Source organism: Engraulis encrasicolus, chromosome 7 (genome assembly GCF_034702125.1).
Source record: "Engraulis encrasicolus isolate BLACKSEA-1 chromosome 7, IST_EnEncr_1.0, whole genome shotgun sequence".
Taxonomy (NCBI): Eukaryota; Metazoa; Chordata; class Actinopteri; order Clupeiformes; family Engraulidae; genus Engraulis; species Engraulis encrasicolus.
The window spans coordinates 45,336,671-45,396,670 of record NC_085863.1 but is presented as its reverse complement, the minus strand read 5'-3'; the positions used below and the strand labels follow the sequence as shown (position 1 = coordinate 45,396,670).

The 60,000-nt window shown below is 43.4% G+C and overlaps 1 protein-coding gene and 2 long non-coding RNA genes across 3 annotated transcripts; all 3 read right to left on the bottom strand.

Annotated features, from left to right (window-relative positions):
• Positions 1–37,243: 37,243 nt before the first annotated feature.
• On the bottom strand, positions 37,244–39,361 carry LOC134452234 (ADP-ribosylation factor-like protein 6-interacting protein 4). Its single transcript, XM_063202594.1, has 5 exons — positions 39,316–39,361; positions 38,788–38,866; positions 38,574–38,683; positions 38,234–38,338; positions 37,244–37,640 (listed from the first exon to the last, which is right to left on the bottom strand). Exons 3-5 carry the CDS (start codon positions 38,575–38,577, stop codon positions 37,324–37,326), a joined length of 426 nt encoding a protein of 141 aa, XP_063058664.1. The 5' UTR covers positions 38,578–38,683; positions 38,788–38,866; positions 39,316–39,361; the 3' UTR covers positions 37,244–37,323.
• A 2,749-nt stretch (positions 39,362–42,110) lies between these two features.
• LOC134452233 (uncharacterized) lies at positions 42,111–45,367 on the bottom strand. Its single transcript, XR_010035406.1, has 4 exons — positions 45,158–45,367; positions 44,528–44,626; positions 43,133–43,213; positions 42,111–42,931 (listed from the first exon to the last, which is right to left on the bottom strand). It is a non-coding gene; the product is annotated as an uncharacterized LOC134452233 (long non-coding RNA).
• A 2,564-nt stretch (positions 45,368–47,931) lies between these two features.
• On the bottom strand, positions 47,932–49,186 carry LOC134452232 (uncharacterized). Its single transcript, XR_010035405.1, has 3 exons — positions 48,942–49,186; positions 48,137–48,235; positions 47,932–47,987 (listed from the first exon to the last, which is right to left on the bottom strand). It is a non-coding gene; the product is annotated as an uncharacterized LOC134452232 (long non-coding RNA).
• Between the last annotated feature and the right edge of the window lie 10,814 nt (positions 49,187–60,000).

The following is a 60,000-nucleotide window of genomic DNA, read 5'->3' as shown; positions in this document are numbered from 1 at the left end:
GACCAAAATACAATCCCCTGTTGCTATCTAGCTAGAAGGCATTGTAGCTAACTTGCCCAAAATACACCATGAGATGATCTGTGTGACAACCTTTCATTTTGGATAATGTGATCAGCCTACACAACATCAGGATGTTGCTTACAAAATATCATCTAACAGGAGAATGCACGGGACTAGTGGTGATGTGTCCCAACTGAGGTAACTTGGGTATAAAGTTTGCTACGCTAGCTAGCTAGCTAGCACGAAATCGCTAACAACTTACAACTAAGCCTAAATAAAGGAGCCTTGGTAAGTCAACTATTTTTTACTCAATCCACAGTTATTTTTATGGATCTGTATAGTATGATCAGCTTACTGTATCATCAAAAAAGACAGGGGGGTTGCAGATTCTTGGAACAGAGTAGCCTTTGTGTCTGGTCAGATGCATTCAGCTCACATTAGAAAGCATTGCACTTAGCCTCAGACCAGCTAGCATTCACCACTCCAATCGGCTTGTGAAATGTTGGATGTGTGATCAGTACTTTATCAAAAGAAAATTCATTGAACAATATATGACAAGATCACTATAGCAGAACCATGATGACAGTAATCATCAATCTGCAAATTGTCCGCTCTGCCAAAGAAGCTGCAGTAAGCTACGCTAAGCGGTGCTGCCTGCCTACCTGCCTCCCTCCCCACAAGACACAACACGGTACTATTTCTGGAGGAAATAAACCAGCTGTGATTCGTTCTCCAACGAGGGGAGAGAGAGAGGGAGAGGGAGAGGTAGGGAGTTACCGGAGTTAGGGGCAACTGCTGTCATGATCCATGCTGCGCGCCAGCAACTAAACCAAAACACCCTTGTTTTCGAGTCCCCCCGTTATATTTCAGTATATTAGGTTGAAAAGGTCATACAAATGATCTTTTTGTTCAGGCTACAGATGACAGAAGACTGTGTAATAGCAGCTGATAGGTTTGGAGTTGTTAGGACGATGCCATTACGGGCAAAAACGTTTGCAGTTATAGTTCTACTTCAAATGGCGTTTTCTCAGCTTTTTGGCTAGAAAGCAGCATTTTGGCGAATTCCACTTAATTTCAACAGATGATTATGAAAGAACGGAAAGGGGTAGAGAGACACCGTTTTTTTCTGATGACAGATGAGCGTCTAATCTGTGTTTTGATAGGTATGGTGTTGACATAGACACAGAACTCAATTTTCTGTGAGCCTCCAAAAAACACCCAAAATGCTGAAAAATCGCTGGCACTCCGAGGTACTCTTTTATGAAAATGGCTGGCAGCCAATGAGTTAAAGGGGTATGCCACTATTTTGGGGCTTAATACAGTTAAAATCGTTGGCTGGGGTTTATAAAGGTGGTAATGTGTCTTATTTTTCATGTTAAGCGTTGTCTTGCTTTAAGACAAGTTAAAACAGGGAATATGTCGCTAAGCTAGTGAAAGTCAATGTATCCGTGTAGCATTGTAGCATGCTACACGGATACATTGACTTTCACTAGCTTAGCGACATATTCCCTCTTTTAACCTGTCTTAAAGCAAGACAACGGCTTACATGAAAAATAAGACACTTTACCACCTTTATAAACCCCAGCCAACGATTTTAACTGTATTAAGCCCCAAAATAGTGGCATACCCCTTTAAGCAGCCATTGATCCATTGGGATCCTCTTCCATCCCAATGTTGCATTTGGGCCTGGGGTTTCTCCTCTTGATCTGTGTGGGTCTAATGGCGGTGCTGTGGGCCTTTCTTTTGTTAAATGTGGTGGATCGATGGTGCAGCTGAAAGGTCTTTCTTGTTTGGCTGTGCCTGCGGATGGTGCATGGTTCATACAGGATCAAGGATTGTGGAGACCCCACAGCCATTCTTCTTTTCCTGTATAGATGGCAGGGTTATAGATGTTTTCAGACTTCTCGTTATGCTTTCAGGGTGTAAAGAATGTTAAATCATCCAGACCATTCTTATATTCAATGTGCTGTTTGGGGTACATTGTTCAAACTGTAGGCCTGTTTAATATTGTGTAGGGCTAAGGATCTTTGAGACCTTTTCTGTGGTCTGTTCTTGTGCCGAACTATCTTCATGCTGTAAAGAATGTCAAAACATCTAGACCCATGTTACTTTTGGATGTGTTGGGTGGGATCAAAATAAGATAGTGGATAGTTGAAACGTAAGGGTCTCTCCATCTACTCTGCAATATACATGTGCGTGGTGCTAATGGTTGTAAAGATTTGTATGGGCCTTGCACCACCGTCAGAGGGACCAACTCAAGCTGATTAGGAAGACAAACAGGCAGTCAAGTGCCTGCAGGCGGTGTGTGAGTGCGTGTGTGAGTGTGTGTGTGTGTGTGTGTGTGTGTGTGTGTGTGTGTGTGTGTGTGTGTGTGTGTGTGTGTGTGTGTGTGTGTGTGTGTGTGTGTGTGTGTGTGTGTGTGTGTGTGTGTGTGTGTGTGTGTGTTTAGGGGCATATGCCTTGAGATGTCTACTTCACCCTGACATCTCGTGACCTTTGATCCTGGCAGATGAAAACATCAAACCTCTAATGGCTCGGGTAAATAAAACCAGGCAGCCTGTAAATAAGATACACACGCACACGCACACGCACACACACACACGCACCCACAGGCACACACACACACACACACACACACACACACCCACAGGCACACACACACACACACACACACACACACACCGGGACTAAACTGAGAGGGGCAGGACGGATCATGAATTCTTCACCAGTAATACACACGTCAGGCAGCAACCAAGTAAGCAACAACATGTACATACACACTGGTAGGCAGCAAACGCACTAATAACAATGACACATGACCCACATGACCCGACCAACACAAACAGACCCCCCCCCCCCAACACACACACACACACATACATACATCCACCACTGAAATCCTTTGGATACCTCTCCAACACACACACACACACATACACACAGTATATAACCCTTAGTAGGTTGCTGCAAGGTAATTTATTGCAAGCAAGAGAAACTGCTATGAGCTATAGTACTGGTAGTAGTCCATTACTTTTGTTCCCAGTGTGTCAAAGGGGCCTCTTTCGTAATCGCGGCTCGCTCCAGTGGGGGTGAGGGGTATAACCCCCCGCAAATACACGCACACACACACACACACACACACACACATACGCACGCACGCACACACACACACACACACACACACACACACACACACACACACACACACACACACACACACACACACACAGATGCACACACACACGGAGAACACTAACAGTCATGCGTCATTCTAATAAGAAACATATTATTTACTGGCAAATGCCTCACTCTCCTCTCTGTCCCGGTATTAAACACACACACACACACACAACAAACAAACAAATGCATACGCACACACATGCTCATGCACACAGCCACACATTTGCACATAATATTTATGTTGACAAACAACATGCATTACAGAAATACATAAAAAAGCCTATACGCACACACACACACACAAGCACACACACACACACTCACACATCCCACAAACTCTACTGGCTTAATTCCTTTCAGGCATTGTCGTAGGACTTGTACGAATCTTTTTGAAGTATTTCATAGACCACAAGGGAGATAATAAGTTGGTATGGGAAAGCGAGTGCGGTGTGATAACGTGATTAAAGACAATTGCTGTGTGTGTGTGTGTGTGTGTGTGTGTGTGTGTGTGTGTGTGTGTGTGTGTGTATGTGTGTGCTTGTGTGTGTGCCTGGACATGTGCATTTGCTTGACAGAGAGGCAGAGAGAAAAAAACGGAGAGGACAGAACGTTTGTGTGTGTGTGTGTGTCTGTGTCTGTGTCTATGCATGTGCAAGAAAGCATGCAAGTGCAATTGTGCTTGCGTGCATTTGTATGTAAGTGTGTGTGGTCCCTCTGGATATACTCATGATGACCAAATAAAACGTGCTGCGCTGTTGGCCAGATCTGTCTCCGCTGTGGTCTGTGGTCTGTATCACGTAGGGAGAGGATCAAACCTCAATCAGTTTTGTGTGCGCCTCATGACAGCGACTTTTGTAGGTCACCTCTCTAGGTGTTCATTACAACATTTGTGTTGGCTCTCACTGGAATATATTTTAGCTATTAGTTTTATTAGCTTGAACTAGTATTTAGAGCCAGCATCAGTTTCAAGTATTTGCATTGACTTCAAATTAAACTGATTTCTGCAACTATTTTACCTCATCAGGGACTAATTTGTCTCCATTCATTGATAAAACTCGCTACTGCTAATGGGTAAACCGTGTACACACTTTTAAGCCCAGGCAATATGGAGAATGGAAAGGGTAAGTAAATGTAATTGTAAATGTAAATGTGGTTTTCTGAACACAGTTTACAAACAAGGAAGGTTCCTAAGGTAAAACACAAATTCGGTTAAAGGCGTACTTGGAAACATCCATTTATGTAGCCTACCTAGGCTACTACTCTTCCTTAGCTTGGCTATTCCTTTCTTTCCACTAATTTCTTGTAATACTGTCAGATATCTGTGACAGCTATAGAAGGTTTTAAAAGCTGCATCTTTAACACAGCTTACTGGGTCAACATCAGAACAAGGGGGTCTTTTTTCTCAGACCCCACTGAGCTTTTTTTACCCCTCACAAACTATGAATCAAGCGAAAGGGAGTTTTTCCTCACCCCTGATGCCACCAGGGGCCGCACCTGAGCGCCCAATCTCTGTGTGACTATCTATGACTTATGATAGGCCCAGCCACTATGGACCTTACACATCTAAGAATCCTGGTCCTAACCTACGTTGACCTTATGACTCTACATTCTCTGTCTATCTCTTCTTCCTCTGCCTTCCTGCTTTTTCTGCCTCTCCTCTATACCTCTCCTTTTAAATCTATCTCTAACAATGTTTTTTTCCCATTTGTTAAGCACTTTGAGTTACATGCCTTGTATGACAAAGTGCTATACAAATACAATTATTATTATTATTATTATCATTCCACAGTTTTTTTTTTATCTCATAGTTTTGCGCAAACGCACTGCTGCAATATTCACCGTTTCAGTCATGTCTGTTTCCTCATGCTTCAAACTGCCCTCCTCATTTCCATGTGATTCATGGCACACCAAAAAAGCCGCAACTCAAAGGCCTGATTCAACACCAGTTCAAAAGAGTTCAAATGCATGGACCTCCGGAGTGGGTGGGCGGTCGGGCGGCCGGTTGGTTGGTCGGGTGGATGGCTCGGAGTTGTGGAATCTCATTTAGATGTTGATCTACGTGCAGGGCTTTGAGGTGATAGGATCACACGAGGCGCTGACCCGTGTTCTGATGTGGCGCATGTGAGTTTTGAGCGGTGTTAGCGTTGAGGTGGAGAAGACGTATGCGGGGGTTAATTAGCATGACCTCCCACAGCAGGCTGTCAATTAGCATCGCAGCGCACACGCACTGCATACCCATATGCTGTGCTACATAAACACACACACACACACATACACACACACAAGCACACACACCGAATATACACACCCACACACATTTATATGCACACACCACAGCATATTTCATGACTTAATCAGAAAGTTGCTGCTCGTCAAACCTCCTTCATCACAAACTCACGTTCCTAGTGTAGGATTTTATTCTGGACAAGAGGCAGCAGTGACTCAGAAATGGACTTCATACAGTGTCCGTCCCCTACGTACTGCTGTGCAAGTACGTATGCTTCAGCATGGCCTCATCATGCTTCCAACAGTTGTCAATCAAACAAATAAGCAGACCTGTCATCAAGGGAAGAATGCGTCATAGGCTTGTAAACTGACCAAGAGAGAGAGAGAGAGAGAGAGAGAGAGAGAGAGAAGAAGAAGGAGGAGGAGAAGAAGAAGAAGAGAGGGGGCAGCCATGTAGGATCCAATCAACTTCGTTTGGAGCATTAGCATTTAAAATTGGAAACAGAAGAGTTAAACCGAAAGGCACAGAGACTTTAATGCCAAATAGGCCCTCCCTGTGTTGCTGCTGCTGCTAGCATTGCTGTGAAGTCGGTTGAAACATGAGCATTACTACTGATTGCTTGCTTTTAGTCAGGCTGGTGGCACATTTAATTCTTAATTAGTCCGGGCCTTGTAGAGGTAATTACAAAGCAATAATGACTTTTGCTTGTTGTCCTCCCTCCTGTTTTTTCACGGGTGAGAATTTCTCTTGTGTTTCTACCTACGCTCCTATGTCTTTGTCACAGTTGTCCAGTATTAATACATACTGTAAACACAATGACTTGCAAAGCTGAAAGTAGGTTTTTTTTTTAGTCCACAGGGTCACTATTATCAACTGCTCTGGTGATACATCGCTCAATGTTTGTGTTCAATATGTGTTCAACTCCTGATCATTAGTAGTAGTACAATAAATACTGAAAAATAAATAATGCATTGCTGTGAGCCATCCACTAGCTATCCAGATGATATATCAAACTTCCAGCAAGCCTACTTACATAATGCAAGGCTGTTCACAGATATTGCTGATCTCATTTGCCCTCTACAAACTAAATAAATCTGTAAACGGAAAAAATAAATAAAGATTACAAGGATCCACTTAGATGTTCTGAAGCACAGCAGTGAGTGTGTGTGAGATGGAAGGTCTCTGATTTTCAAGTGAGCACACTGCAAAGTTACCAATGTGTGATATCTTTTAATGTTGTGATATATATAAAATTTTAACAGCCTTTGGCTTTGTCCTTTCTGGTGCTTCACAAAGCTGACTGAGACGATCTATTCCTCCAGGAGCAAAGCCTAGGTTTATCAAACATGAATGAGGACAGAGCCCTTACATATGCACTGCAGCGTGCTGCAATGTACTGACAAGGGTAGGTGGTGTATGGAGCTATTCGTGTGCAGGGGCTAGTGCTAGTGTTAGTTCTCCCTGCACACGATCGAAGTGGAGAATAATATATGCGGTAAAAATGATTATGCACTGGGTGTCAATGCAGAATGACCATCATGCCTTCGAAAATGTAAAAATCCATGCCATGGATTATTTTCTTATTTCATTATTTTGAGTTATTTATTTATTTGTTTGTTGATTTGTGTGTTGCTTGCACAAATCTATAGTGTAATAATTTTCAAGCTTCTCTGCACAGGATCGTATTGTGAGTAGATGATTTGTGGGGTTGGTGTGTGTTTGTGTGTGTGCGTGTGTTTGTTTATGCATTTGTGTGTGTGTGTGTGTGTGTGTGTGTGTGTGTGAGAGAGAGAGTGTGTCAGCACTGTTTATATTTCCATTTCTGCAACACAGCAAACCTGCCATGCTCTCTGAGGCCCATAGGTAGCCTGTCAGAGTTGCATAATCTTTACCTCTGCAGCCTACTGCACTGTGGGTGCATGCAGGGCTGCTAACAGCTTTTGCCAGACCCCGAAACAATTCACCTGAAAGGGCCCCCATTGAGTACATGCAATGTAAAGCAAAACCCAATCTTCGGCCTTCCATCTCCTTGCGCCCAGGACGACTGACCCCTTTGTCCACCCCTGTCGGCTTCCTTGGGCGCATGATACATAAAGCAAAATGGAGATCGTTCTAGAATGCCCCTGTGTTCTGGAATGCCCCTGTGTAGGGCCCCGGTGGCTGGCCGAGTCAATTTACAGCTGCTGATGTCAGAGGTGTGTGGTAGTAATGAATGTAAATCACAATGCTTATTAGCTAAGTAAGGCTCATGGGGCCAATAGGCTTCATGTGTAAAATCTCATTTGAGAGCCACAGAAGTGCAACCAATTCATGAATTATAATATAATATAATATAATATAATATAATATAATATAATATAAAATAATATAATATAATGTACAACAGTAAAAAAAAACTTTCCTTAATCTTTATGTGAAGAGTTCAGATGCAAAACCCCCTAACTCCATTTCTGAAGACCTGCACTTCTATATTTTTAGAGAATCCCATTGTTGGTTTGGTTTACATTCATGCACTTGATAATACATATAAATAGTTATATTACATAAATAAAATAAAAAAACGTGCAATTTTGATAGCTTTGTATTAAATAAAAATTAATTAAGATTATTTTCTGAAAAGGCACTTAGGGGGTTTTGCATCTGAACTCTTCATGTGTCGTGACAAATTCATGGCAAGCAGTCACATGTCACCTGTCATCCTTTTGTACCTTTAAAAAAGTGCTAGCTGATATACATAGCCTGTACTGTATATTATGAAGACTACAATATATATAGGAGCAAATTAATGACAGTAAGTGCTAACGGTAACCCTTTGTTTTAGGGATACATCTATTAGCACTAATACATACAATGTTCCTGTACAGTATAAGTAACTTGTAAGGCATGTACAAAGCAAAATCAAACATTTGTTAGGCATGTATTCGCAAATGTCTTGTTCATGCCCAATAAGGGATTTATTACCAATTTAACCTTAGTAAGGACCTAGTAGGCCTTAGCATTTGCTTAGTACATGCCTTACAAGTTACTTATGCAGGCATTAACATTGTATGTATTAGTGCTAATAGATGTATCCCTAAAATAAAGTGTTACCGTGCTAACTATTGTTTAAAAATAGCATAGTGTGACACTCAAACAACTCGGGCACAATGCACATATTGCACAATATGCCAATGATTATGTCTCGGAGCCTATCCAAAGGAAAAACAACAGGCTACACACCCAGCAACAAGGCTCACTGTTTCAATACACAGCAAACACTGATCCAAAGTGTACACAGCGGTTATGGGCTTAGACACACCACAATAAACAAACCACAGGGAAACTAAATAATATCACTTGTATTATTTAATTATGCATGAATGTGGCAGTGTAGTGTAGATTCTGTGCTTGTGTGTGTGTAGGGAAGCAGACAGGAGGACACAAAGGGGTCAGTTGTCCCAGGCCAAGGGAGAGAGGGGGGCCAGATCTGGGTCCTCATTACATTATATGTATTGGGTGGAGGGGCTTTTTTAGATGACTTTGCCCTGGGCTGACCAAAGCTGTCAATGGCCCTGTGTGTGTGTGTGTGTTTTGTGTGTGTGTGTGTATCTCTAAGTTGAGAGTATACAGTGAGGAGAATAAGTATTTGATCCCTTGCTGATTTTGTTGGTTTGCCCACTAATAAAGACATGATCAGTCTTTAATATTAATGATAATATGTATTCTAATATGGAGAGACAGAATATCAAAAAGAAAATCCAGTAATTAACTCTAAAGAATATATAATAATTGATTCATATTTAATTGAGGGAAATAAGTATTTGATCCCCTGCCAACCATTAAGAGTTCTGATCCCGCAGATCAAATGGCACTTCCAATCAACTTGTTATCTGAATTGAACACACCTGTTAATAGTAACCTGCACAAAAGACACATTGAATCTGCAGAATCAGTCCATAGAATCAGTCAATCAATCAAACTAAACTCGCCAACATGTGACAGACCAAAAACTTTTTTAAAAGCTGTCAAAGGATGTCAGGGACAAGATTTTAGAACTCAACAAGGCTGAAATGGGCTCCTGGATATTAAAGAGCAAACTGTTGGTGCATTTCTTCCCAATTTTAGGACATACAAAAGGATAATCAATCATCAATCTTAGGGCTGTCTCTGGTTCCATACAAGATTTGACCTTGTGGGAATTTAATAACCAGAAAAAAGGAGATAAAGCACCTTAAAACTGTATGGGAGGAGCTAGGAAATGATCTCAAGGCAGCTGGGACCTCAATCACTAAGAAAACTATTGGAAACACTTGATACCACAGCGGATTAAAATCCCACAGTGCATGTATGGTACCCCGGCTTCAGAAGGAACCTGTTCAGGCTCACCTGAGGTTTGCCAATGAACGTCAAACTGGATTAGGATATGATTGGGGGGTGCTGGAATCAGATGACACCAACATCAAACTGTTTGGCATTAACACAACTCGATGTGTTTGGAGGAAGAGAAATGCTGCCTATGATCCCAAGAACAACACCTTCTCCAACATCATAAATGAAAGTGGTAACATTATGTTTTGAGGTTGTTTGTCTGGCCAAGACACAGAACAACTTCACATCGTCAAGAAATGGATGGAGGGAGACATGTAAACATTCAATGCTGCATGCCAACCTCTTTCCCACCACCACTAGACTGAAGGTGGGTCATGGATTGGCCTCCCAAAATGATAATAATCCATAACATACAGCCCAAGCAACGAAGGAGTAGCTCAAGCAGAAGCACATTAAGGTCATGAAGTGGCCTAGACAGTTTCCAAACATTAACCCTATAATAATCCTGTAAAGGGAACAGAAGCTCCCATTTGGCAAGCTACAGTCATACAACTTAAGTGATTTAGAGATGATCTGCAAAGAAAAGTGGACAAAAGTCCTTTCTAATATATCCACAAACATTGTCATTAACTGAAAGAAACATCTGACCTCTGTATGAGAAAACAAGGGCTTTGCCACCAAGTATTTTATCTTCTTTGACTAGAGGGGTCAAATACTTATTTTCCTCAATGGAATACAAATCAATTAAAATATATTCTTCAACGTTATTTTCTGGATTTTCTTTTTTATATTCTGTCTCTCTATATTAGAATACATTTTATCATTAATATTATAGAATGATCATGTCTTTATTAGTGGGCAAACCAACAAAATCAGCAAGGGATCAAATACTTATTCTCCTCACTGTATATCGGAAGTACTATATCTCTGAGGAAGATGTTGCAGAAGGCAAATCAATATGAAATAACATGAAAAATGTAATAAGTGGCAGACACATAAACAAGTTAATATAATTTGTCATAGTAGCAAAAGCAAAATTGGCTGAAGCAAGGCATTCCATAAAGGCATGCATGCACATACACACGTACGCATGCATCCACGCACGCACGCACACACAGATGAAAGCACACTTTTGACTCTTTCAAGTGTCTTGTAGTGCCTTGCAGTGTTGATGTCAGGGGCAAACATACCTACCGAGTGATACCTTATGTCTCAATTCATGCGGATTGCAGAAAAACATGCAACTTACCGGTTACATGCAAACACATGGACTAGAGTGTGGCTCGGGCCGTTTTTTTCTGTCCGAGCCCGGCCCTCAGCCGACAGAAAAGTGTTCGAATCCGACTCGAGCCCGAGACTAATTAAAATGTTTGTGTCCGAGCCCGTCCGAAGCCCGAGACCAATGTCATAACAACAGAACCATGTGCGCAAGCGAGGTTTTCTATGTGGACTCCATATTTAATATAGCACGTGATAAATAGCCAGGAATAGGCAGATACGTTAGGATGAGGCACTTTGCAGTAGGCTAATTTAGTTACACACACATAGTAAGTATAAACACACACACGTGACGGCGCACCTTATGTTTCTTTCGGTTAACCAGAGATGTTGGGTGCAGTGATCGAATGCATGGGAGGGGCGTGAGAGGATAAGAAAGGCGAAAACTAACTAATTAGTTTCGGATGCAGTCAGCGCAGCTACCGTAGCATTTGTTACGTTACTGTTGGTGCAAATAAATCCCTGCGAACCGCGTGAAGCTGCCGCCTTATCGTTAAGAAGGATAGGCTATTAGTTAACCCCGAAAAACAGTAGCCTGTTCGGCCCTCCAAGAGAATTTCCCCTGATCTCCATGCGGTCAATATAATATCAGGAAAGGTTGCACGTGCATAGTTACAACTGTAGCCTACAGTAAAAGTGACAATAATTAAGAACCTACGTGAAGGACATGTCACAGCGGACAAAATAGTAACAGGAAACCTCTCCGCCCCTACCTTACTCCACGTAGCGTGTGCGCCTTCTTAGTTATCCATATTATGCTCCTTGCTAGCCCATGCTGAGACTGTGATCCTGCACGTAATGCAGTGACAAACTTCGTCATTTTATGTTCAACCTTCAAGCCTCGAAGGCATACTAAAACATAGCCTACACTACAACAAAAGACCACGCGTTCACTGACAACTGTTGATTTGGCGCTTATTAAGAAAGCAAGTTGACACAGCATCCCTGCTCGGCTGACTCGGAGTAAGCGTCCAAATGTTGCCATTGGTAAATGGCGCGTGCATACAGCCAATAATAATCTCTTGAGTAGCCTACCAACATTTTCATTTAGCCTTTGCATATTTAATTACTTATTTTTAAATCACAAAACTGCCTTTGCATGAACTGAAACGTTTCCTCTGGTTGCTTTTAATTTTCACAATGTCTGTTTGCTTCCAGCCCGAGTCCGACCCGAGTCCGACAGATATTCTATTTTTTTTTGTCTGAGTCCGGCCCGGCCCGTCGGGTTCCGACCAGGCCCATCGGACTTCGGTCGGGTTGCCATACTCTAACATGGACACACACACACACACACTCAAACACCTCACATTCATGGACAGCATCAGATAATAATATCTGTGTGTGTGTGTGTGTGTGAAGGAGAAAAGAACGTATCAACTAAACAAGAGAGAGAGAGAGACCGTATAGAGCAGGGGTACTCAATTAAAAGTCCCCGAGGGTCCAAATTCCTCCCAATAAAGGGCAAAACCCCTCACCCACCCCGTAACAAAACTTAACAAAAAATGACAAGGCATTTGTAAGCACAAAACATACACACTCACACCCACAGCAGATATTTAGTTTCCAGTGACAAGATGGGAGAAAAGTTCTCTCATACAAGGGCCTGCATTTTCCTGGCGCACTGTGGGGTGAGGTGCCTGCCTTGCTCTCATTGCCACCCTTCAGTACATGACAATAACATCATCTGTTAGCCTATATTTGCAGACTGCATTCATAAAGATTTATTTATTAGTGAGAAAACCAATAAGCCTGAAGATAACACTTTTCAAACAAATGTTACTTATTATGACTTTGTTTATGCAGCTCTCACATGCATAGGCCCAATGAGAATAAGATGCAATAATATGGACCCAGCAAAGAGGAGGGCACCTCATGTTTTGTCAACAAGAAAATTGCACATTTGATGCAATGTTGATTAAATTTAACAGCCAATAATAAATCATCAAGTTGCTCATAACTTTGTTTGTAGTCTTAAGAGGGGCTTAGCATTCCAAACAAACTATTTGGGGACAGTTTTAAAGTGTGAAAAGTTTATCAAGCTTTTTTAAGTACCACTAGTTATAGTCTAGTCGTGATCTCCATAGGCCCAATAGTGTAACCCAGAAATGTTGAGTACCCTAAAGTTTTATTGCAGAAATATCATCTATGGGCCTAATGGATAGAATTTAGCTTGGTTGCCCAAAGTTGCACTTTGAGCAATTTGCATAATTAGCATACATATATTGTTAAGGTAAGACTACTACAGGTGAATAGGCTAAAAAATTAAAATAATAGGTATCACCATGAAACTTTCTCAGTTGATTACTGATGATGAGAGAAGAAAAAAATGTATTGGATGTTTTTTGTATTTTGATGTTTAGATATGCAAATGAGGGCATACATTATCAATTATGCGCTAATTTGCATACGCACCAAATCACTTTCATAAGGTGAACTCTGGCTCAAAATAACTTTTATGTGGGTAAAATATGTATATTTGAGTGTTGAGATGGTGAAAACCTTCTGAGGCAGTGGTTCTCAAAGTGGGGCCTGGGACCCCTGGGGGGCTGCCAGGGGCCCCACGGCAGGCTGGCAGGAAAAATATGGCAAAATAAGATGAATAGCCTAATAAATTGAATAACTAAAGTAAGCCAAAATAAACCAAAAATAAGCTGAACTATCCTAGTGGAATAATTCTCTTCCTTACAATGTTTATGTACTATTCTGTCTGTAGTACTTGAATGGGTTTAGGAATGCACCAATTTCATTGAGTTGTGAAACCTGGTGCACAGAAAAAATATTGTGGCACGGGTGCCGCACGGCCCATGTTAGGGGAGCCTTGGCTGGAATCTGGCAGTTTATGGGGGGCCTTGGCTGGAATCTAGCGGTATATGGGGAGCCTTGTCATGGTAAAGTTTGGGAACCCCTTCTATGAGGAACCTGGTCAAGAGGGAGTTTTGACCTGGATACATGACCCGATATATAGGCCTATACATATAGGATATGTATTTATTACATACAGCGTGTAGCACACACATACATTCAGTGTAGCAGAACTATATAGGCCTACAGTATGTCTGTGTACACAAACACAAAATAACTATACAAGAGAAATTTACTGTTCTGAGGAAAGGCTTTAAGGCCTAAAATAGCACATAAGTTTTTGGAACAAAATATGATTGTAGCAGACTTTCACTATACAACATGCAGAATAACTACAGTATGCACGCACACGCACACGCACACGCACACACACACACACACACACACACACACACACACACACACACACACACACACACACACACACACACACGGGTGACTCTAAACAACTCTCCATTGACCTTAACAGTGACAAAAGTTATCTGGAGGTTTATGTCACCTTCATATGGTAAACCCATGGCTCCAAATATATTTGTTCTGTGGGTAAAGCATATGTACTTGGTGGTTGAGTTGGTGAAAACCTTTTGAGGGACCTGGTCAAGAGGTAGTGTTGACCTAGATGGATGAATTAAATGTTCCATGCCAAACAGCCTTACGTGCATACACATACAGCACAGTGAACAAATCCAAAACAGCCAACATCACACAAAATAAAATGCGCATTAGGCCAGTGATTGCTGCAGGATACACATGCGCTGAAGAAAATACAGTGAAAGTATGGGGATGGTGAAGGCTATGTGGTTTTTCCTAAATATGTGTGTGCATATACAGTGGTATACAATAATTTAATGATTGGGCACCCCTTTTGAAAAACATTATTGGTTTGTCTGTTGATAGTTTGTTAAAGCAATTTTGTGTTAGCATTATGTTAAACAGTATGGAAAGAACAACATTTCAGATGTGAAATCACTTTTATGGGCCCAGCAGAATCAATTGTACATGTAGCCTAAATATTCTAGTAATATTTTTTTGCTAATGCAATGGGCTGTGGATGGTTCTATAAGCAGACAAGTCCCAGAAGTCTTGGCATTTTGAATTTGAGGTGGTGTGGATAGTCAATGGTAAAATACTGTCAGCATTCTTGTCTTCCTTCCATTTGTTTTATTTTTTTAAGACTGGGATGACTATTCCACAATGTACTTTAACTCCTACATGAAATACTGGGTGGATTTTGAACAGTGCTTAAAACCTTTGCTCTACAGAAGTCTCTAACCCAGCCATGGCTTTACTTCAACTGTGCAATTGTGTGACTATTGAACATTCTTTTGAAGAATCTTCTGGAGTTTAAGGAGTTAATGAGGTCATCTACTTAAATAAGGTTTATTATACCTAGCAATTCAGCCTCTTAACACAATCCTTCTGCCCAATTCCATTGAGCACAGGTATGATTTACAAAAACTACACCACAAAAACCATTACTGGTTTTCAGCTTTTGTATTATGTTTCTGACTAGAGTAGCACAATATAAACCTCCAGATAACTTTTGTCAGTGTTAAGGAGAGTTGTTTAGAGTCACCCATGCAATGTGTGTGTGTGTGTGTGTGTGTGTGTGTGTGTGTGTGTGTGTGTGTGTGTGTGTGTGTGTGTGTGTGTGTGTGTGTACTGTAGTTATTCTGCATGTTGTATACTGAAAGTCTGCTACAATCATATTTTGTTTCAAAAACGTATACAGTATGTGCTATTTTAGGCGTTAAAGCCTTTCCTCAAACCAGTAAATTACTCTTGTATAGTTATTTTGTGTTTGTGTACATAGGCATACTCTACTGTATATAGTTCTGCTACACTGAATGTATGTGTGTGCTGTATACATGCGTTATGTAATTAATAGCCTATATGTAGGCCTATACAGTATATTGCACAGGGCATAGATATATCCAGGTAAAAAACTCCTCAGAAGGTTTTCACCATCTTAACCATCTTTCCACCATCTTTTTCTGTGCACCAGGTTTCACAACTCGATGAAATTGGTGCATTCCTAAACCCATTCAAGTACTACAGACAACATAGTACATAAACATTGTAAGGAAGAGAATTATTCCACTAGGATAGTTCAGCTTATTTTTGGTTTATTTTGGCTTACTTTAGTTATTCAATTTATTAGGCTATTCATCTTATTTTGCCATATTTTTCCTGCCAGCCTGCCGTGGGGCCCCTGGCAGCCCCCCAGGGGTCCCAGGCCCCACTTTGAGAACCACTGCCTCAGAAGGTTTTCACCATCTCAACACTCAAATATACATATTTTACCCACATAAAAGTTATTTTGAGCCAGAGTTCACCTTATGAAAGTGATTTGGTGCGTATGCAAATTAGCGCATAATTGATTATGAATTTCTATTTGCATATCTAAACATCAAAATACAAGTAACATCCAATACATTTTTTTCTTCTCTCATCATCAGTAATCAACTGAGAAAGTTTCATGGTGATACCTATTATTTTAATTTTTTAGCCTATTCACCTGTAGTAGTCTTACCTTAACAATATATTTATGCTAATTATGCAAATTGCTCAAAGTGCAACTTTGGGCAACCAAGCTAAATTCTATCCATTAGGCCCATAGATGATATTTCTGCAATAAAACTTTAGGGTACTCAACATTTCCGGGTTCATGAAATCACGACTAGACTATTAGCTGCCAGGAGTTCAAACACAATTGGCCTTCATTTGTGTTAGCAACAAGCTACAGCTACTGCTAAACCAATTCGATGTTCTAACACCCTTTTTGCAATCAAATGTGGGCCATTACTTTCAAAAACGAGGCATAGAGAACTTTGAAAATAATTTATTTACAGGCTCTGATACCGTCCTTCCCTTGTAGTGTACTTCACAAGCTCTGATGCCACCCTCATAGCAGAGTGTTTATGGGTAGTACGAGAGAGGAATCTCACAACTTTTTCCGGGTGGTACTGTCCACTAAGTGGCGCCATCCAGACAGCGCAGAGAAGCACCAATGAGCGCAGAGGCTGTTAGAATGAATGGGGTCCATGGAGCTCATCCACAGATGCTGCCATTGCTTTGGGAGAGAATTGGTAGCGTCGTTTCATTTCATTGTTCCCAAAGGCAGGATGAATTATCCTTTCAAACAGCACTAAGTTTGAATGTTTAAACTCTCTGGATCTTTGTAAAATACGTCTTTATTGTCAATATGACGTCACGAGTGGCTTCACACACTGCGTTTGGATTGGTCGGCCGGCTGCATTGCTGAGATCATGACGGCCGTAAAGCAATTTTGTTAGCAAGATGCTAGCGGAGCCTGACTCATAAATGCCAACGCTGTAAGAAATCAGAAGGACATAACTCTCAGGTTATTGTACATTTCATTTACATCCACATTGGTTTCTCAGAACTTACAATAATATTGTCAAGTTTCAGCCGACAGCGAGCACAATTGTCAGTTATTAGCGCCAGCCTTATGGGCTCTGCTGTCTCGACAGCGCTCTCTAGGTGAACTGCAGGCACGGGTTGGAGGGCGAGATTGAACACTGTATGTAAACCCACTGTGCTCATAGTCACTTCTGTCTGGAGGTGCCTGCAGTGACTGGCAAAGAGGGAGAAACTGACTGAGGGGGCGGGGCATGGCATGCTTCTTCCTAGCGTCTGGGGTGCGATTTCAAAATAAGAGCCGACAGCGCGATCGGACCAAATTTTTTCTTTTTTCTCAGCATAATTCGAGGGCCAAAAATAGATGCTTGTGGCCCGCGGGCCGCTAATTGACTATGGGGGGTATAGTGTGTGTGTGTGTGTGTGTTAGTGTGTGTGTGTGTGTGTGTGTGTGTGTGTGTGTGTGTTTGTTAGTGTTTGTGAGAGATAGACAGAGGGACTAAGAAAGAGGCCATATGGGGTATGGAACTGGGGTGCACAAGCAGAGAAAGGTTTTTCGTGTTTGTAAGTAGGCCTGTGTGTGTGTGTGTGTGTGTGTGTGTGTGTGTGTGTGTTGTCCCTATGAGAGGAACTGATGTGGTGAGGAGTGATGCACAGACTGTATGTGTCAGCAGAAAAACCCCACTGGACGCGGCATCATGATGTCCCCAAAAAGCATTGCAATGGCCCTGCCAAACTGGCTACAAGAGAACAAGCTGAGAATGAGAACAAAGAACCCGCAGAGAGAGGGAGAGAGACAGACAGACAGACTGACAGGCAGGCAGGCAGACAGAGAGAAAGAGACAGAGATAAAATCAGAGAGAGGCAAAGTGAAAAAGAGAAGCATCCAAGGCTGAAGTTACATACAGTACGTACAACAGTCAGACCAGTCTACGGTAAGTCCCATTTCAGCAAAAGCAAGCAAAATAACGATATTTGGAGCATTACATAAAATTAAATTCCCGTCAAAGCACTTTGATTTCTTTTTTTTACCTGAAATCAAGATGATACACTGTCTTGTTTCTCAGATATATGAAGCAAATCCATATTGGCTATCTCTACAGCAAGTCTCTGCAAGACATTGGTCTGGCTAGCTAACGTTATCAGGAGGAGATGCCAAGGCTGTGTCCAACTCGCGTTTATGAAAGGCCTCCGTATGCTACTGGTTTAAGCTACAATCAATAAGACCACCCATCCCTTCACTCACCTAACTGAACTGGTGCGTCATTGCCTTAAACACGTCCAATCGAGCTGTTGGAAATGATAAAAAATAATGGGTCAGCTCAAGCATCGACATGATATTTCTAGACCACTGCCCGGTAAGAAAGATTTCAAAAGTGTGAAGGAAGGACAGCTGAAAGTGCACAAGCAGAAAAGATTAATCGTCATGAACCTGAATGAAGCCTATCAGATATTCAAAGAAACATACCCTGATATCAAAGTAGGAATTTCCAGATTTTGCTCGCTACGTCCAAAGGAATGCATCATTGTAGGTGCAAAAGGGACACATTCTGTTTGTGTCTGTGTCTACCATCAGAATGTGGTACATTTAATGTTCTCTGCTTTTCCACTAGCAAACCAGGATGAGAAGTTCACCCAGGCCGATCTTATGAACCTTATTGCGTGTTCCACACAAAACATGGAATGCATGTTACAACGCTGTGAGGAGTGCCCGCCCAGGTACCACAAATCTAGAAGATTTTCTGAACAACAAAGCGTGGACAGCAACATGTGGGCAGCATACAAGCAGTGGGTAACAACAGACAGAACAACTCTTGTGGAGCACACCATGGCCTCAGATGACTACTTAGAGTTGCTGATGGAAAAAATGCAACACTTGTCAGCTCACCATTACATTGCAAAACACCAGAGCCAGTACCTGCATCAACTCAAGGAAGAACTCCAGGAAGAGGAGCGTGTCATACTTCTTGACTTTGCAGAGAACTACTCCTTTGTAGTGCAAAATGCTGCCCAAGTCTACCACTGGGATAACTCCTTTTGTGATGTGCAGCAAAGAAGATGAGCAGCTGAGATGTTCAAGCCTGTGCATTGTGAGTGATTGCTTGAAGCACGATACAGAAGAAGTGTACACATTTCTGAGTAGTGTTATACCTGAAGTGAAGAAATTGATACCCACCTTGAAGAAAATTCACTACTTTAGTGATGGTGCTGCTTCTAAGTACAAAAATCGCAAAAACGTCATGAATCTGCCTCATCACTTCCCTGATTTCAGCGTTTCTGCAGAGTGGAACTTCTTTGCAACATCAAATGGTAAGTCACCGTGTGATGGAATAGGTGGTGCTGTAAAACGAGCAGCTACACGAGCAAGTCAGGCCATTGTTACAGACCAAATACTAACCCCTGAAGACCTCTTCAAATGGGCAGAAAAAAGCATTTCAGGAGTTAAATTCATGTGGATCAGCAAAGAGCGTGTAAAATCCATGGCTGACAAACTGCAAAGTAGATTCGCAAAGGCTCTCGCAGTGCCAGGTACCAGAGACAATCACTGTTTCAAGCCAGTCAATGCAACAACAATGGAAGTCAGCAGAGCGTCTGGAATTGCTGGATTTTTAGTCCACTATGAGAAAGACCATGCAGAGGAAGAGATTTCACGCATCCAGATCATTGACCTGACACCTGGCCAGTATGTGACCTGTGTTTATTGCTGGTGGGTGGGTAACATCATAGATGTGCAGATCCAGTTCATGCATCCACAGTGCCCAGCAAAAACGTTCTTCTGGCCCACGAGAGAGGACTTGTGTTGGGTACTGTTACAACACAACATTTCTAAAATAGATGTCCCTTGCACCACAACAGGCTGCCTATACACAATTCAGTGTGTTACATCAAAACATGCCAATGTTTCCTCAAGAACTTCAGATAATTTACCATTGTCAAATAAAACATTTTGTGAAGTTTAAACTTTGTCCTTTATTCAGAGTTTTCTTAGCACAGTAAGTTGTATTAAAATCTGCCTCTGTGGGGCTACAAAGTGTTTGATTTCATGTGAAATGACCCCATGTTTGTATCACATTTTCCAAAAATCACTAGGCAAAAACAACCCAAAATACCATCTCAGTTTTTAGAGATGTTAATATCTGGCAACCCGAATTCCTTCTAAATAAAGCCGGGCAGACACTGTGCAATATTTTCACTCGTGGGTAGGCTATTAAGCTCCTGCTCACACTGCACGATGGAATTTCACTATTTAAAAGTTCCCATCTCATGACTCATGTCCTCACACTATACGAGTCGACAGTCGGATGCGGCGTGAGCCAAATGCTTCCACTGTGTGACGCGACAGACATGTTTCCCCGGTCCGCAGAGGAGGGAACATGGGCACCTGAGGTGGAGATGAGGTCGCGCTCAACAGCGAATCGCTCGGCCCTATTAATTTGTGTATGTGAAGTGTCAAATCGGGTTGTAGCACTGCTTTAACTGTGCGATTTACGTACGAGCCACGACCAGGATTTCAAACAGTTTTGATGTTCTTGCGACCCTGCGATTGCACGCTCGTAAGGCAAAATCGCTTGTCGTTACCCCATGTACACAGCACGATGCGAGACTCACGATTGACCTGCGATTGAGCAAGAAATCGGCCCGACTCCCAAGAAGTCGTGCGAGTGCCAAATGGTGGCAAAACTGGGCCAAAAGTCGCACAGTGTATGCCCAGCTTAAGTCCATGTCATGCTGTGATCCTGGTAAATGTCGTCGCAACGAACAACTTCTTATACAGGTGCTGGTCAACGAATTAGAATAATTTGAAATAGTGCAATCATGAAATTCTTTGAATGCATTTTTTGTGCAGAAAGCAAATCAGGTGTTCACCGCACCTGTCCTACTCGTTAGACTTATCACAGAACTCGTTACCTGTAAAAAAAAAATGCTCAGCTGAGCTTTCCAAAAGGCCCATTTAGGCCATTTAACTGTGACACTGTTGTTTTATTGAATTAGAATAATGGAGAAACCGTTTCATTGAATTAGAATAATTTTTATTATAATTGGAATCATCACTTTCTCAGTATTTTGTGGCTGCCCCCTTGGCTTGTATGACTGCCTGAAGTCTCCGCGGCATCGATTTGACCAGCTTGTCGCAAGTTTCCGCACTCACAGCTTCCCAGGCAGTGGCGATGTTCTGCTTCAGTTGGTCCAGCGTAGTAGGCATCTGTCACGAATTTTCCGCTTGACGATGGCCCAAAGGTTTTCAATGACATTGAGGTCAGGCGAGTTGGCCGGCCATGCCAAAACTTCAAGCTGTTTTTTAGTGAACCAATCTTTGGTCGACTTTGCCGCATGAGCCGGTGCAAGATCCTATTGAAATATGAAGTCTTCTTCGCCGAACTGTTCCTCAACAGTCGGAATCAGGAACTTTTCCAGAATATCTTGATATACGGCAGCATTGACAGTCTTCTTGAGAAAGCAGTTTCCCGACACCTCGAGCATGCATCCCCAGACCATAACGCTCTGGGGAAACTTGACGGATCTTTTCACGCACTCGTGGTTGTAGGTTTCGCCACCAAGCCAGACACTAGGACCTTGGTCACCGAAGGAGATGCAGAAGCGTGATTCGTCACTGAAGACTTTCTGCCAGTCTTCAGCAGTCCACTCGCCATATTCTTTGGCCCACTTCAGCCGTTTCTCCATTTGTTTCTTGTTCAGCATCGGTTTTACTGCTGGAACGCGAGATTTGAAGCTGCGTTCGCGCAGACGATGGTAAGTGGTTGATCTGGAGACGTCAGCGCCGGTGAGCTCGGAAGTGGACTTGAACCGGTTGCTGACTGCGATCTTTCTCAGTTGCTTGTTGTTGCGAGCAGAAGTTTTTCGGATGCCGGAACAGTTGGTGCGCTTGCTGCAGTTTTTATTGAGAGCTTTGCAGACGGAAGACTGGCTGATTCCGAGCTGCTCAGCAATTTTAGTTTGGGTTAAGCCTTGTTGGCGAAGGGCTTGAATTTGAGCCACTATTCCGGTTGAGAGGTCGCGCTGCTTACCCATGATTGATTTTACAACTTAGAAATTCTACTCAACCCTGACTTTATACGGCACAGTGAACACTCTTCACAGAAAACAGAAATTCGAGCATTTATTCTAATTCAATGAAACGGTTTCTCCATTATTCTAATTCAATAAAACAACAGTGTCACAGTTAAATGGCCTAAATGGGCCTTTTGGAAAGCTCAGCTGAGCATTTTTTTTTTATTTATTTTTTTTACAGGTAACGAGTTATGTGATTAGTCTAACGAGTAGGACAGGTGCGGTGAACACCTGATTTGCTTTCTGCACAAAAAATGCTTTCAAAGAATTTAATGATTGCACTATTTCAAATTATTCTAATTCATTGAACAGCACCTGTAGTTTTCTTTTACTATTTATAAAGTAAATAGTCTCGAAAGAGAAGAGTCTTTACTTGCTTCATGAAGGTTGATAGAGATGTGCCTAGTCTTGCTGCCTCTGGGAGTTTGTTCCACCCCTGAGGGACAATAACAGAGAACAGTCTTGACCAGTGTTGCCAAATTAGTGACTTTGTCGCTAGATTTAGCAACTTTTTGACGTCCCTGGCGACTAAAAACCTCATCTAGCGCCTTTAGCGACTTTTTGGTGCATCAAGTGACTTTAAAACACACATTTTCAGTGACAAATCATTGTTTTCAACATATTTGTGACTCTGTGCCGTTGTTAGAAGCGTTTCCCACGGTTAAGCAGGGCTACGGATTAGCTATGATCTCCGAAAAGTAGCTAGCACCGGCCATTTCTACTGTGGACGAAGGCATGTGGGGACGTTTTCTGTAGATCAGCATGCCGTGCGTGATGCTGTGACGTCATATGTAACGTCATGACGTCATCTAGCGACTTCTAGCAACTTTTCAGCGAGCCAATAGTGACGTTGGCTGATTTTCTTTTGGCAACACTGGTCTTTACTGGGGTCCCTTTCAGTGTGTAGGCAGCAGGGTGACGGTACATGCACACACAGACGGCACGTTTCCTTAACGTCTCCGTGAATAGTGCGAGTCCGAGAGGTTCGTGGGCTGCCTTTCACACTGCTCAGTTAACGTCCATGTTTTACCCATGGGCAGCAGCCAATCATTTTTAATGGGAGCCACGCATTGAACACGGATGTCCGTGCAGGAAAATAGACTCAAGTTCTATTTTGAAGGAGCAACGTGGACATGTCCGGTCGGGACGGACATGCACCGCGCTTACACCGCGTTCCTGTGTGCAAGGCATGATTTGTTTTCATGCATTTTAACAGTTTTGGACTGATAACGGACACGTTCTGTGGACGTACTGTGGATGTCCGCGCCGTTGGTGTGCATGTACCGTCAGACGGGTTGTGTTGGAGTAGCGTAGGTCTCTTTCAGGAACATACGATCTTAGTATGTCCTTCAGATCTGCTGATTTTGCAGGCAAGGGTCAAGGCCTTGGGCTTCAGTCAGGGAGTAAGTGGTAGCCAGTGCAATGAATATGGGTCATTTTGGGTTGAGCATGGTGGGTCAGATAGGGTCTGTTTTTTTGTATGTTGAACAGCTGAAATCAGTAGGCTTGGGCGACTGATGTGATGTGGTTGGAGAATGACAGCTGGTCATCAATCATGATGCAAAGGTTTTTGGCGACTTTGATTTGGGTCACAGTGGCAGAGCCCATCTTGAGGTTGATATTGTGACAGATTGACTCTTGAGCTGTGACAGAGACGGTCTTATACGAGACGAATCACTCATGAAACCTTCCATAAGAATGAACGAGAGCATTTGGCTACGCGAACATAGCGTTTGCCGGCGTCACTCCCACCTGTCCGGTAACGAGAGCCAATTGCTTGCTGAGCTGCGCTGTCACTTATCCAATCGTCTCGACGCCTCGACGCAAGTGCAAACGTAAACCTTTACGTCTGCTCGTACCTAATCGGTTTGTTTGGCGGCCATGTGGTTTGTTTGCCGTCCATGGAAACTTCATTGGGCAGAGAGCGCAACTCGACCATTAGGCCTAATCACCTTTCTGCGCCCATCCAAAATGCAGGTGCAAGACAAAGGGACATAGCCTAATCACGGAAACAAAACCGGCCGTGTGCATAGGCCTACATGTGCACACCCGTTGTGGTTTTTCTTATGGTTGAAAACAAATAAGTAGGCTAAGAAAAAGCAAAACGGGAGCAAGTCTGCAAGACATTCAACTTTGATCAGTTTAGCTTTTTTTCTTATATTTTTCACCGTTGGTCATAGCTATTATCAGTTTAGGCAACAACATGATATCACAGTTTAAAACACCAATTTTGAGGCAGGCTAGCCTACATCATTAATTTATTCAATAGCCTATTTTTTATTACTGATGAGCAGGGACGACCATTGTGCTTACTGCTTTGGCTATCAGAAAATAAATCCAGTGTCTTTTCTGTACGATGACCGGAGAATGCATGGATGCCCGTTTGACAGCCGGCCGGAAGAGGTGAAGTCCACGCACATAGAGGTAGAAAATAACACTAGAGAGGACACAGCAATTTGTGACAGCACTGGGAAATGGCAGCTGGAGCTTCCCAACTTCCGTAGGTAGTGTAGGTACTTTCAGGCAATGCAAGTCAATGGAGAACACGCCCACCCATGTCAAGAAATTAACTAAAACTGTGTAAATATAAAGTAACACTTTAATCAAAGACCACATTTGAAATGTCAGGCTACATATCTACTGAAATCATATGAGTCGATAAAATACATTTAAAAATCAAATAATATATTTTATGAACATAGTTAGCAACACACTTCAACTAGTGTCCTTGTATAGTGTGTTGATGGACATTTTCACACGATTAAGCCATTTTTGACAGAGGTGAGCCTCGTTCTCCGTTAATTTCCATTTCTCTGATCTACCTCCAGATAATGGCCGCTACAGATTGCCGTAAAAGGGGGGTCGGGGTCCTCTCTAGTGTTATTTTCTACCTCTATGTCCACGCAACTTGCTCCCACCTGCCGCAAAACAGAACGTTGTCGTGGAATGTGGCGCATGCGCAGATCAAAAATAGCATAAAGAAAAACGCTGTTTTAAAGTGTTACTTTCATGTTTCGGTCATTCTAAGACTGCCATTAAACCCAGTTTTTCATTGTGATTCCAACCATATGAGTTGTGTATCGCTGTGTTGTCCCACTGTCACACAACATTATTCCCCCCATTCATTCTTATATACCCCATCACTGACTAATCTCAAATAGTCAGTTTGAGGCGTAGCCAAGATGGCCGCCAAGTGATGGGACTTATGGGAACAGACTTTGGCTGTGATCACTAGGAGCTCTGTCTTGGACAGCTTCAACTGTGAGTGGTGTTCCTTCATCCATGCTGAGATGCCTGCCAAAACCATGGAGTCATCTGGCGGGAAATGACAGGTGGGTGTCATCAGCATAGCATTGATAGGTGAACCCAGAGCCATACAGAGGGGAGAGTTGCGCGATTGGAGGACCAGGAATTACATTGCAGCCCCGCCTTTCAACGAGATCGCGGTCGTGCCTAAAGCGGCTGTCTTTCCATAGACTCAACATAGAACCACCACATTAAAAGCCAAAAATAAGGACTAACGAACTATACTGCGGGGTAATCACCACAAATATGTAAACTATCAACTGTCTCGGTAATGATAATCACAACAGTTTTACCATCTGTGATGTTTATCTGAAGTTATTACTACGAACAGCAAGTCTTGTCATATTCCCTGCATTGCATCACATCGCATATGCTGTGTGCTATGCCCACTTCTAGGCACTAACATTCGCAATGCTTAAGCAGTTCTGAGACGCTAAACAGCTAATTTTGCTAATGCGGAAGGCGGCCCTAGGACACAGTGGAGATTGCCCGACTCTCCCCTCTGTATGGCTCTGGGTGAAGCCATGTGTTCGGATGACACGTCCCAAGGATGAGGTGTACATTGCGACCAGATCCTTCAAGGAGTAACATATATGCACCAGAAAGCTTGGCTGCCCAAAGAAATGGAAGGAGTATGTAAGTCACAGTAAGACAGGAAATGTTGAGACAAAGAACCACTTTCATCTTCACTGTGATAAATGGAAGGCCATACTTTACAAGAACGAGTCTTTCCCAAGTTTTCAAACTCCCTAATTGTGATGCCATGGCACGTATTTTGAAAACCTTGCTATCCTCCCAGGAGAGCAACATTCCTGCCCTCAGAAAGCAGAACACATTTCTCACTGTCAAAAGCTAAGAAGCTCATAACCTAGTATCAATTTCTGTTGTTTTATTTATTTTATTTCTACTGAGAAAAAAAGTATGGTGCATTCCTTTTTATGTTGTTTTACTAATGCATTATGTAGTACTGTATTTTGCTATACATTATAAGCCTGGCACCGCCCCTCCTGGGTAGTCAGTGAAAACCAGGCAAATAATTTTATATTTTTTTCAAATTACTACTGTCTCATGCTGTGTTGTATGTCTGTACCAGTACGTCGTATGTGTGTAGACACTTCAGCGTCATGTGTCATTTGTGTCATTTGAATTACTGGAATACAGGTCTTCTTAGTTATGCCTATTATGTCATGCATAGTACGTATATTATATTATATTATATTATATTATATTATATTAAGCATTTTAATTCAGTTTAGTTTAGTGTGAGCGTGTGTGTGTGCGTTTGTGTGTGTGTGTTTCTTGCAATGATGTCATCTTACTCCTTGGGGGCAACATACATGTAGGTGGTGAGTGTGATATGTATGGAATAGCGGACGACAAGGTGTCCCGATATCAAGGGAAATAATGGACGAGGCGGAGCGTTCTAAACAGCCCGACGGCGCAGCCGAAGGGCTGTTCGCTTCGCCAAGTCCATTTTCCCTTGATATCGGGACACCTCGAAGGCCGCTATTCCGCTTATCACCCGGCTACCAGCATTTAATTATTAATTTATTAATATGTTGATCTAAGGCTTCGTGAGAAAGTAGATACACCACTGCGCTTGGTACGTTGCCATGGGCACCACTTCCTAATCTAGTGAGACGCGCCTCTATCGGAGGCATGTAAGGACGCGCGCAGAATGTTGGTGACTTGACAACCAAATGCGATAGAATTGACGACTGGGTTTTTGACTTGACAACCAGATGCGATAGAATTAGTAACGGGGTCTTGACTAGACAACCAGATGCGATAGAACTAACGACGCGGTCTTGACTAGACAACCAGATGCGATAGAACTAGTAACGGCACTTCGCCAGAAAGTTAGAGAAGAAGCAACTTGGACGCCCGCACGCCCGCATGACATCATAGGTGTCCTGCTACCGGGAAATAAAGGACACCTGCTCAGCCAATCAGAAGACGTTGCGTCTGCTCACTGGGTGATATAAGCGTAGTGCAGGTCTACTGCCCTCTCAGCATCTCATAACTATTCAGTTTGAGAGGGAATGAGATTCAGATCCGGGGAAGGTACAGTACACAGGGATGAGAAATGAATTGAGTGCCACGGGACAAAACAGCAGGAAGTGTTTTCTCCTTATACCTCAGGTGTGTGTGCGCGCATGTGTGTGTGTGTGATAGAGAGAGAGAGAGTGAGTATTACCACAGGCTGATGTGATGAGGTGTATGTGTGTGTATGTGTGATATAGGGCTGGGACGATTAATCGACTAATCGTGACTAATCGACTATAAAAATTACACAAGAATTTTCATCATTTGACTAATCGTTTCATTTAATTCAATGCTTTTTTACTTACTTTGCTAATGCTTTATTACTGTATTGAAACCTAAAATTGCCCAACACGTATGAATTGGATGTTGTATCTCGGAGTAAATAAGCTACTATCATGATTTAAAGCTCATTGTGAGCTCAGGGACCTAATTTTAACGGTTTCTTTATTTTTTTTATTTTTTTCAATTTCCTTGAAGATTAAAGTGCTAGAGTACTTGAAAAATGAATCGTTTGACTAGTCGACTATTCTAAAAAAATGGTTGATAGATTAATCGGGACAAAAATAATCGTTTAGGACAGCCCTAGTGTGATATCATGTTGTGAGTCACAGCCAAAAGCCACACACTGATCCCACCTGTATGTGTGTGCAATAGCAGGAGTCCAGCATCACCATGTCACACTGTCAATTTGTGTGCATGTGTGTGTGCATTTGTGTGCGTGCACACGCACCCGCCTGTGTGTGTGTGTGTGTGTGTGTTGTGTGTGTACGTACTCTTGGGTGTGTGTGTGTGTCTTCTGTGTCAGAGAGAGAGAGGGAAAAAGAGAGAGAGAGAGACGTGTGTGTGTGTGTTCCCCAACTGACAGGAAGACACTCTAATTTCCTGAGTCCCATTGAGGGCCTGCTCATTAGAGACTCCATTGAGACACACTGTAGAAGAGCCTCTCAGGAAAGCACATGGCAACTAGGACATTTCCAAAGGATCAGAGCATGTCACACAGACTTGTCTCATATAGCCTACACACAGTACTGTATGTACATAACCTCTGTATATTACATTACATTACATTTGGTAGACTCTTTTTTCAGTTTTTTTTAGGGGGTTTTGCCTTTATTTCTGACAAGACAGTGGAGAAGAGATATGAAATGAGTGGGCAGAGAGAGACGGGGAAGGATCGGCAAATGACCTGGGCTAGAGTCGAACCCGGGTCGGCTTCATAGTAACCTAGTGTCCTACCGTAAGTCCACGGCAGGGCCAGGCAGATGCTTTTTTTAACCAAAGTGACTTACAATCAGGGACATAATCATAGCCAACATCACTAGGAAGTGCTCTGTAAATATACATTTTTAGTAATAGTATTAGTCATCAACTTTCTCATGACAATGTAGTCTAAACAGTGTGATTTGATAACTACATGTTGTGATTAGGGTTTTTGTAATGGAGTAAAAATCAATTATATTGATGCAAAAAATAAAGACAAAGTATTCTTAAAGAAGTCAAGCCCCACAATTACAAAATCAGTTGAGTAATGAATAAAATGTGAACTTCATTTTTATTATAATGAAATGGCTCTACAGAAAAGTATCCGTTTGAGTGTTCTGAAGGGCCACCCAGGGCTGTGAGAGATACCAATAGCACTTATCTGAGTGTGTGTGTGTGAGTGTGAGTGTGAGTGTGAGTGGGTGCGTTCGTGGGCGTGCGTGCGTGTGTGTGTTCAAATGAAATTGCTTTTTTCCCTTTCTTCAGTACTTTCAAGTTCCATTTTGTATTTTACTTCATATTTCATTCTCTCTCTCTCTCTCCCCCCCCCCCTCTACCTCTCTCTCTCTACCTCTTTATCTCCTCCTCTCTCCTCCTGCCCGTCACTTTAATAATCATCTGCAAACATAAAGGGAGTTGCTCCATACCATCTCTGTCTGCTCCACTGGTCCCAGGGACGGTTCTCATTCATTTAAGATTTCATCTCTCTCTGTTGCCTACTCCATTCGACTCCTCTCCGCTCCTCTCCGCTCCACTCCGCTCCACTCCTCTCTTCCCTTATCTTCCTCCTCCCTACACCTTCTCTTCTCAGCTCTCTCACACACATGGGCAAACACTTGGACATGCATGCACAGACCTACATGCTGTCTATGTCTACCGAAAGTCTATGGGTCTTTCTCAAATGCAAGGCCAGTGTCCTTCCAAGTGTATCAGCCTAATTAGTCATGCCCAGTGATTGGATACTTTTTGGTGAACTCTACAGAATATCCAATCACTGGGTATGACTAATAAAGGGTATCCAATCACTGGGCGTGCCTAATTAGGCTGATACACTTGGAAGGACACTGGCCTTGCATTTGAGAAAGACCCATTGTGTCTGTCTGTCTGTGTCTGTCTCTTTGTCCATCTCTCTCTGTCTCTCTCTCTCTCACACGTACACACACACACACACACACACACACACACACACACACACACATACACATACATTTCGTCTGTCCGGTATTTGGTCATGGTGATGGGGCTGAGGAGGTTAGCATCTGCAGAGCATAGTTGACGGGTGGTGTAGATAAAGGAGATGAGTCAGGTGCAAGTATACATAAACCTGCATGCGTTGTGTATGCACGACACAAACACACACGTATACACACACAAACGCACAGATGCATGCACACATGTACGGTACGCACACACACCTCTGGTATCGGGGGAGAGAAACAGTCTATTAATTCTTCATCTGCTGTGGAATTGTCTAGGGAGGTGCTGTCCCATACATAACACACACACACACACACACACCTTTCTTATGAGAAGGAGATTATGCCGATGTCGCACTCGCCTCTGTTACCCCCATGGGTACCAGTTGACGTAGTGACACACATACACACATACACACACACACATAAAAGCACACAATGACCTCACTCACGTCTTTTTCTTTTTTTCTCTATATCTCACTGACTAAAAATATCTGTATTAGGGAGCTTGAAATCCCATAATGTGTAAAGAAAAGGCAGAAATGTATGCGTTTACAGAAATGTATAAAAAAAGTGTTAACATGCTCGTAGTGTGAGCGGGTCTCTCTTTCCATATCCCCTTTCTGTCTTTAGGCCTCCCCAATAGGCCCAGTCCCCGAACGACTATTTGTCACCCCAAATGGCTTCCTCTCTCCCTGACCCCCACCATGCCTCCCTCCTCCACTATGACCCTTTCGCAACACCCACAGCATACACACACGCATACACACAACTCTAACATACACAAATGAACAAACAGAGTCTGACGCACACGCACGCACACACACACACACACACACACACACACACACACACACACACACACAAACAAACAAACACACAATCTGTCATACACACACAGCCATACCCACGTACACAAAACCGCCGGCTCCTTCTGCCATTAGGCGTCCCACATTAATCTCCCCGTGGGCCTATAAAAGCAGCTGATACGGCAGCCATTACCTGGGGCTGACACCAGCCATAGGGCACCGGGGGAACGGATGGCGGGGGCAGCACTATTATTACCCCCTCGATCCCTCAACCCCTCCAACCTCCCCCCCTCCCTCCCGCCTCTATAATACCAGCAAAATGCCTTCATTTGCCCACTGAGACGCCAATGAGGGGAGGAGGGAGGGAGAGAGAGAGAGAGAAAGCGGGAGAGAGGGGAGAGAGAGAGAGAGAGAGGCAGCCATGTAGGATCAGGGGGAGGAGGGAAGGGAAGAGGGAGGTTGATAGAGAGAGAGAGAGAAAGAGAGAGAGAGTGATTGTCCTGTATGTATGAAAGAGACAGACAAAGATACAGGCAGCAGACAGAAAGTGGCCCCAGACAGTCAGAGAGCGAATGATACACTGAACCTGAAATCCGGCATTCTGCAGTGCTAGCTACTCTCTCTGGCTGGATGGCTGCTGCTTGCTGCCTGTCCTCTGTGTAATGGAACTGTGTTTGAAACATTGGGAACAAGCTGAGCAATATTTTGTGCATTGCAAAATATTCTGTTTGGTGTGTGTGTGTGTGTGCGCGTGTGTGTTTTTGTGTGTGGTAAAAAAAAGCCTTTCATTAGACCCTCACACATTGCTCAATATTTGTACTATTGTATGACTATGAATACTGTATTAGAGGCTACTCTGATGTTGGGCCTGTTGTGTTGCTGAGGTCATGGCTCGACTCTGCACTGGATCTCCCTCACCTGCTGGCTTTCATATCACTGGGACTCCACTCAGCATTGTTCTCCATTTCACTTACCTCTGCTCCGCAGCAGTTCCTGCAGACACTTGCCCTGATGATGAAATACATCATTGGATTAATAAAATCCTCATCTGCTTTTGGCCGCCTCTGGTCGAATAGTGTTTGGAAACAAAAGTCTGACAACAGTTGTCATGGCCACAGTTGCCATTTACAACGCAGTCTTTGTCTCCGCCTTGCTGTATGGGGCAGAAACATGGACCCCATGTTAAAAAACATGGATATGTTTCACATCAGATGTCTACAAATACACCCTGTCTGACTTGGGAAGACCTGATCCCCCACACTGACATCCTGAGTACGACCATCAGCATGGAGACAGCTTTGGCCAACAGACAACTTGGTTGGTTGGATTGGCCACACCCTCCGCATGACTGGATACTGTCTGCCACGTCAAGTTCTGTATGGGCAACTACACGAGTCAAAGCGGGTTCCTGGTGGCCAGATGAGGCGCTACAAGGAGTCAAGTCAAGTCAAGTCAAGTTGGTTTTATTGTCAATTTCTTTACATGCACTGGTCATACAAAGAATTTGAAATTACGTTTCTTGCTTTCCCATGCAGACATAGGGCCTTTCCCATTACTAATCTCCACCCCTACCCCTTTGCCATCCTCTTGCCCCTCGTGCTTTCAAACAAAGCCGCAAGGTGTAGGGCTTGAAACGCAACCCCTATGGATTGGGATGCCCCTTCAACAATCACAGAATGACATTCACAGCTGTCACTAATTCCATGTGTGTTTGTGTGTGTGTGTGTGTGTGTATGAGTTGTGTGTCAGTGTGTGTATGTTTGGGTTTAGTGTGCTTGTGTGTGTGTGTGTGTGTGTGTGTGTGTGTGTGTGTGTGTGTGTGTGTGTGTGTGTGTGTGTGTGTGTGTGTGTGTGCATGTGCATGTTTTGAGTTAGTGCAGGTTGAAAGTTCAGTCACAGATGTAGTAGTGCAGGTGGAATGTTCAGTCGCAGATATGGTGGTGGTGGTGGTGGGGGGGGGGTTGTCAGTGTCCTGGCTGTCTAGAGGCTGACAGTGGAGGGAGAGTGGGTTGAGTGTTCAGTATCTTGATTGCTTGGTGCATCGAGCTGCTTGCAAGCCTGGTGGTACGGGAACGGAGTCGCCTGTACCTCTTTCCAGAGGGCAGGAGGCTGAACAGTTTGTGTGCAGGGTGGCTTGTGTCTTTGATGATCATAAGTGCTTTCCGGGTGAGGCGTGCGGTTCAAATGTCCTGCAGGGAGGGGAGTGGTACTCCAATGATCTTCTTCGCTGTGTTCACAACACGCTGGAGTGTCTTCCTGTTTTTCTCCGTGCAGCTTCCTCCCCACACTGTGATGCAGCTGGACACGACGCTCTCTATGGTTCCTCTGTAGAATGTTGTCATGATGGAGGGTGTAGCACTTGCCTTCTTTAGTTTGCGCAAGAAGTAGAGATGCTGATGGGCCTTCTTCGCCAGTGATGTAGTGTTGGTGGTCCAAGAGAGGTCGTCGCTGATGTGCACTCCAAGGAACTTGGTGCTGCTCACTCTCTCCACAGCATCACCGTCGATGGTCAGTGGTGGCAGTTGTTTTTGGACCCTCTGAAAGTTGACAACAATCTCCTTGGTCTTGTTGACATTCAGCAGGAGGTTGTTGTCTTTGCACCATCTGGCCAGCAGGTCTACTTCTTCTCTGTAGTGAGTCTCATCGCCCTTAGTGATGAGGCCCACCAGTGTTGTATCATCTGCAAACTTCACTAGATGGTTAGTGCTGTGGGTCGCAGTGCTCAGGGTCAGGGTGCTTGAGGTGTTATTCCCTACCCGCACTGCTTGTGGTCTCTGCATCAGGAAGTCCATGTAGGAAGTCCATCTAGGAAGGACTATGTACGAAAGAACTCCTGAAACGTTGCAGCATTCACCCTGGTCACCTTGAGGACCTAGCTGCCTATATGTTTTTTAGGATATTGTGTGTGTGTGTGTTTGCAGAAAGTATTGTCTCGGTTATGGTTTCGATAAGGGTTCAAAAAAGGCCAGAAGTCTGCTGATCAGGAGGTGCGTTTGTGTGTGTGTGTGTGTGTGTGTGTGTGTGTGTGTGTGTGTGTGTGTGTGTGTGTGTGTGTGTGTGTGCGTGCGTGCGTGCATGCGTGCATGTGCATTTGTGTGGGCGAGAGAGAGAGTCGTAGACAGTGTGTGTATTATGTGAGCATGTCTTTGTATTACGTGAGTTTGTATGTGTGTGACTGTGTTTGAGTTTGTGAAGAGAAGAATGGCACACACACACACAGGCACGCACGCACACATGCACACACGTACGCGCACACACACACACAGGTTTGCATGCACGCGCGCGCACACACACTCACACACACACATTCACATCATCTGTGAATACATACAGTACTGCGTTAATTACTGGCATGATTTGTGCCTCCTGCTTGGGATCGTTCCCCCACTCCCCCATCCCCATTAGTCAGTATGCTATTAGCCCCCTACCTGCAATCCCTCTCCCATCCACCCACATCAGCATGGCACCCCACGGGGCACCCAACCCTGAAAGCATAAATCTGCAAAGTCGCTTCACACTGGGCCCCGGGACAAAGTCATCTGAAAGGACCCCCCCAGCCCCATAGATACAATGTAATGAGGACCCAATTGTGGTCCCCCTCTCTCCCTGGGCCCCGGGACAACTGTCCCCTTTGTCCCCCCCTGTCGGTGCCCCTGCACACATGCTTATTAGAGAAAATGGTAAAGTTTCAAGGAAGTCTCTCATTCCCCCTTTCTTTCCCTCTTCTTTTATTTCCCACATTCTTTCTACATCTCCCCTTAATTTACTTTATCTTTGTCAGAAACCACCGTGATCAATTTGTGTAATATTTAACATTGCGACTACAAACAGTATGCATTGCCAATACAAAAGTCTGATGTGAGAGATACACAGCATGTTGGCTCTTTAAAATATGCATGTGTTTACAACTTGCCAGAAAAAATATGGCACCGCATGAGGTGCTTAACTGTTGCATGCCATATAATTTATTGAATGGGCATGAGGTCTTATATTTGAGGAATATTGTGGACCAGGGGTTCCCAAACTTCACCATTACATGGCCCTCTATATTCCAGTAGATTCCAGCCAAGGCCCTCCTGACAAGGACTGTGCCAAACTATTTTTTCTGTGGATCCCCTTTCACAAGTCAATGGAGTTAGTGCATACCAAAGCCTATCCAATGACAACAGGAAACCTAATAGCCTAAATACATTGTGAAGAAGAGAATGATAACACAGTCACAATAGATCCTCCATCAGAGATGCAATAGATTATTAGGTAACACTTTACAATAATGGTGCATGAATTATAACGGAATAATGTTGGAAGTAATGTATGATTTATGGTGAATTAACACATGATTTATGTACATAGTGATATTTAATCTATCATTAGTTAATAAGGAGTCATGACATGAGTGATGAGGACTTACCATTAAGTAAATGTGGTAGATCAAAGGGAAATTCGTGGTGTGAATTACAAGGTTAACATATCATGTATTAACATGACTGATGAAAATCCTGTCAGATCAACCCAGTCATACATGAATCCAACCTTAGTTAATGTTGCCTCTCCAGCAATAATGGAATAATGTTGTAGTCATTAAATGACACTCAGGATAAAGGTGGTAGCCTAGGCCAGCGGTTCCCAAACTTTTTCCCCCCCGCGCACCCCCTTGTACATTTCATTGTGGCTCGCGCACCCCCTTAGCGAATATTTTGGTGTGCTGATGGCCACGCAAGTATGGATTCACTGTACATTCACTGCACATTATGCACAGTTTTGAATAATCCTCTTTTCCAAGTCTTGGAGTTAAACTGCACTTCAAATGGACCCTTCCAGCATACAATTAAAAACTACTTAAAGTTCATTGATGCTGTATAAAAACTCTCACCATTGCTCTATTCAGCTCGCGCACCACCTTATGGCAGGCTGCGCAACCCCAGGGGTGCACGGACCACAGTTTGGAAAACCCTGGCCTAGCCTACATTTAGGCTACTAGTGTGGATTTCTATGATGACCAGCCGAAATAATCAGCCCATTGCCAATGTGCATAACAATCCTCGCCGTGTGGAGCCAGTCATCTCAACCAGACCTTATGGCAATGGGCAACTTCAGAGAAGCTACAGAGCATTGTCAGGAACAGCGGCTGTGGCGTTCGTAGCTGGGGGTTCGACACTTCCTTCGTCACCTGCGGACTTGAAGCAACCTCTCCAGGCCATCATAGTAGCCTACACCCCCTTCCCGCAAACACAGGGAGTCACGTTTCATTCTTATTACCTGCTCCCGTCTTAATGTAACGTTTCGTTTCCCACTATCTGCATTCTTTTAGCGGCTTATTTAAGGTGTCTCTCGTTCCGATGTGTGGTCATTAGCCAGCCATCACCAACGCCCTGAAGGGAGCCAGCCGAAGGAGTTTCTGTGGCGCTGCAGCGACGACTTCCACATTTAGTCAGTTTTTTTTTCTCACGATTTCAATGACCTTACTTCTTTATAATGTATAAACGTATTTCAGTTCAAACCATAACCAAATATAGGCTAGGCTATTATATTAATAGGCCCTTGTGGTAGGCCAAACGCCAAGTCACCACTTCTCAAAACTGATAATCATACTTAGACTACCCAGTGACGTGATTGTGCCCACACATGCATCTGATACCTTCTGGTTATATCAGCCAATGACCAGCCTAATGTTTAGCCTAATATATTACATATCATTGACATCGTAGTATACTATGAATTCATGTTGTCTTTGCCACCCCAAGTAAAGTCATTACATGATCATGTGTGCTCATGATTACTACAATATTCATTCACGTTTTCTTGGCCACCTTAAGTAAAGCCATGACATTATGATAGGTTAACACACTTGTTTTCAGTATAGTAATCATGTGTTAACTTAACACATGATTACTATACTGAAAACAAGTGTGTAATCAACCATTTCTATACAGTCAACTAATCAATCATTAACAACCTTCCCAATCATTAACTCCCCGCCAAGTGAAGTCACAGCATTATAACACATAACTCATTACATAGGCCTATTTTGATGTAGTGTATTTTCTGAACTTTTAAATACAATCAAAGCACCAGACAGAGAACAATAACTTTTTATTATTATGAAAGCAAGTCATAGGCCTTCACATATTGTCACACACACACACACACACACACACACACACACACACACACACACACACACACACACACACACACACAATAAGTGTGGCAGTAACCCCTCTCAAGGTGCTGTGTATGGGCCCCACTGTTTGGATCAACAAACCATCTTGAATGGTTAACAGTGAAGTGAGTGTAGCCAATGGCAAACCTGCTAGATATTTCAAAAAGATGAAAAAAAAAAAGGTAAGCAGGCAGTCCTTGTTCAGGTTCTAAAAATCGTTGTTAATCATTAAGCTGTTCAATTTTCTGCATGTGCCCACCTGAAGGCGAGCTCCGCAATAGGGTGCAAGTGTTCGCAAGTTCTCTCCTTCTGTCTGTCTGTGCTTGTGTCCTTCTTCCTCTTCTTCTTCTGCTTCTTCTCCATCCTCTTCTTCTCTCTCTTTTTCCTGTCTCTCTTGTTCCTCTTCTTTCTCTTCCTCTCTGGCTCCGAGTCACTTGAAGAGGAGGTGGAGGAGCTGGAGGTGGAGGAATCGGAGGGTCGAGCTTGTTGGGCAGCTGCTGCGCTGGTGGCGGTTGCAGCCGCTCCCTCCATAGCGGTGGCCTTAAGTTTTAAAGCTGCAAAAAGAGAGGAGCTACTAAATACACAATCCTGAGACATGACCTGACAGCTGATACAGTCGTCAATTCCAATCTCATTTTTTGTCAATTACAGACAGAACATGACACAATACTTTCAATAGCTTTGATATAGCCCCCAACGCAATGTTGCGTAAAATAGGGCGATATTGCCCCCGTCTGCGTTTCTCATCTCCAATTGGCCAATCAGAACTGAGCCATATGGGAGCTGCTGTGGCCAACTGGAGACGAGAAACGCTATACTATACTGTTAAACTAGATAATGAAAACACAGACCAAAATGAAATGCACATTCATGCATGTAAATACTCCATATATGTGAAAAATGGTGGACTGTTCCTTTAACATTAACACTCAACACTTACATATTAACAATTCAGGGAAGCTGAAGAAGGTGGTGTTTGTTTAAATGTGGCTGCCTTCAATATAGGTCTAAAGTGAAGGGGAAAATCCTGGTTTGTGTTCATAGTACGGCCCTTGGAGAACTTTTACGGCCCCTCGGATGAATTTGAATTGGCCCTTCGAATGAGAAAGGTTCCCCACCACTGACGTAGGCTATAGGTTAAGCTTACCCTCTTTCACTCTTCTGTGGTGAGACTGTGCCCATTTTGGGTTGACCTCCACACGCGTCTGTAGCACAGCACACAGGATTGCAGGACACAGCATCCTGCAGGACACTACAAAAAAAACAAAAAAACAAACAAGGGGAATGAATAAATTACCTGACCAGTTATTAAACAAATGAAAATTGATGTGCCAGAGCTGTGGTAAAAGTAACCTTGGGTCCAAATCATCTAGGCCTAGGGTGTGTGTGTGTGTGTGTGTGTGTGTGTGTGTGGTAAATCCAGTGTTCACATTATTCAGATATGAGAATTAATTCATTCATTCATTTTAACTGACATTAGTACATACCCATATCAGTGCCATTTCACCCTGCCAAGACACTGGACCTGGGTCTATTGGAGCTCTCTGCTCAGGGTGTCCTCATTATACTGCAGCAGGCACTGTTGTTTCTATAGTTCCTAGAAGCGAGACAAATAAATAAATACTTAACCATGCACCTCATATTGACATAGCAAATATGTCAATAAGCAAGACCTATTGAGCCCAACAGGGATAATCTTACACTATATCAGTTTTCTGTGGTCTCTTGTAAGATTGGCCCATCACCATTCTGCAGGACACTACCGTCTCCCTGCCAGGATCTGTAGGATGTAAGAAAATAAATCAAAACATAGCAATGCACAGCATTGATTACTTATCTATAAAGTAGCACAAGTCATATTGACAATGTAGGCCAGGGGTGGGGAACCTATGTCTCTAGGGCTGTTTGCGACCCTTGAGGCAGTTTTATCTGGCCCCCCGATATAATTTTAATGCTATTCAGCTTCACATGAAATATGACATATTTTGTAATGGAATCTTAGAAAATACATTTGCAATACAATTAAGTTATATTCAGGGAACCTGAAGAAGGTGGTGTTTGTTTAAATGTGGCTGCCTTCAATATAGGCCTAAAGTGAAAGGGAAAATCCTGGTTTGTGTTCATAGTACGGCCCTTGGAGGACTTTTACGGCCCCTCGGATGAATTTGAAGCGGCCCTTCGAATGAGAAACGTTCCCCGACCCTGACGTAGGCTATAGGTTAAGCTTACCCTCTTTCACTCTTCTGCGGTGAGACTGTGCCCATTTTGGGTTGACATATGCGTCTGTAGCACAGCACACAGGATTGCAGGACACAGCATCCTGCAGGACACTTCAAAAACAAGGGTAACAAATAAATGACCTGTCCAGTTCTATAAAAAAGAATACCCTGAAAAAGAACACCCTGTTGTTTCTACAGCTCCTAGAAGCGAGACAAATAAATTAAATACTTTGCCATGCACCTCATATTGACATAGCAAATGTATCAATGAGCAAGTCATATTGGTCACAAATAAGTTAATCTTACATTCTTTCCGTCTTCTATGGCGAGTTAGGCCTTCAGGTGACTCGTCTTCGCCATATTATGAGACAGCAGCCTGTGAAAACATGGTAAATAGAATAACCCATTAACCTTGGGTCCTAATATAATACATGGACATAAACTAGCCTACATTATTTAGACAAGGTCAGTAGACCTCCACGTGAAACAATAAGAAAAAGTGACCATACATAATTTCAATTTCTTGAAGAGGCCATCTACACATATTTGTGCAACAAGTGCTGTTTTGAGGACCCATACTTTTTAAGGACAGGTTGCCTACTGTTTGCAAATGGCAGGGTATTTCACATTGATTTCAGGGTGGCGTGCTCAACTTGACCACTCTGGTCGACATTGAGCTCGCGCTGATACATTGGGCTCGCGTTACTGAGAACGATTCCCTGATTGACGCTCCCAACGCAGGACGCTCCCCTGTCGGCTCGCTCCCACTAGCCAGACTATCGGTCCCACCGCCATATAACGGAGCTAGTTATCTTTTTGATGTTAGTTTTTTTGTTTCTAACCCTAACCCTAACCTTGACCCTAAACCTAACCCTAAATTGCTTGTATGTGGCAGTGTATGATAATACGTGAAATATAATCGGGTGGGACTACACGTCCGGGAGTGATAGAAACACCTGGGACTGCACGTCCGGGAGCGATCTCAGTTGGGAGTGTCCATCTACCACCGTTTCAAAGTAGCATGGAACTAAATTATATCCCACCTTTGACTTGATTTTACGCCGGTGGGTCTTGGAACCCCTGTGTGACTGCCTAGGTTTCAGGATAGAGAAAGTAAAACAAAAATCATTGAGTAAAATCGATGGGGGACAAAAACGTCGCTACTTGAGGAAAAATAGCATTACAGGGATGTTAGCTACTCGATACATAGTAGTGACGCTACGACCAAGCTACTAGAGAATGTAATTAAATTAGTCGCTTCGCTACTGCCCAGCACTGAAAACCAACATACCCAGACGGCACACCAGTCTTTCCAACGTCGCCTATGCATTTTTGCCGCTGTAAAATACATTGGCAAGGCGTCTAAGCGTTAGTTCATCAGCGAAATACCGGGCAGACGTGAAAAATGAGCAGTGCCCAGAATCTAGTTGATGAGCTAACGCAATAGCATGCTAACGGTAGCCTTTGTCTATCTTTAGGCAGGGGAAAGGCAACTGAGAACGAGCAATGTCAAACAATTTACCATCAACAAGTATACTTAACATATTCACCGTTTCACCACAGCATTTTGTCATTACGATGCTCGCAAGTCATCAGAATTTACTAGCGTACAGCAGCAACTAGTGTAGTCACATTGAGGGGACTTGAGCTACCAGCTATGTAAAACGGCTGTGCCATAACTTAGCAATGGCGGATCTGTGTTCAGAGGAGCTATTCAATCGCTCTTGAGTACCTAAACTTTAAACCACAGTTGAGTAAAATGTACTTACATGTATATGACGCCCATTTTCCGTTGGTATGTGAGGAACTTTTCCCCCATATCGCCAAGAAACTTGTAAACCACACAGTCAGCACGTGGTTCTGTTCAATCAGGAAGGTGATGTTGACCGCGGCTGATGGCTTCTTTGTGGCTTGTGTGTGGAATTCGCATTGTGCCAATTAGTTTTACTGCCACCTAAAGGCTTGGTGTAGAACTAATTTAACCAGAGACGGTCTATTTTCAACTAACTTGAACAATCCTTGCTTTAGTTCAGAATACCATTTTAAAAAAAACAGAGTGGCCAAGCACATTGATGTTTTTCCTCAAAAGCAGCAGAGGAACCTTTTTAATTCGAAGGGTCACTTCAAAATGTAGGCCTATGTCCAAGAAAGATCATTCAGATGATTCTATTTTGATAGCCTATTCTGTAGGTTCATTTAAATGTTTATAGCACAGATCGAATTGTTTGATCAACTTAATTTCTGAGCTTATAGTATCATAATAAAATGTACTGACAGCAAAGCTGTGGCTAGTAGAAAGGTTTATGCAGGGGTGGGGAACCTTTTTCATTCGAGGGGCCACTTCAAATTCCTACCATGGTCATAAAATCCTCCGGGGGCCGTACTATGAACACAAATCAGGATTTGACAAATCAGGATATAGACACCTTTAGGCCTATATAGACATATAGACACCTTTAAAGGTAGACACCTTTAAAACAGTCCCCACCTTTTCTAGGTCCCCTGAATATAACTTAATTGCATTGGAAATGTAATTTCTAAGATTCCTTTAGGCCTGCAAAATATGTCATAGGCCTATTTCATGTGAAGTTGCAAAACATTATAATGATATCAGGGGCCGGATAAAACCGCCTCAAGGGCCCTCGAGACATAGGTTCCCCACCCCTGGTTTAATGGTTAGTGATTCTGAAAAACACCACTGGGCAGCGTGAAAAAACATACACACACACAGACACACACATTTTAGTAAAAGGCCAAAAAATGCCCTTGGGCCCCCAACAATTCCGTTGCCTAGGGACCCCAAAATCCTAGAAACAGGCCTGCCGACCCCCCACTCCCTCCCACCCACCTGACCTCACCCCACCCCACCCCACTTGAAATTGACTGGGGCAGCTCCCGACCTGATCACTGGCATTTACATATTAAAGGCTCTTCTAAGAAGGGGATGGGAGGGGGGCATGGGGGAGCCGCAAATGCTGTGGCTTGAGGTATGAGGCAATTTAAGGTGCAAAACTCATCCACAAATTCCTCTTTTCATGCAGTGTCCCATATCAGCCAAAAAGTTAATCATAATTTACATAGTTACTCATAAATTGAACAGAATAACTATGCAGTTGTTATTTATTTAGTAAGGTGCCATTTCCACGTAGCAGGATAATTTTACATGTGGATATTTTGTTCTCCTTTTTAAGCGGAAACACGACAAAATTGTTTTTTTTTTTTGAGGCAGGTTTTTTGATATGGCTACATGGAGATAGAAGGCCAATACCAATGCTTTTTCAGAAATAGTACAATACGTGGAAGCGGTTTCTAAATTCCTTTTTAAGCGGAAACACGACAAAATTGATTTTTTTTTAGGCAGGTTTTTTGATATGGCTACGTGGAGATAGAAGGCCAATACCAATGCTTTTTCAGAAATAGTACAATACGTGGAAGCGGTTTCTAAATTCATCCTCACTGTTGTCCTAGTTTTCTAGGCTCATTGGTGGTGTTAATGTGCATAGGCATGGTGTGATGTGACGGTGGAAAAAGGAATGGATTGGGGGGGGGGGGGGATCAGTTTATTTTCTCGTTGAGGACCCAGTGGCAGCAGAGGGGTTGAAGTACAGGGGTAGTAATGTCAGCATCTGAAACAGCACAGAAACAAGAGACAAACAGTACATAAAATGTAAAAAAAAAAACCAAAAAAAAACAGCGACACTGCATACCAACCATTGACACACAGCTGCACATATATTATAAAAGTATCCAGTGAGGCTCATGAACTGACCTGTGGTGAGAGTGAGTGTCAAATGTTTATGTTAAAAAGCATCATGAGATTAACTTACAGTTTGAGGATCTCTTCTGACCCCTGTAACGGTAGATTCTTCTCAGGCCCATGACCTGAAGACGTGGGCTCATGGACTGACCTGTGACAAGAGCTAGAAAGTCAAATGTCTGAAGTGTCACCGTCTACAGCAGACGTGGGCAAACTCAGGCCCGGGGGCCACATGCGGCCCGCTCAGCCATTTCATGTGGCCCGCAGAGCCTTTCCAGAAAAAAATGCAGATTCATATGGTCACTAATTCTTAAATGGCTATCTAAAACTTGGAGACCTAACATTACTAAAGTCTACATCTAGATACAATTAGCAGGAATGGCATAACTGACAATAATGTAATTATATTGGCGTTACACCATTTCTTATTATGAGCAAGTTGCCTACGACATCCGGCCCTTTGATCAACTTTCTAAACCCTATGCGGCCCTTGCGCCAAAATAATTGCCCACCGCTGGTCTACAGGCTCTTCCTACAGCAGGGGTGGGGAACCTATGTCTCAAGGGCCGTTTCACCGGGCCCCCCCGACATAATTTCAATGTTATGCAGCTTCACATGAAATAAAACACATTTTGTAAATGAATCTTAGGAATGACATTTGCAATACAATTAAGTTATATTCAGGTGACAAAGAGAAGGTGGGGTCTGAAGCTGCCTTCAATATAGGCCTTACCTGCCTGTGGATGAAAAGTCTATCATCTATATTGACCCTTTTAATTTAAAAGTGTACTCGCTACTCTGTGGTATTTTTTATACAGTCAAGGATAAGTGGGGCAGTCATTGGTAAGCGGTTAGGGTGTCCTGTAGCCCAGGGCTGAACAACCCAAAGGTTGCTGGTTCATCTCCCAGCCCGCCAGGTTGGTGGAGGGAGTAATTAACCAGTGCTCTCTCCACCATCCTCCATGACTGAGGTACCCCAAGTATGGTACCTTCCCGCCACACTGCAACATACTGCTCCCTTGGGATGCCAATGTAGGCTGCACCCTTGCACAGGTGAGGCATAAAATGCAATTTCATTGTGTGCAGTGTATACTTGTGTGCTGTGTCACAATGGCAAAGGTGGGCTTTCACTTATATACACCTAGAGATTTTTTCCCCTGAGTCCAATGTTTTTAAAACAGTTGAAACATGAACATTTCCAGTCAATATTTACAATGGAATAGTAGACCTCTGTGTCATATTCCCAAGGAATGGTAGCATCGCATCTGCTGTGCTGTGCTGAGTCAAAGTAATTCATAAGCCTACTGGTTGTGTTTTCCCTGCCCATTCACAACTTTGATGGCCTGCAATTTATTCAGATGTGTTCTACAACTTTTTGATGAAACTTCCATTTTACATTTGATACCACAAACTAGGCTTACTTGTTGTGCTGTGTGGATTTTTGTTGAGCAGGGATCTCACTTACCAATTAGCATGTTTTCCTCTTGTTACCAGCATCAGTCTGAACCTGACTGGACACCTGTGCACTTCACCATATGTGAACTCTGAGGGCAAGTGTAGAAGCCTGGCAAATAAAGACAGGAATAAGTCGGTCTCAGTATCACTGTGCAACTACATTCACAATGTAATATGTTGGTTGAATTCTGTCCATCACAATTTAATATTATGGTTTACATTTCGGCATACAACTTTCACAATGCCATATTAGTTACATTTAGCTAGCTAGTGTCCTATTTGGTAAGGACATGTACAAGTGATGTAGGCTGTACAGCAGGGGTGGGCAACTTTCATTATAAGGTGGGCCAACATTTTTAATTACCACAATCAGTGGGCCACATCACCACGCACTTGAATTTACAAAAGGATACTTCACTTTTTCTTTATTTATACCTGAATGCTTACACTATTGATTTATAGGGGGTTAAAAACTGTCCTGCGCCCGAGCCTCCAGTTGCCCATCCCTGCTGTACAGTATCCTAACAGCAAGGCTCTCGTAGTATTTCAAATAATGGTCTATATAAAAACTGGTTATAATAGGTACAGTGCAGCATAAACAGGGTTGAGGGGGTGGTTTCTTTTATTTCGTTGTACCTACCGAGTAGTTTAGCCAATGTCTGTGTGACACGTTCATGCTGCCACCTCCACAGCATCCTCTTCACAACCACAGGGGCAAAGCATCCTTTTTCAGTCCAAGATATAGACTAGAAAATGAGTGACAGCATCACAATCAGGTATGCAAGTGTAGTGGACCCCCCATTTTTGTCTTTTTGTTATTCCCTTATTCTCACTCCCTGTCTTTTTGTTGTCCTGTCAGAAGTTGTCTTTTAGTTTAATTATGCTGTTGCACATTTTCGCCAATAGATGGCATCATAGGACCAGCAATGAGTGCAGAGACCTTCTCTGGTGCAGTAGCCAGTGACTTCGGTCACATAAGAAGAACGAAACGTGGAAGTGACAGGCTTTGTTATGATACAGAAGGCAGTGGTGTCAGCTGTACAGTTATGCTGAGGAAAATGTAAATAAATAACGAACTCTACACACTTGAGGATCTTATTTATTAAGTGTTCAACATAAGCATTCACGCAATAATGCCACCAGGTCACATTTAAGATTTAACTAGGAGTATTTTGGGGATCTTAGTGATAGACTTACCATTTCTTGTTCTGGCATATCTGGCCTATTCCCAAGAGAAGGCTGATGTCCCTGTCTGTTGATCTGATTTTGACGTCGGCAAGATGCTTCGTGCTGTCTGGGTTTCAAACCTAGTGGTGAAATGACAAGGGATTTTATGTAAACAAAATGCGTATTTCTGTACATACAGTAAACAGATCTAAGAAGTTCCCAGAGCACCCTACGATAGCTGGCATGGTTGGCACAAAGACCCAAAGAGCAAAATTGTCCCAAGATTGTCTTCCAAACAATTCCACTCCAAACATTTTCCTTCTGAAATAAACAATGTCCATATCCAATCAAACCTCAGTAGGCAGCTATCTCGTCAGGTCGGCCTTACCATAGACACATCTAAGCTTATGGGCCTTACGAGTGGCCCGTAAATTTACAATCTCAAACGTCATCACCGTATAAGCCATGGCACAACACAAGCGTTTTTTTGAGAATACAATATATCTTGGCACGTTTGCGCTAGTTATCTGAACACTGATCGTTAACGAATGGCCGAAATAGTGTAGAGCTAGCTGTCATTTATGTTGTGCTAGCTAGGGTCAAGTCGTCTCATCCAAACTAGCCACAGTAGGGGGGGATTACGCTTCAAATGAACGTGAATGACTCAAAACTTAAGAAATATGTTGTTAGAATGTACCGTATACAAGGTTAGTCTATGAGGTTAAATAGTTTTCTAACATATACATATTTTATATCCCAGTTACGTACCTTATCTTCTGCACGAATCGAGGCCTCCTGTTTCATTGGGCACAATCACGTCACTGGGTAGTCTAAGTATGATTATCAGTTTTGAGAAGTGGTGACTTGGCGTTTGGCCTACCACAAGGGTCTTATCATTCTCTAATTGTAAGCTAGCCTATTAATATAATAGCCTATATTTGGTTACGGTTTGAACTGAAATACGTTTATACATTATAAAGAAGTAAGGTCATTGAAATCGTGAAAAAAAAACTGACTAAATGTGGAAGTCGTCGCTGCAGCGCCACAGAAACTCCTTCGGCTGGCTCCCTTCAGGGCGTTGGTGATGGCTGGCTAATGACCACACATAGGAACGAGAGACACCTTAAATAAGCCGCTAAAAGAATGCAGATGGTGGGAAACGAAACGTTACATTAAGACGGGAGCAGGTAATAAGAATGAAACGTGACTCCCTGTGTTTGCGGGGAGGGGGTGTAGGCTACTATGATGGCCTGGGGAGGTTGCTTCAAGGCGCAGTCTGCAGGTGACGAAGGAAGTGTCGAACGCCACAGCCGCTGTTCCTGACAATGCTCTGTAGCTTCTCTGAAGTTGCCCATTGCCTGGTTGAGATGACTGGCTCCACGAGGATTGTTATGCACATTGGCAATGGGCTGATTATTTCGGCTGGTCATAGAAATCCACACTAGTAGCCTAAACATAGGCTAGGCCAGGGTTTCCCAAACTGTGGTCCGTGCACCCCTGGGGTTGCGCAGCCTGCCATAAGGGGGTGCGCGAGCTGAATAGAGCAATGGTGAGAGTTTTTTATACAGCATCAATGAACTTTAAGTAGTTTTTAATTGTATGCTGGAAGGGTCCATTTGAAGTGCAGTTTAACTCCAGAACTTGGAAAAGAGGATTCCCACACAGCAAAAGTACACCGTAATGGATCCGCCCCGGAGTCCACCGTCCGGAGGCCATCCTCCGGAACGGATCCGGTAAACGGGGGCGTATCGGCGTCCACTCGCACGCCGCCTATCATCCGACGCGGAGGCGTGGTGCGGACTCAAAAGGGACCCGTTTGTCACCCGCAACGGATCCGCGTGCAGAAGCGTACCTCCGCAGTGAGCCCGGTTCGGAGGCGCGACATCCGATGCGGACTCATTCCGTGTCCACTTATTGCATCCGTCACGGTTCCACTACTTTTTATCAGTTACGGACCCATTCCGGACTCATAGATGTTCCGGGCCGGGACCATTTTGGATCAGTGCTCATAAAGTTACTTTCTTATTATGCTATAATCCCAATAAACGAACACTAAACCAGTTAACCGTTTCAAACAGCATTTAGATTTAATTCTACAGATAACACAGACCTGGCCTAGACACCGTTTAAATAAGAACCCGAAAAAAACACAACCTGACTAAGAACTTCACTCATCATGATTTTTTATTTATCTTGACATTATTTTTCTGTCTCACTGTCATGTTGAACAATTGCTGTCGTGGCTGCCTTCCTTCCCTCATGCCTCATCAGTCGACGGGGAAACATCACATCAGCGCTCCGATCTGAAAAGGCAACAGAGCTAAACTTAGAGCTTTCATTTAAATTTCGTAAGATGGCAATCGGACATTGCATTGCATATGGAATGGACAACGCTCTTTCACATCTCTATCCCGTGACAGTAATGATGTTGAATATTATAAGATGTACTTACTCTTGGTCGTAAAAGCCGGGAGGCAGGCGGGCATCACCGTAGCAGGGTGGATTACAGCTGGCTAGCCCTGTCCGACCCAGAGGTAATTCCACCTGTTTACTGTTGCACAAGATTAAGGACAAATTCAGATATTTGTAGCCCTACCACGGACACCTGTATCAAACTATGAGCCCAGCTACTTCATTCATTCACCAATGATGGACAGCATATGGGACGAGGGCGCAGTTCATGGCCATCCATTAATTGCTAATAAATAATTAGCCTGGATTTCGTTAATGTGAGGAGAACATGATGCCACCGCTTTAGGATTTGTACCGTTATAAACACAGTTGGTTCCAAACCTGTTGAGAGCATCATCAATCCGTGTAAAAGTGTACCATGAGCCAAATTCAGACCAATATAGCCGTTTCATAGGAGTATTTGAACACTTAGACCTACGTTTAACTTTACACAAGTTTGCTTCAGTCAATCGGTTTGCTAGTAACTGGCTAGCAAGCTAACGTAAACAAGGCTGTTAAAATGGGCACAATGTTGATAATTTTTATTCAACTGCACTTCCTCCATGTATCGGATGGCATCATATTTTAACAGCATTTAGGAAATACTACAATAGCCAATGTAGTTCTCCATGTCTTTGAATGAATGAACTAGCTGTCTCGTTTTGAAAACAACTAGGGTTAACTTACACTTTTAAAGTCATAAAACAAAATCCTACGAAATATCAATAAGCATTGATAGTATAAAAGCTTCAGATATACTTTTTGTACCTTTGTGTATCACCTAATATAAATAAATCAATACTTACTGGAGAGCGCTGTTCGGTCGTGTCTGCCCCAACAAAAACTGTACCAACTACCAACGTCCGTTAGATTTTACAGCGCGTCCGCGTTTGTGAATCAGATATGGATGCGATTATGGTCCGCGTTTTGACGGTAGAATTTGGGGCGGCGCACGGTGGCGACCCTGATCCACCAAGTGGAACCCAAAGGAATGTGACAGTGACACGGATGTGGTGACTTGAACGCGGCTCCGCATCGGAGTCCTCTGCTGTGTGGGTTATTCAAAACTGTGCATAATGTGCATGAATGCACAGTGAATCCATACTTGCGTGGCCATCAGCACACCAAAATATTCGCTAAGGGGGTGCGCGAGCCACAATGAAATGTACAAGGGGGTGCGCGGGGAAAAAGTTTGGGAACCGCTTAGCCTGAGTGTCATTTAATGACTACAACATTATTCCATTATTGCTGGAAAGGCAACATTAACTAAGGTTGGATTCATGTATGACTGGGTTGATCTGACAGGATTTTCATCAGCCATGTTAATACATGATATGTTAACCTTGTAATTCACACCACGAATTTCCCTCTGATATACCACATTTACTTAATGGTGAGTCCTCATCACTCATGTCATGACTCCTTATTAACTAATGATAGATTAAATATCACTATGTACATAAATCATGTGTTAATTCACCATAAATCATACATTACTTCCAACATTATTCCGTTATAATTCATGCACCATTATTGTAAAGTGTTACCGTTTATTATAAGGCATCACTTAACTAGTGGGAATGTTATCTTATTTTTTGGTTTATTTTGGCTTGTTTAAGTAATTTATTGTATTTATTTATGTATCGTTTTACTTTACTTTTCCTTCAAACTTGCCGCGCCCCCCCTTGCCCCACCATCCTCCCTGTTCCCAGCCCCTACTTTGAAAACCACGGCTGTAGCACATGACTATGACCATTTTTTCTACTATATTCGTGGGTCTTGCAACTAAAAAGCCCCACTACCTGACTACCAGTGAAGCCTGCTTTTGAGAACCAGCACATATCTCATGCTTAAGTCTCACATGACTGTAGTGAATGTACAAAAAAAAGAGAGAGAGAGAGAGAGAGAGAGAGAGAGAGAGAGAGAGAGAGAGAGAGAGAGAGAGAGAGAGAGAGAGAGAGAGAGAGAGAGAGGGGAGAGAGAGAGAGAGAAAGATACACTATGAAATGAATATGAAAGAATTACATAGAGAGGGAAGAAAGAAGATATAGAGAAAGTGTTAGAGAGAGAGACACACACAGACAGACAGAAAGATTGTCCTGTATGTACGAGACGGCAGTGAGTATGTAAGTGACATATAGGGTGAAAGAGGAGATAACGAGTAAGTGCGATAGAAAGAAAAGGGGACAGAATAGGAATGAAAGGAAGTGGTCCATCAACGATGACATAGTCCAGCCTATACACTGGCAGGGAACAGCTATATTCAGCACCACAAGCCTTCCTTTTCTGCTTGGCTGCCCTTAGCCTGTCATCTGTGTCAGTACCATCAGGTGTAAGCTCAACTGGGTGTGGATGATAGGGGGCTGAATATATCCTGTCAGTGTGGAGTCACTTACAGTAGTGGACATGGCTTTGAAACTCCCTTTATGACACCAAAGCCTGATAAAAGAGGAGTGCCTGACATGTTAGAGACCCCATACTATCACTCTTATGGGGACTCATGCACTACATAACACTACTATGGAGCAGACATGGCTGGGATGTTAAGAAAACCTTGCGACATGATGGCGGTGTCATGACCAGATGTCACTCCAGTTTCGGAGTGAGATGTCCGCACACTTAAAATCTTTTTGTTTTCTTTTATTATTTCATGGCTGGATTACGTTTAGACGTCAACAATCTTCATCAGATTCTCATCAGATTCCAAAACGGCGGCCAGCCTTTGTCCTGCACCTTTTCCTGGGATGTGCACAATCCTCACCTTCAACCAGATGTCACTCCAGCCTTTGCTACAAGGCTGACTGAAGTATTTTCTCCATAGTCAATGTTTTCTTTCATCTGACTTAGACAATTTAGTCTATCGCCCTGCATAGGATGGATTAAAGCTAGTTTAATTGCATATGCCATAATCAGCAGTTATCAAATAGATGATGGTAAATTAAATTACAATACACAGCCAGTCTACACAGGCCCTGTAAAATATTAAAGGAAAACACTTTTTTGCAATTAATTGTTTTTGCAATTCATTTGTTTTCAATTAATTCTGATCTAAACTGCAATATACTACTCACCCATGGTACTTCTGTGTGATTCGGAGCCCACCAGGATAAATTAGGTTGCACAATATCCACAAAACGCAATTCAACGAGAATTCCCTAAATCAGTTATTTTTAATATGTCCATTGGGATACAGTAGCGCTTTATCATTACACTCTCATTTCAAAAACATCTGGGCTTTCAAACAAAATATAATATGAACTGAGACGTGCAATTGACATCATGATGAGAGGCTTCAGGGCATTGATTTGCGTGACGAGAGTCACTGGGGCATTGAATTGCACGCTCTTAAAACTTTGAAATGGGACTGCAACTGAATTAGCTTAACTGTATCACAAATTGAAAAAAACATTGTTTTCCTTTAAGTCTGATGTCTGAAGTGCCTGATTTACCAAGCTAATGTCAAGAGACATACCCATGCCTGATGGCTAGGCAAGCCTGATGGCTAGGCTACCAATGCTCCCTGGTATTTTTATGGGACTGGGGAAATTAGGACCCTTTTTCTAAAAAAGGGTCCTATGTTCTCCGCGTTGTATCTGACATGGGGATAAGGCCCCAGATGCTTCCGCATGCATATTTCTTGCACAAACTGTTGCCATGTGTATTTCATGTCAAGTTTGCTTACAATGGCAGCCTAAGCCTAACCCTAATTGTAACCCTAGCAACAACCCACGCTCGTCATGCGGCAGCAGTCTTCTTGGAAGCAGCGGGGAACATAGGACCCCCTTTTTTTAAAGGGTTCTAAGTTAACTGGTAGCGGGGAACATAGGACCTGGGGAAAATAGGTATGACCCTCCAGGGAAAATGCAGGGTGTCGGCAAATGTGGTCCAGATAAAGTTTACGTCAAGACCCAGTATGGGCTAAAGTGATGCAACATGCAGTGGCCATCTGTGGTCTGGACGAAATAGGGGGCAAGCGTGATCCAGATTCAGGCAAAAAATGAAGTACAGTTGTTTCCATCTTACCTTTATTTACCATGACCTAGATGAAAGTGAATTTCCTCAGACCATGCAGTGCAGTCTACTCATGTGTTCAAAACCCATTTCATATGTGGGCCAAATGTAGACCAATTACGAGCCAGGTGTGGTTCTTCCTCTCTCTGCTTGCATCGACATGAGTAAAGCTTAGATCTGGACCCATTTCTTGAAAGCATTGTTGCTCACCAGTTAGCATCTTACTAGGTTTTCAATGGGAAATTGCATTGCAAACAAGTAAGTTGCTAACTTGTTTAGCAATGATGTTGTTGAAAAACGCACCCCAGGATCTTTGAGCTGTGTTGTATTGTTGTTGTTGTTGTTGTTGTTGTTGTTGTTGTTGTTGTTGGTGGTGGTGTGTGTGTGTGTGTGTGTGTGTGTGTGTGTGTGTGTGTGTGCGTGCGTGTGCGTGTGTATTGTGTGCCCACTTACCCCTGTGTGTGTGTGTGTGTGTGTGTGTGTGTGTGTGTGTGTGTGTGTGTGTGTGTTGTGCGCGTGCGCGTGCGCATGCGTGTGTGCGCGTGTGTGTATGTGTGTATTGTGTGCTCATGTGCTCATGGACAGGATTGCCATTTTCCCCCGTGAGTGATGACAGGCCTGCATGTCACGAGATGTCTGAAGATGACCTTCCTCTCCCGTTTCCTCTCCCTCTGCCTCTTCCTGCTCCTCTAGAGATGGGATTTATGGCTCTTTAGCGGGATCCGGATCTTAGTGGCTCGTTCCTTTCAAAGAGTCGTTCAAAAAACTGGCTCTTTTGGCTCTTTTTAAAGTTATTTATTCAGTGTTTAGAATGTAATATTTTGACTCCACCTCAAGGTAATTTTGTCCAAACAACTGATTATTCTCCTGCTTCTAAAGACCGTTTTTGCCTCTCTTTAAGGCAAACAATTGTGTTTTTTCCCAAATTTAATTACTCTGGTCGAGGTCACGTGCTTAAAATTAATGAAAAATGAACAAAATAACAGTCGAGTGGCTCCCCCAGCTGTGATCCAGTTCCCATCGTTCACTTCAGGGAGCCGTTCAAAAGAACCGGCTCGTTCGTGAACGACACACCTCTACACACTCCACATTCTACTCACAGGGGCCCGACCTGACAGTGATGGAGCAGCTATGCTGATGAGAGCCTCTTACATGGCATCTCAAAAGAGGAGACATGCTCATCCCACTCACACTGCCATAGCTCTGTTCGCTACTGTTACTGTTACATGGCAGGTCCTAGATAGGCTAAAATGACAGCTCACGGATCTTACTATGGAAGACCCACCATCAGAGGTGTAGTCTACGTAGAATGCAGATATACACAGTATACCCACCTCAACATGTCAGGGATTTCAGTATCCCCACCTAAAATGGATTGATCCATTATTTAGAATAGCATAAATATATACAGTATACCTACTTCAAAAAATGCTCAAATATACAGTATACCCGCACAAAAAAAGTAGACTACACGACTGCCCCACCATGTATAGTGGTCTTCATGGCAGAGACTCGCTCAACAGAAGTTTCACCAGAACTGTTTTGAACACATTTGCCAAGGTAGAAGATAGCAAATGAGATATTTTCCCTTTGGCAATGTTTTAATGTTTGAAATCCCCTTCACACTCTGATGGCCACCATTAAATTACACATTTTTTTAATCGAAAGAAACCTGAAGTCATTCAGGTTCAGGCTATTTGCAACAGTGCCTGGAGCGATGTGGTACCTTGCTCAAGGGTACCTCGTCAATGATAAGAGTGTAGGTAGGGAGAGGTAAGGGTGCGATTTGATCCTGCAAGCTTCTGATCCAAAAGTCGCCCCGTATTAACAATTCAGTAAATGCTTTAACCTGAAAATAAAATATTTTGTCACCTAGGAGACAGATCGGTTTGAAATAGCACCCTTGCTGTATTAAGTCTGTTCAATTCAGCTTGTGTACTCTCTCCTCTCTGCTCGGTGCATGAATATGGAGGCCAGCGTTTCATGGGAAGAAATGCCTGAAGAAAAGGGGTGGACTTTTGAATCGTGTGCTTCCAAAAAATGCAGCTTGTTCAGAACTCTTGAAAAACTTTCTATGCCATCAAAGCAACACTAAATAACTTTCCTTTTCAGAATTTGAAAATCGAATCGTCTTTTTGAACTACAGAGAGTCGACCTGTAATCTAGTCTTTCCAAACTTTGTGCAGTGATAACTGATAGACAGCTGTGCCTTGGTATTACATCTTGACCTTTCACAAGTTGACGATTTCACTTTTGCATTGTTTTAAGTTTGAAAAAACACTTCGCGTTTTCATGAGGTAGTTGCATTGACTCATGGTGGTAATGAACACCTGTGTACTGTAGGTATTTGTTATCTTCGCCTGACTGCCCCGTCTGTATCAGGCTTTATAAATGATTTGCTATCCGATTGCTGTAAACCATATCAGTGATTTACTGTCAACAGATGTTCAGTCCTAATACATGTGTACAGGGCTCTAAATTAACTTTTTCCACCACCAGCCAATTTGGCTGGTAGACATTTTTTCTTACTAGCCAAATGGAAGGTCAACTAGACATTTTTTTCCCTCACCAAAATAAACCATGCGTTAATTATGTTGCTTTTAATTATTTTATTACAAAGTAAACTAGGCTATGTCTTCAACACAGATAAATAATACAAATATTATACTCAATATATTTCAGTCTATTCTATAATTTTTTAGTAATTATATTTGTATTACCTGTATTTCATTATTTTTCATTCCATTTCCATATACTGCACAGACAGCCAAACACTAGCCTATTACCTCACACACCATCACCCAAACCTCATACAGTATAGGCCTACAACTCACACAAACACAGCATGCCTTCAACACTAATGTCACACACATACCAGACTTTCAACATACACTAGCCAAACACACACACAACCAAACACTGCAAAACCACATATCCCCTACACAGCATCACTTCACACACAGTGGGCCAAATACCATGGACAATGCACAGAAGACAGGTGAAGGGGAGAAGAGATGAAGGGAGGAGAAGGAGACGGAGAGGAGAAGGACAGGAGACACCCCCGCGCGCGCGCGCACACACACACACACACACACACACACACACACACACACACACACACACCTACACAGTGCGTGAATGGTGTCTGCATTGTGTGTTTATGCTGCTGCTGCGTGACACCTTCAAGTTCCTCCAGGTCAAATTAATATTAGGTTTACTTACGATGCGCTTGGAATGACAATTACCGTTACGCTATGTCAATATCCAATAACACCACGACACCACGCTTAGGCTACTTTGTTACTTTCGTCGCTAGTTTTTGTTATCTTTTTTTTCACTTACTCGTATATCCATGTCAAACGCGTGCAGGGTCTTTGCGATGGCGTGGGCGTTATTAGGAAACGACAACTCCATCGTTTGTAGTTGCGAGGACCTCGCAAATATCAGACGGCTTCTGACGGCAACGACACTGTTTTGACAGACAGCTGTCCTGTCCCTTCACTCACCCACGCCGTTTTCGCTCCACCTATACTCTATTTCACCGACACCGTCACAACAGTTACGCTGCTATTACTTGCATTCATCGACACATAACCGTGCTTTAACCACTGCCACATTATTTTTCATCTGACAAACCTACAAAACCAAAGTAATCGGCGCTAGTCCGCTCATTGAACATATTAACACTAGTTCGAGCGGCGCGCGGGTATCAAACACGCAGCCAATGGATGTGAGGCTGCCTTATTGCGATTAACGGTCAGCCAATGGGTGTGGGCTACATCATGACGGTAGGACTAATGTTCATGGGTAATGTAGGCGACGTTTTAACGTTCATCAGACGGCAGCTACAGATCTGTGCGGGCAGCTGTTTAACATTCAGTCGGGCGCGCGCTACCGGCCAATTTGGCTAGTGGATGATTTTTTCTACCAGCCAAAATGATTTTTCACCCGCATTTGGCGTGTTGGCGTGCGTTAATTTAGAGCCCTGCGTGTGTATGTACTGTACATCTGCTCTTCCACGCACCACACGTCACAGGAAAAATTTGGAAATGTGTGAAAATGTTGATATATAGGGAGAGCTTGAAGGAGTAACAGGGGAAAAAATGACTGGATGATATTAACTTGGAATACCTTAGATGACATTGGCTGTATACCAACATTATTCCAGCGATCATTTTTTTTGTCCCCTACTCGAAAAACTTTCTCCAAGTTTAGTTTTTAATTTCATGTTATACAATGTGTCCTTGGGGCTCAGGGAGATATGCATCCATATGCAGGAACTATACGGTGTCCAATTACTGATGATGATGATTCCCCCCAAACGGCTGTGTCCCCGGCCTGCTCTGCTCTCGGCATAATAAGGTCAGTGCAGACAGCAATGAAAACGCACTCTTTTCCTCCCTCCTCCTCCCTCCTCCCTCCTCCTCGGAGCGCTGTGCCAGCTCTCCATTGGCCCCCGCAATGTCACAACAAGATAATGCGCTCACCCCCGCCGGGGGTTATCTTTAAATGCATGCCTAATGGAGATGGCCTCTGCTGTACAGGGCCCAGGTAATTGTCAGAAGGCTGCCGTATCGGTGTCCATCTTGACAGAGGGCCAGAAGCAGAGGCTTGCGTTGCGTTGCACTGCCTTGCATTACATTACACGGCCTGGGAGGCAGGGCTGGACTGGCAAAGAAAAAAGTTTGGGCGTTTTTTTGGCATAGACCGGCACCTCACACAGTCCCTGCTTTTCTATGATATTATGATTATCTCTGTCTACTGTCTGTATTAAAGCTGGACCAATGGGGAACTCCTAAATTTGGGGCTGGTCTCTAAGGGGAAAAAACAGCAATTGGCTCCTGAGGACTGTGGGACCACTAGGAAAATGCCCTGTATGCCAGATGAGCAGTCCAGCCCTTCAGGGAGGTTTGAGTCGCTCGCAGTGTGTCCTGACAGAGCCTGTGTGGGGTTTGGCTAGCATCACAGTAAAGGCCGGGCTTCTTTTGGCTGGCATGGTGTTATATTGACTGGCGTGGTGGGCTTGCATCGCATTAGACACCGGTGCGTTTTGGCTTGCATTAGCGTGTGTTGGATTGCATTGTGTTAGTGTAGCAGAGACTGCCGTGCTTGCATTGTGTTGAAAGGTTGGTGTTTTTTGGCTGGCCTTAAGGGCTGTAGGCATGGCTTGCAGTGCATTAGAGGCTGGGCTGTTTGGTTTTGCACTAGGGTGTTAGAGGGAGGTCAATATGACTCCGTCTGGATCGCCGTCCCTGTCAGCTCTGCATCAGCTCATCCAGGGCCGCCGCTAGCAATAAGCAGAGTAAGCCAAGCGCTTGGGGCATCAACCACTCTGCCCCCCAAAATTGGGGCCTCCTAAATTGAGATTGACTAAAAAAACGTATTATTAATATTATTATTTAATTATGAGGGGGGCCTCCTGGCCAGTTATGCTTAGGGCCTCCAAAGCCTTAGCAGCGGCCCTGAGCTCATCTGTAGTGTAGAAGTCTGCACACCCCATGGTGAAAATGCACAAAACATTTATGTCTCTGTCTTTCTATTTCTGTCTGTCTGTCCGTCTGTGTGTGTATCTGACAGCACAGACAGCACAGTGGGCTTAAAAATGGAAAGGGAATGCCGTGCACTGTCTGCGTTGACGTAAATAAACTTTTAATGAACTCAGGTCTCCATCATTGTCAGACATAATCAGTTCAGCTGGCAACATCTACACATGTACTGCTCATAACATCTACACATACTCACCAAATTGTGTGTGTGTGTGTGTGTGTGTGTGTGTGTGTGTGTGTGTGTGTGTGTGGATGCGTGCGTGCGTGCGTGCGTGCGTGCGTGCGTGCGTGCGTGCGTGCGTGCGTGCGTGCGTGCGTGCGTGCGTGCGTGCGTCTGTGTCTGTTTTTGTGCATGCATGTGTGTGTGTGTGTGTGTGTACGTGCGTGTCTGTGTGCATATGTGCGTGCGTGCCTGCTTCTGTGTGTGTGTGTGTGTGTGTGTCTGTTTGTGTGTGTCTGTGTGTCTGTTTGTGTGTGTCTGTGTGTGTTTGTGTATGCTCGTGCCAGGCCATTTTAATAAGCCTGTTTAGAGCAAGCTTGTCTACACATATCCTTATGTACTGTAAATATTGGCAGGGAAAATGAGTCTGGGGATAACACGCACGACGCAAATGACAGTGTGTAAATATAAACATGTTTACTGTGTGCATGGTTTGTGTGTGTGTGTGTGTGTGTGTGTGTGTGTGTGTGTGTGTGTGTGTGTGTGTGTGTGTGTGTGTGTGTGTGTGTGTGTGTGTGTGTGTGTGTGTGTGTGTTGAAATAATAAACACACACAAAACAAACGTCCCAAATGGCACATTACCATTCTAGCTGAGCCTGCAGATTCTTAATTCAGTCTTCAATCTATTTTCACTCCAGATCTGCTTTACACTTAGTCCAGATTACTTGCTTTATGTATCCATGTGGGACGTGTGGCTGATTGGCATTGTCTTGATCAGAGAAAGGCAGCCAAACCAAGTGTTGTGTGAGTCTGAGTATGTGTGAGCGGGAATCAGAGTGATCATAGCCAACCGTAAACTACTCTGTCAGCTACATACAAACACATACATACAAACGCACACACGTGCATACTTTTTGTCCACTCAATCTGTTTCACACACATACACATACACATAAGCAGACATACACATACAGTACACACACATACACATATGCACACATACACGCGCGCGCGCTCACACACACGCACACACACTCTCACACACTCTCTCACACACACACACACACTCTCTCTCTCTCACACACACACACACACACACACACACACACACACACACACACACACACACACACACACACACACACACACACACACACACACACACACACACACACCACAGTCCACTCAGCCCCACTTAGCATCGGCGCCCCCTGTGGTTTGCACTTGGATCAGCACCCAGATGGAGAGACAGACGGCAATACGAGAGGCCCAGATTGGACTTGACTTTACTGCGGGAATACCAGAGGGAGATACGGGCGAGGAAATAAACAAACAGACAAGAAAAAATGGCAAAACTTTAACCACCATGTCGTGCATTTTGATGAGCTACAATCACAGGATGAAAGTCGTCCCCCCCAAAAATTCCAAGTTACTTGGTGAGAATTACCAGTGGTCTCCTGCAATCTAATCCATTGGTGAAGTGCTTGCTGTTGGGAAAAGCCCAAACCCCAACCAAGCATGCAGGGCCGCTGGCAGATTTGTCTGGGCCTGGGACAAAGTCATCTTAAAGGGCCCAGCCACTCAATATGTGTAATGTAATGAGGACCCAATTCTGGTCCCCCTCTCTCTCTCTCTGGGCCTGGAACAACTGACCCCTTTGTCCCCCCCTGTCGACTTCTCTGCACGCATGGCTTCAGATGGGCCGTTCCTGAAGCTTTTTCATGGTAGGGCACTGCGGAAAAGATTGGCAATCAGAGCTTATAATTATTCTACATGACATAGATATGATATGATATCTTATCAAATGAATTTTATTTAAAAATCAATGTAATGTAGCCCAATGAAACAATGAACAATGATATTCAGCAATGAAAAACAGAGCAACGCAATATAAACTAATGTAATGGATCCAATGCAATGTAATGTAGTCAATTTCAGGTAATGCAATTCAATGTAATGAGGCCTAAGGCTCCAACCAGGGCTGGACTGGGACAACAAAATGGCCCGGGCATTTTTTGCCTCAGACCAGCCCCACATACCGATAATTAGCGGAGCGCCGCCATTAAACTGACGTAACTAATGTCTTTTAACGGAAAAATCCCTCTCTTTCAGGTACCAAAAAACTCCACTATACGTGCAGTGATCTCA

What these genes read in the sequence shown, in the direction of transcription:
- LOC134452234 (XM_063202594.1), bottom strand. An exon ending in CCACAGAAGAGTGAAAGAGG is followed by an intron (nt 37,641 to 38,233) that starts GTAAGCTTAACC and finishes CTCTTTTTGCAG; the next exon opens with CTTTAAAACTTAAGGCCACC.